The sequence below is a fragment of the Trachurus trachurus genome, assembly GCF_905171665.1.
Source record: "Trachurus trachurus genome assembly, chromosome: 23".
In the NCBI taxonomy this organism is placed as follows: Eukaryota; Metazoa; Chordata; class Actinopteri; order Carangiformes; family Carangidae; genus Trachurus; species Trachurus trachurus.
The window spans coordinates 4471440-4532387 of NC_139912.1; the positions used below are offsets into that span (position 1 = coordinate 4471440).

The window sequence follows — 60948 nt, forward strand, 5'->3', positions numbered from 1 at the left end:
GAGTTGTTGGATTGTGTATTTTATGAGTTTGATGAGGGAAACCAAGAAATCCCATGAGCCTCCGTAGCCTAGCTCTGAGCAGCTCACGGCTCTGCTCTGCCGTTCTAAAAATAGCTTGCACCGACAATTAAAGGTAACGAACCTACTGCTATGACTATAGGGATTATGGCAATGGGCCAATTTGCCAAAATGTTGAACTATCCCTTTAAAGAATAAAACACTGCAGCTTCAGCAAAGTGATAAAAAGAAGAAAAAAAACAAAATTAACAAACTCTTCCTGCTCTTCTTCTTCTTCTTGTTCAGTTTGCCGTCTCGGTTCTGGGTGAACATCCTGAGGAATCCTCACTTCATCTTCGACGTCCACGTGACGGAGGTGGTGGACGCGTCGCTGCACGTCATCTCTCAGACCTTCATGGACGCCTGCACCAAGTCGGAGCACAAGCTCAGCAGAGTCAGTGCTTCATGTCTGTGACTGTGTCTGTTATTATGATGCTAAAAGAAAAGTTTTACAAGCAGCTTTATAGGGGTTTGTTTGAAATGGATATCACACATTTGAGTCTAATATTATCAAAATTATAACAGAAAAACACTTTTTAAAACATATTTATTTGCATATTTTTTTATTTATTAACAATTAATTGCACCAGTAACTGTAGTTATTCTATATAAATCACAAATTCCTTGCATGTTTTTCTTTTTAAATTTGTTCTGAATGTACCTTAAAGGGATATTTAACAAGTGTTGGTAACACTTTATAATAAGTACACACTATTAAGCATGAGTTAAGCATTAAATACTGAATTTATCATTTATAACACATGAATACTCATTAGTATGTAGTTTATAAACAGTTAAAAATGTTTTACTCATCATTTATAAGCACTAACTGTGTTTATAAACTACATACTAATGAGTATTCATGCATAAAAATGAAGAATTCAGTATTTATTAAAGCTTAACTAATGCTTAATAGTGTGTATTTATTATAAAGTGTTACCAAGACTTGTAAAATATCCCTTTAAGGTACATTCAGAACAAATAAAAAGAAGAAAAGTGCAATGAATTTGTGATTTATAATGAATAACTACAGTTACCGGTGCAATTAATTGTTAATATATAAAGAAATATGCTAATAAAAATGTTTTTAAAAGTGTTTTAGTTACATACTAATGAATATTCATGCGTTATAAATGAAGAATTAAGTATTTATTAATGCTTAACTAATGCTTAATAGTGTGTACTTATTATAAAGTCTTGCCCAAGTGTTTAATAACGGATGAATGTGCAGCTTTAACTTTATTTACAAATGGTCCAGAAACCCTCAGGAGTCCTCACTGCATTTGAGAGTTAAAGAAAAAAATAAATAACATGACGGCCACTGATTCAATACAAAAAAAGGTCAATATAGCAGAGTTGAAATCCAGACATAATGTTGACATTAAAGGAAGTTGTGTTAACATTATGTTATCGCATTAACTTTGACAGCTCTAATGTTTTGATTTATTGGCTCAGTTGGGCTCCCGTAGCTCCGTCATTGTTTAAAGTGGGTTTGATGTATTTATCTTATCTAATAATCATCGGTGGAGTGTGGACAGGAAGTGACAGGAGGAGGCAAAGTTGATCCGTCGTCGTCGTGGCATTTAGCCGAGCAGCGCCCGAACACACCGGCTGCACAAGAGTTAATTACAACACTTAATCACAAACAAGAAGACCAGGACCATTTGATCATCACGGGCTGATTATAATTAACGGAGCCAGAGAGAGAGAGGGAGAGGAAACTTCTTCGTCTTGTGGTGAAATGAAAACATGTTGTAACTCCGGTGTTTCCTGTCCGACTGCAGGAGTCTCCCAGCAACAAGCTGCTCTATGCAAAAGAGATTTCTACGTACAAGAAGATGGTCGACGAGTGAGTTTAAATCACACTGAAATGTATAAAACATGAACAGATGAGTGTGTTGTTGAAGGGATAGTTCACCCAAAATTGAAATTTCACTCATTATCTACTCCCCCTCATGTGGACTAAGGGCTGGGAGAAGTTTCAGAGTCCTCCGTGGCTTCTCTGAGTTACAGGGGGTCTCGGCGTAGCAGTGCATGTCCATATAACGGTTGCAAATGGATACCAACTGTCTTTGTAACAAAAAGACACACCAAAAAACATCCAAATAACCTCCATGCTGCTCGTATCTTGTTTGTAGCGGAAGCTCCTCTTCCCGGTTCGTCAAATTTGGACGAACCGGGAAGAGGAGCTTCGAGAAGCTTCGGCTACAAAACAAGCTTGAAATATAGACTTGTTTAATTTTTTTCGGAACAATTTCGCATTTCGGGGCTTCAATACAAGACGGACATTACATACGAGCAGCATGGAGGTATTTGGATGTTTTTTGGTGTGTCTTTTTGTTATGAAGACAGTTGGTATCCATTCACAACCGTTATATGGACATGCACTGCTACGCCGAGACCCCCTGTAACTCAGAGAAGCCACGGAGGACTCTGAAACTTCTCCCAGCCCTTAGTCCACATGAGGGTGAGTAGATAATGAGTAATTGAAATTTCAATTTTGGGTGAACTATCCCTTTAATACAGATGGATGACAAGAAACAAAATAAGACAGAAGTATGTCGTTTGTAAAGCTTCACTGAGCAGTCGTCACATTGTGATAATTAGACTTAGACTCATTATATATATCAATTAAATCCGTCTAATGTGATTTGATGCAGCTTTAAAGCCTCTGAACATGAAGTTAATCAAGGATTCATTAAGGTTAATGAGTTATTTGATGAAGATTCATCATCAGAAAGTGACGATTTCTGCAAAAACACAACATATAATACAATATAAACCTTTAATCACTTGATTGATAATATTTATTGACTGTGTTGTGTTGTGTTTCCTCCAGTTACTACAAAGGCATCAGACAGATGGTTCCAGTCAGTGACCAGGACATGAACACACACCTCGCTGAAGTGTCCAGGGTATGAATCACCTGCTCAGTGTGTGTGTGTGTGTGTGTGTGTGTGTGTGTGTGTTGTAGTTTTAATGTTGTACCTGCCAACCTCCGACATTATACTCGGGAAAATCTGCATAAAATCTGCATAAAATCTTCTCCATCTTGACCAGTTACAACGAGAAAGTGGAGCTTGGTCTTGTAAATGATGAACTTATATTAATGACTTTATAAGAAATGTCTTTTTTTTTTCTTTTTTTTTGCTCAGCAGCCGAGAACTGAGGAGCTAAAATGATCCACTCACACAGAGAACAATTTTATAAACCACTCTAAATGTTGGAGTGTGTGCACATGAATATATGTAATTAAACTCTGAAGAGTCTGATTTTATGATATTGCGAGAAAAGTAAAAGGTTTCTTTTTAATCATGTTCCTGATTTTACATTTAAATGGCAGCATATCGTGATCTAAAGGGTTTTATTTTATCTGTGTTAATATGGAGCCTTTGTTTCCGCTTCTTAGCAACACACAGACAAGCTGAACACCCAGGTGGCCTTACATCAACTGTACCAGTACGCCAGCAAGTACTACGATGTGGTAAGACCAGTCGTCTCGTTGTTTAATACATTTATATAAATAAATACAGTATATGACTTCATGTCTGTACAGTGGACTTTAAAGGGATAGTTCAACATTTTGGCAAATTGGCACATTGCCATAATCCCTATAGTCATAGAAGTAGGTTTGTTACCTTTAATTGTCGGTGCAAGCTATTTTTAGAACGGCGGAGCAGAGCCGTGAGCTGCTCAGAGCTACGCTACGGAGGCTCATGGGATTTTTTTTGGTTTCCCTCATCAAACTCATCAAATACACAATCCAACAACTCCACAACGCTCTGGTGGACAAGTTGTGACCTGCACATTCACCACGCTATGAGATAATAACACAACGTTACCAGACAGAGTTGTTTTAGAGGCAAATTCATGCAAAACCGCTGATGCACGTTCCCGTCGGGGGCAGTTTTTCATCAAGCAGTCTCTGTATTTCCCTCTAAAACAACTCTGTCTGGTAACGTTGTGTTATTATCTCATAGCGTGGTGAATGTGCAGGTCACAACTTGTCCACCAGAGCGTTGTGGAGTTGTTGGATTGTGTATTTGATGAGTTTGAAACCAAGAAATCCCATGAGCCTCCGTAGCGTAGCTCTGAGCAGCTCACGGCTCTGCTCCGCCGTTCTAAAAATAGCTTGCGCCGACAATTAACGGTAAAACGAACCTACTGCTATGACTATAGGGATTATGGCAATGGGAACAATTTGCCAAAAATGTCAGAACTATCCCTTTAAGACTGTGTTCTCGTCTTTTTTTCAGATCATCCAGTCGCTGGACGAGGACCCGGCAGCCCAGAATAAACAGCTCACCCTCCGCCTCCAACAGATCGCCGCCGCCCTGGAGAACAAGGTCACTGACCTTTGACCTCTGACCTTGCGGAGGAGGAGGGGGGTCGGGACGCGGCGCTGAAAACGGCTACTAAAACACAGGATGTTGTTGTTTTTTTTCCCATTTAAGGACTCAAAAGGAGGACGACGAGCTTTGCGGAACTCTTAACGAATGTTTGACCCGTGTACGGACTTGAAGAAGTGGGAGGGGCTAGAGTGGAGCCACAGGAAGCTGTTGACCATATATGTACTGAGGAGGTATGGGACTCCAGAGGTGGTTTTTGGACAAAATGATGATGATGAAGTGTGAGATTGTGCTCAGAGTGGTGGGAAGTGAAGAGCTGATATCTGCTGCAGCTGTATGAAGAACTTCCACTTGGCATCCCGAAAAACAAACACCAAGGAAGTGGAGAGAAGGAGGGGGTGCAAAATGGTTGCAGGTGGGAGCTCTGTGAAAAAAAATCAAAGGGTTATTTTTTATTATAACGGTAGCTAGGGAGCTCGGGTGGTGTAATCCTCGGACCTATAGCTGGACGATGTTTCTGTGTTTGGCTTCTCTTCACCACAAATTTTTTGATTTTATCGCATAGAGACTAAAAGAAAGAAAGAAAGAAAGAAAGAAAGAAAGAAAAAGCCACACGAGGAATGAAGATTGAAGATTTTTTTGGACAAGTGAAGTGAAGTAAAAAAAAAAAAAAAACATTACCAAGTATTTTCTTTTTTTTTTCTTTTTTCGCCGTTTAACCCTTTTTTGGAAGTTGGGATTGGAAGTGCACAGCTTCTGGGATGCATCGTGACCACTTTTTCAATGTCTATAAACTATAGACTTACAGTATGTTGAGTTTGAGTTCCTCTTACTGCTGATCTGAGGTCAGTTTGTCTTGTTTCTGTTCTAAATGGTTATTAAAGAAATCTGATCTCATATCAGCAACAGGTAACAGTTTCCAATCCTGAAGCGTGAATGTGCTCGGATGGACTCGTTTACCTTACAGCGCGGGCTCAAATAAAAAAATAATCAACCAATGAAAACCCACTACGGTACAAAACCACTGGCCAATCAGGGCCAACGTCTTTGGTTTCGGTCTTGATGGCACAAGTGAGGGCGGAGAGAGTGAATTCAGGGTACGAAGAGTTATTTAAAACCCAAAAATCAAACCACAACAAACGCTTTTATTGTATCACATCAGATTAGCTGTAGTATATACGTACGTTTCTACGCTGATGACACTGTGCTGTAGATTCGAGTCGCAGCTGAATAATTTCATGGTGTTTAGTTCGTTTAGTATTATCCTTTGTGTGCAGGCTTTAAGCAGAGGCTTTGCATTTCCATATACAACATGAGATTTGTCTTTTTTAATGGACTGTTACAGATCCACATAGTTTTTTTTTCTTTTTTTTTTACTTTCGTCAAGTGTTAATCCGGTGGTCCACGGTGTCATATGCTGTGCATTAGTGTGTGGTAGGTGAAGACCAGCTTGCTTTTTTTACTTTCTGTGAAAAATCACGACTGCCTAATCATGTGGTCTAAACAGCCAAACACTTAAAGTGAGATTTGTTTTTTGTTTTTATACAAATGTATGATTTAAATTCTTTTGTAATACTCCCTTCATAGATATTGCTGCATTTTTTTTTTCAATTTTTCTGTTATGTCATTAGCACACGTAAGAAGAAATTACTTAAGTGTCTTTTGAAGACAGGGTATATGTGGGAAAAATGCTCAAAATAAATCTGAAATTAAGGTGGTGAAGTGTTCAAATGTATTGAATCCAGTTAATACACACCCTGTTCTCCCATCATGCATTGCTGAGTTGTTAAAAAAATATGCTGTTAATCATTGTTCCCAGGCTGATGCAGTCCGTAAATACGTTTAAAACACGCAGCTGAAAAATATGAATGTCTTCAAATCCTTATCCCTAGGAAGATTTAAAATGTGTAAAACCAAATCAAACAAAAAAATAAAGAACAATACGTTTATTTTTTATTTCAATGTGACGTGAAAATTCACAATTCAGTTATTAAAAACAAATTCCTACTTTTAACAATTCTTATTGAGTTATTTCGGTCATTACACACAGAAGATACATAGATACAATACATATCATTGTGTTTATTGTGATTCACTTTATTTCTTTTATTTGTTTTCATTTATGTATTTTAAGTCTTCCTTTATAATTGTACGAAAAATGCCTGTGTGCACATAATTTGTTTGCTAGCACCTGCAGAGACTCCATAGATATGCATGTGCCTCCTTGATGATTGCCTTCTCCTTATTCTTTCCATTAAATGTTCCATTGATGTTCATGACGTTTGTTGAATCAGAAATAGTCTGGATCAGTTTTGTTTCTGGTTTCTTTCCATAAAAGCAGAATGAGTTTTGTCTGTCAACTGTTTCGCTACAGAAATATTGGAGCGAGAAAAAGAAATTATACATAAACCATTTGATGTACGTTACAACTCTGCTCTGTAAATGAGTGAACTGTGGACCAAGTTATCAGAAAAAGAGTCTTTGGGTGAAAGTACATGATCATTTATCTTCTCCAAAAGCTACGTATTAATCATCGTCACCAGTGGCGTGCACAGGGGGGGGGGCAGGGGGGGCCCAATTGTTGAAAAACGCGTGCTAAAGTGCCACCTGGGAGCCAAAACGGGCGTTAAAGTGCCCTCTTGGAAGCCAAAACATGTGCTAAAGTGCCCTAATGGGGGCCAAAATGTGTGCTAAAGTGCCCTCTAGGAGCCAAAACGTGTGCTCAAGTGCCCTAATGGGGGCCAAAACGTGTGCTAAAGTGCCCTCTTGGGAGCCAAAACACGTGTTAAATTGCACTCTAGGAGCCAAAACGTGTGCTAAAGTGCCCTCTTGGAGCCAAAACACATGTTAAAACAGGCCAAATAGACGTTTTTTAGTCTTAAGGTATTGATATTATAAAACAGGCCGAATCGACGTTAAAAAAGGCCAAATTTCTTTCGCCGCTGACCTGTGGTTGCTGGCCAAACGCACCATGTCGCGACAGTCTCACTCTTGTCAGCCCTGAAAGTGCCCTCTAGGAGCCACATCTAGGAGCTAAAACATGTGCTAAAGTGCCCTCTTGGGAGCCAAAACACGTGTTAAAACAGGCCAAATTGACGTTAAAAAAAGGCCAATTTTTTTTCGCCGCCGTCCTATGGTCGCCGGCCAAACACACCATGTCGCTACAGTCTCACTCTAGTCATTTTCTGAAACTTGGCAGCCCTGAAAGTGCCCTCTAGGAGCCACATCTAGGAGCCAAAACGCGTGCTAAAGTGCCCTCTTCAGTGGCGAGGACGCACTATTATGTGCCCTTTTTTTCCCCCTTTTCGCCCCTGCCCTTCAAAAAGTCTGTGCACGCCACTGATCGTCACCATAGAAACATTGTGTATCTGCATTATTCTTTGCCTTCTGAGCCCAGATGCCGTGCTTTATGTAGTGCTTGAGTTAAAATATCAAAGAATAAACATGCAGTTTGTAAGTTGGCTGATGAACCCGTGTCTTTTGAGAAAGTGCTTTGTGTTTTTGTTTTGGGTTTTTTTCAGTGAAAGCTGGAGATATTGATTCCTCCGAGCTTTCAAATTCAGATCTTACAAACTGCATCTTTAAATTCTGAAGCAATACGACCTGAAGGCTGGTGCTGTATATTTTTTGTTTTCATGTCTTGAATTTCCTTAAACTGTGGTTGGACTTACTTACTGCAATGTTTGGACCCGAATTTGGCACCACACGACCTCCAGATACAAAGACTGAAATAAACACATTTTAGCCTGTTTTTTATTTAATTTTTTTATTATTCTTATTTCTCACAAGCTTTCTTCTGGGGCATTTCTTTCTCAGAAATTTGTTAATGAAAGCCACATCCGTGCCAAATAACTTCAAGTAACTATTGTGTGTGATGTTAGTGCGTGTGTGTGTGTGTGTGTGTAATTTCCAAAGCTTGGACTGACATTTGAGTCGGGTGTTTGATGAGTGTAGCCAGAAACGAAGGGGAACAAACAGTTGTGTATGAAATAATCTGGTGGTACTTTCTTTTTCTTTTTTTAAATAACAAAAGAAAATGTGGAAATGTGAAACTTTTGAGAGGTTGTTTTCAATGTCGGCTCAGATGTTCAGATGTCACACAAGACCTTGCGCAAAGTTTCACCAGCTTTTCAAAGCAAACTGCCACATTTGTTTTTATTAATGTTTCTAAAGATCTTTGAATCTTTTTTTGAAACGACCTTTCACGTTGTGTTGCTGACCTGAAAGCGCAATCTTTACTCAGTCACTCTATAAATATAGCGTGTTAAATGTATAAATATTAGACACAGATTCATGTTGAGAACAATATTTCACTTCAAAACCAATCCCCCCCCCCATCACAAGCTTCTTTCTGCCTTCTTTTTGCCACCAGCGAGTGCCTTAAAGAGTAGAACTGGAAGTAGATCTGGAAGGAAAAGCCAAAAAAAAAAAAAAAAAGATGTCTAGCAGCACATATAGTAAGCTTTCTGCATGTTTTTTTGGCACTAACTGGAAGTTGGAACATCACAATGGAAAACAAGAGCTGTATGTTAAGTAAGTTGGTTCTGTCAACTGTGTTAAATCTTGTTCAAACACTATGATCAACCCTGTCGTTCTGTAATTTCCAAAACAAACTGGATTTGTGTTGTAATTTAATTTTCAGACACTATTCAATACATTTCTTTGCCAGTTTCAGGTGTTTGAGACTATAATACAAGTATAAAATGCAGTTTAAATCTATCATTATGAAGAGAGGGCAGGAGCTTATTGTTGCACCAGCTGTTAGTAAAATGTTAACTATGGAGTTTCACATTATGAAATTTTGCCAAACTGTTACAATTATTTTGAATGTACATGAAATACAAAATGCAATCACGTTCAGGGCCGTTGCTAGGAATTCTGGGCCCCCTTAAAGAATACTAAAGTGGGCCCCTCCCCCTAACTTTTCCTTTTTTTTTCTTAGACTACGTATGTATTATCGTTTTTTATTTAGCCTTCTTTGTTTTGATGCTAATGCAGTATTACACTGCAAAAACTCAAGTATCTTAGCAAGAATATTTGTCTTATTTCTAGTCAAAATGTCATTTCTAGTCAAAACAAATCTCATTCTACTTAAAATAAGGCACATATTAAAATTAGCTTGTTTTTAGATACTTTTTACTTCTTTCAAGCAGATTTTCACTTGGAATAAGTAGAAAAAATCTGATAGTGGAGCAAGTTTTTCTTCCTTATTACAAGCACAAACAACTTACTTTCACTGGCAGATTTTTCTATTTATTGTGAATTTAAGTGAAAATGATCTAAAAACAAGTTAATTTTTAGGTAATGAGTCTTATTTTAAGTGGAAAGAGATTAGTTTTGACTAGAAATGAGACATTTGGACAAGAAATAAGACAAATATTCTTGGAAAGATGTTGAGTTTTTACAGTGTACTATGAGTATTAGTCAGGGTCTTACGCAGAATAAATCAGTCATACAAAGATTAGGGGTTTTTTATGGGCCCTACTGGGCGCTGGGCCCCTAGAATTATCATCACCTTTCTCCCCTATACAACGGCTCTGATCACGTTAACACATCTTACTTGTTTTGATGGGTGGAACCCAAAACAAATCATTTTGCAACTGTAAAACTGTCATTTTTGGAAGTAATGCTAGCTAATCCTACATTATGGACAGTGTTGCATTTGTTAATTTGTAATTGTACAACTTAATTTGTTAAATCACATGATTAAATTTTGTAACAGATTTGTGAATAGCTGGTGCAGCCGAGGCCACAGTCACCTCGTCTATGTTATGCTAGCTTCTGAAACTCAATGGGTTTGTTCAGTTGGAAAAATTAACTTGTTAGCGTTTGACAGATTATTGTTTAACATATTCTAAAGTCCAACAAGTCGCATCAACATCTAGGCTGGCAACATATTTTTCTGAAAGGTCTGATTTATTGAATTTAAGGTTTAAAACAGCTTGCTAGGCACTAGGCTAGGCTACAGTCTATGTTATTGTTTCAACTTTGTGTTGTTTGTCTTTTCAATTACAAAAAGAAGTAACTAAATTATCGCAAAAGAAGAACGACAGCTGCCATCTTGAGTTGTGCGATAGTGTGAACACTTAAAAAGACATAAATATGGGAATCTTTACCACACACGATGTCAACGTGTCATTAGCCATTAGCGATTTTAGCCTTTTTTTTTTTTTTTTTTTTAGTTTAATAATTTTACCCTTAATTACGCTGTAGTTTCCCAATTATAATATGAAAAGAAAACTTTATTTTTCTGGCAACCGAAGAAATAAAAATGTGTTTAAAGAACTATTTGAGATGCTAAAGACACAGGCAGGACTTTAGCCAAGATGGCCGATCTTTTTTTCGTTAACTTACCCCGTTATTTCAAGCGGACAGGTTTAGTTATGTCACCGAGGAAAGAATTAAACTTATGCTTTTCCATTTTCTGTCGAGACATTTTTAATAATAGACTACACTCATGTTTTTGGGGTCACAGAAAGAAAGAAAAATCATCAATATTGTGGTTAATTCGTACAAGCTGTTAATGTCGTTTACTTGAAGTGAATCATAAATGGTAAAAAAAAATTGTTTCACACAAAATATATTATAATTAATATCTGATGTTTAATTGAAAGGTTCTTCAGAGGCACAAAAGTACAGAACATTTTAATGACTGGATGAAGGATCGGCACAGTTATTATGAGCCTTTTACTGTAAGTAGATTTTCCGCTAATTTGACGACGATGTGTGTTTTTACAGTGTAAAACTGAAGTGTATTTTAAAAGTGTTGTTTTATGAGGCTCAAACAGCAGGTTTGAATGTTACACAGAAAGTTTTTATCATCCCAACAACATCATCATATGTGTTTGTACCATCGTATAACAGTTTGTACATCAAATACAACTTTCCCCATTGTTTATTCTTGTAACCTCATCACATCAGGAATCAAATGGATTGAATGGACTGGACTAAAAGTGTAGTCTTTTGAAATGGACAGAAACAGTAACCAGAAACCAACTGGTCTGGACTGGTCTGGACTAGCCCAAGTCAGTGACTCTTCTGAGGAAGTGGAGAAGTGGGCAAAAAAATAAAAAAAAATCCAGATCTGAAATTGTCCAAATATCCAAATAAAAAGATGTTTATACAATTGGAGAGTCTTCAGTGCCTCTCATTTATTCTCTGCATTTTAGTCAGAAGTTGTTTTTTTGGATGAATTATGCCATCTTCTTTAGTAAATTCTTGAGTGCTCATTTTATAATCCTTATGGGAGTTGTATTTTTCAGATAATTTAACCATTTACATTTTATTTAGGCTTAAAATGATGCATAATTGAGGGTTTAGCTCCTAGCCTACTTAGCACAATCACAGTTAGTTAGCACGGCATAAACTTAGCAAATTTCTCACAATAATAAGAATTATGAACTATATTCTACTGTTTTTTTGTTTTTGGTCTGTGATTATCTAATATTATTTATTCGCACTAATTAGCGGCATTGGTATCTGGATAGCTTAGCTTGTCCACTTGCTAATTAGCCATTTAGCCTTGGGCTAGCCCTTCAAGAAGGCTGTGCTAAAGGTACCAACAATATTAGATGTAATCTGTGACGCTAATAAACCCGTAAATGCTTTTTCGTAACCAACATTTTGCCCATTTTCAGATTAGCCGGGAGCCAAATGACAAGATGGCGTCACACTGCAAAAACTCAAAATCTTACCAAGAATATTTGTCTTAATTCCAGTCAAGACAAATCTCATTATACTTAAAATAAGACTCATCACATAAAAAGCAGCTTGTTTTTAGACACTTTTTTACTTCTTTCAAGCATATTTTCAATTGAAATAATCTGATAGTGGAGCAAGTTTTTATTTCTTATTACAAGCACAAGAAAAACTTGCTTTCACGGGCAGATTTTTCTACTTATTTCAAGTGAAAATTTGTTTGAAACAAGTGAAAATTATCTAAAAACAAGTTAATTTTTTGTGATGAGTCTTATTTTAAGTGGAAAGAGATTAGTTTTGACTAGAAATTAGACATTTTGACAAGAAATAAGACAAATATTCTTGGCAAGATTTTGAGTTTTTGCAGTGCATTGGAGTTCCATTATGGTTGGACAGTTTCTTATCTCATTACTCAATGCCAATGTGAACAACAGAGCAGCCTCTCTCTATGTTTCTGTATTCATTTCAACCCATTTAAAAATCTGAAAGGTAACCGAGCTGAACTTTAATCTGTGGCCCCGCAGCCCTCTGATCTGACAAAAGCACCTTCGTCTGTCTCCAGAATAAAAAATCAGCGACACTCACTGAGAGACAAAAGGAGCTTCAGCTTCAACTAATCAGATTCCTCCTCATGTATTCATGCTTTTAGAGAAAGTCCTGACTTGGATGTCTCACAGCAGAAAACTGTGTTTAACTGATGTAAAAACCCACAGCTACAGCTCAGGTAGCCCGAGGCAAGGACACTCGGTATCCACGGAGCGAGGAGTCGGAGAGGAGCGTCCTGTTTATGATTCATACAAACTGATCATTCAAGGATGTCTGCTTCACATTCACACAGATTCACATTCATGGGTTGTAGTATAGTTGTTTCTCCATACAGAAAATTTAATATTAATGGCTATTTGTTTGTTCTGAATTACAATTATCCTGTTTTTTGTGTGTAGTTTGCTTGACTTTAGGGAAGGATTTGTCTCAGACAAAACTGTTTTTATGCCTTGAACAGATAAAACAATCTGATATGAAGGGATCTGGGCTCCAAAGCTCCTTTATCTGCTGTTTTGGTACATTTAAATGTATTTCTGATGGTTTTTTTTACTACCTTTACTCTTAGATATAAAGACCACCTGCATAAAGAGCTGTGTATTCAAATTTGAATGAAGATGTAATCCAATAAACTTGGACAATAACAGCACTTCTTAGTCATACCTATAATTATCAGTCAGTTAATAACAAAGTAAGTATATAGAGATAAATATACTGTAACAACACTGCCCCTCAGTGTCCTTCATAAAAAACTGCACTTTTAAACAACAGATATAACATTTACTGTATTATTATGTTTTCTACTTAAATTTAATTAGACCGCAGTGTTCAACTACAACCAACAGGGGGCGATGGTGTGTGTGTATTCTCACTCAGTTCAAAATGAATGACAGACAGTGTGATTAAGTCAAGTTACATTTTATTCAGTTCACAGAAAACTCTGCACAAGAAATTATAGATTTCACTAAATTTACCTCATTTAAAAAGCTCATAGAAAAGTGTCAGCTTAAATAAACTTACAAGCATCTTAAATAAACAAATAAATATTAAGGATGTTGTGTAACACTTTATTATTCTATGGGCCCATAAGTTCCTGCTCTTATACAACATCGGAGGAAGTTTCCTGGAAAGAAGAAAAATAGAGACGATGTTCATGTTCACCATGTGCAGTTTAGAGATAATTAGTTAAAAATCTTAGTGCAAGCGTACAAATTAAATTAAGCACATGTCTAATTTATTATTCTATTAATAAAATAAGTCATCACTGAAAATATTAGGATTGTGTTTCTTTCCAGGAAACATTCAACCACAAAAAACACAAGTAAATTGCAGACTTGTAAAATAAAGGGTAAAGCTTTATTTCACGGGTCTGTAATTTTTATTTTTTTTATATAATTTGTAATTAATTTATAGGAAGTTCCCCTGAAATGAACAGAGTCATCTGGTTCAGCTCAGAGGGAAACAAGACAAGAGAGTTTCATGTCACTGTCACTAAAGCTTTTACATTAGAGAACTCTTCCCAGGAAATTACAGAGTCATAAAATAAACTTGTCACCCCAATACAGCGTCACTGATGTCTGCTGGAGACTTTTTTAAAATCTAAACTCACATCAGAGGCGTAACACCTGCCGGAAAGAGTCGTTTTAGCAGTTTACTTCCAGTCTCAGAGACATCAAACCGACTGAGTGGCTGATCTGTGGGAACAGGAGGTTTTACGGACTGTTCCTTTAAAGCTGAGGCAGGTGAAGGTGAAGAATATAAAAATAATTTAATAATTATATTGATGTTGGAGCATCAGGTAAAGATGAGTTTGGTGATCTTCCGTCAATAAATCCCATTAAAAGACCAAAAGCAACAATAACATTTCACAATAAATTCACCACATCAGCATCAACAAACAGCTGATTTAATGGTTTCACTAAATATTAAATGGCAAAATGTTCAAACATTCACTCTTTAAATATAACAACTAATGATTATTCTCATTATCAATTAATCTGCTGATATTTTCTCAATTCAGACAAAACTATAAACATTTTTTCTTTCACCATTTCCCCACCATTAATAAACGAAACTATCGATGCATCACCCAACGAGATAAGCAGCTTTAATTTAAATAATGAAAATAATCATTAGGTAATCTAGATCGTCTGAAAATAACTCAGAAAGTATAAGAAATTAACATTGTTGTCGGTTTTGGGTCTTCTCACAACACAAATAAATCAGAATAAAACCAAACACATTTACATTTTCCTGGCTTGAGAGACGAGGAGCGACAGATGGAGCGAAGGAGGAGGAGGAGAAAGTGAAAGTGCAGGCTTGTGCCTATCAAGCAGAGAAGTGAAACTGAACTTTTATTTTGACAATCATTCAATGTAATATTCTATAATTTTACTGTCTGACTCTTCTTGTGTAAAGAGCCGAAGAGCAGTTTTAGTTCATCATCCTCACTGTGAGTGCAGCTGTTGCATGAAAAGATCAGAGAGGCCGTTTTCACTGCAGGAACTGAACTGAACGAGCTCAAAGAAAGAAACTGAGCAACGAACTAAACCCACAGAAACAATGTGACGAGATATAGTGATGTATATACTGTATATACAGCTCTGGAAAAACATAAGAGACCACTTCAAAATGATCAGTTCCTCTGGTTTTTACCATTCATAGCTATGTGTTTGGGTAAAATGAACATTTTTGTTTCATTCTATAATAACCTACTGACAAAATTTCTCCCAAATTGGAAATAAAAATATGTAATTTAAAGGTTGGGTCTGGAGTTTTGTGAAAAAAGTTAAAGCATTTATTTGGTGAAAATGGCAACAGGTCAAAATAACAAAAAAGAACTTAGGAAGAGTTTAGAAATCAACATTTGTGGAATAAATAATACCATTTTTTAATCGCAACAGTGTTTTTTTTTTATTTATTTATAATCTTTCTTCCTCTTTAAATATGATTTGGTGAACTTCAGGTGATCAGCTAAGTAGAGTGAGGTGTGCTTGTTATGTGTTGGAGTTCAATAGACACTGGAATCGATGGCTGCCATACATGTGGAAGAAGATGCTGATTTATTAATTTTTTCCCAGAACTGTATATATTCATTATATAATTTTTTTTTAATATGTTTTCTGTGCAATTGTGTTGTTTAATAAGAGAAAAAAACATAAAATATAATAGAAAATCCTAAATCACAACTGGGCCCCATTTAACGATTCTGAAAAAACGAAACAAAAAAAAAAACCAACCAGAAAACAGAAGCTGCGACGTTCGTTGAGTTCCTGCAGAGGAGGCGGCCAGAGTGGGGGGGTGTGGGGAGCGTCTCAGCTGAGGTAGGTGAGGACACACGGTGAGGGTGTAGTCTACTTGCCAGCCCATAGGGCCCCATTGTGAACCCGGAAATGTTGAGTACCCCAAAGTTTTATGTTAGAAATAGATAGTATGGGTCCCCAGTATTCAGAAACTGCCGGATGCTAACTTATATATATTGGGCAATTAGCGCAACTGACATAATTTGCATAAATTAGCATAATTGCCTATGTGGGCAATATTTCAACAAAATTGACTTGGCTGATCTGGGCAATATTAGTGTGGTTTTAGTGGTTATTGATGATGCTGAATCCATTTCTGACATTTTCAAAATTCAAAATGGCTGTCTAAACCGGAAGTGACCAGATTTTAACCGCCAGTGGGTCGATTTTGATGGATTTCATCTGGTCACTTCCGGTTTAGACAGGCATTTTGAATTTTGAAAAGGTCAGAAATGGATTCAGCATCATCAATAACCCCTAAAACCACTCCAATATTGCCCAGATCAGCCAAGTCAATTTTGTTGAAATATTGCCCACATAGGCAATTATGCTAATTTGTGCTAATTATGTCAATTATGCTAATTGCCCAATATATATAAGTTAGCATCCGGCAGTTTCTGAATACTGGGGACCCATACTATCTATTTCTAACATAAAACTTTGGGGTACTCAACATTTCCGGGTACTCATTGTTGGCAAGTAGACTAGTGGGGTATCAGGGGTATCGGGGGGTATCGGGGGGTATATCTCAGCTGAGGTAGGTGAGGATGACGGACTGGATGGGCAGCCTGCAGACCGGACACAGCTTGTTCCTCTTCTTCAGCTTGCGGGCGCAGACGTAGCAGGACATGAGGTGTCCCGTGCGCCCGTGCACGATGCAGCCGTTCTTCGGCCGCGACTGGCAGATGAGGCACGGGTCCAGGCACGAGTCCGGCAGCCGCCACTCCGCCGACGTGCTGCGCTCCAGCTCGGGGACCACGGCAACGGTGGCGGTGGGAAGAGGAGGAAGAGGAGCAGAAGGAGGAGGCAGTGGAGACGAGGCAGTGGGGGATGATGGGAGAAGCTCCTGGGAGTCGAGGGAGGAGTAGCAGGACGACGACGACGGTTGTGATGACGACGAGCACATGAGGTCCTGGGAGCTGGGAGCGGAGGGGGGGGCCGATGAGTCGGTCAGACTCAGGGAAGGAGTCTTCGCTCGTTTCCCGTCCGGAACGTCGACGCCGTCGTTCTCCTCCGCATCGGAAGCTTTAGGAATCAGAAATGAGAAAAGGTTTTTATTGCAAAGAGCTGCAACGGTCAGGTGCAAACACAAACACTAAACTAAAACAAAACTAAACTAAACTCACTAAACTAAAACTAAACTAAACCAAACCTTAAACTAAACCCAAATTAACTAAACTAAAACTAAACTAAACTAAACCTAAAACTAAACTCACTCAACTAAACTAAACTCACAAAACTAAACTAAACCTAGACTAAACTAAACTAAAAATTAAACTAAACTAACTAAACTAAACCTTAAACTAAACTAAACCCACTAAACTAAAACTAAACTAAACTAACTAAACTAAACCAAACTAAAACTAAACTAATCTCACGAAACAAAACTAAACCTAGACTAAACTAAATTAAACTAAACTAAACTCACTAAACTAAAATTAACTAAACTAAACTCAACTCACTAAACCAAACCAAACCAAACTAAAACTAAACTAAACTAAACCTAAAACTAAACTAAAATAAACTAAACTCTCTAAACAAACTAAACTACGGTAAACCTGAAACTAAACTAAACTTAACTCAGTAAACTTAACTAAACTAAACCTAAAACTAAAATTAACTAAACTAAACTCACTAAACAAACTAAAATTAACTAAACTAAACTCACTAAACAAACTAAACTACACCTAAAACTAAACTCAGTAAACTAAACTAAATTAAATTAAACTAAACTAAACCAAACTAGACTCGTACCTGGAGTTTCTTTGGCTGCTGATTGGCTGCTGGGCTTCGTGGGCAGGGCTTTGGGACTGGAGGGGGCGGAGTTAGAGACGTTGAGGGATTCCTCCGGCAGCCAATCGTGGCGCAGCGTCCAGCAGCGGAGACAGTTTCTGGGGAGGGGGGGGTTCAACTCGTCGCACTTCACACACTTCCAGTAATCCTGAGAACACACACACACACACTGTTAGGACGACATCCATGTGTGTGTGTGTTGTGTTTGATCAGTGTTTGTGTGTGTATGTGAGGACTCACGGCTTCTGTGATCTCCGTGTCTTCGTCGAACGAGTCTTCATCCTCTGCCTCCACGATGGTGACCTCGTACACCTGGACGGACAGGTGAGAAGAGAAAAGGGGGCGGGGCTTAAGGTTAAAGATCTCCTGATAGATAGATAGATAGATAGATAGATAGATAGATAGATAGATAGATAGATAGATAGATAGATAGATAGATAGATAGATAGATAGATAGATAGATAGATGACAGGTAGGTGTACAAGTGAGGTAGGCGGGGCCTTTACCTGGTCATCAGCTGACAGCGAGGCGTCGTCCTCGTTGTAATCGTCAGAATCGATCGACTCGACCTCGAATTCGACGCTGAAGTTGTCGCTGTCCGAGTCCGAGGCCGGGACCGTGACTTCTGACCTCCCAGACTGAACACACACACACACACACACACACACACAGGGGTCAGTGTTATGAACCAATACAACTCCTCTAGATGTGTGTGACAGGATTATTATAGTTAACCACAATTAAGACTAAAACTGAAACTAGCAGTGAAAAAATAATTTAGTAAACAGAGATAAGGCAAGGCAATTTTATTTGTATAGCCTATTTTTTACAAACAGTTTGTCTCAAAGGGCTTTACATGGCATCACAACAACATCCTCTGCCCTTAGACCCTCACATCCACTGAGGAAAAACTCCCAGGAAAACCCTTTTAACAGGGAAAAATCAGAGAAACCTCAGAGTGAGCAACAGAGGAGGGATCCCTCACCCAGGACGGACAGACGTGCAACAGATGTTGTTACAGACAAGAAAATAATTTTAAAATTACAATTTTTCCCCAAACTTTTCCAAGAAGGGGGGGGGGCAACCGCCGTTCCGACATCCCACTAGTCCGACATCCCACCAGTCCAACATAGGCCTCTAATTGTCTAAATGGCAACACTTAATCTATCAAATGTCCCGTCATTCCGACAATTCTTGCCTCCTATGGTTGGAATGACGATATTTTCTTCCCGCCATCCCGCCTTTCCGACAATTCCTTTAATAGTGCATTTTTTTCCCCAAAAGATTTTGCACTGGTTAGGTTTAGGCAATGAAGAAAGGAGTTGATTAAGTTTAGTAAAAAGACCAGGTAGATGCTGGACAGATAGACAGATAGAGAGAGAGAGTCCAGATAAGTAGGAGGGAGTCACCTGTTGAGTAATGCACATTTCCTTATATTGAAAGCCTTGTCGGAAAGGTGGGACGATGGCATGTCGGAATAGCGGTATGTGGGAATGGTGGGATGTTGGAATGACAGCATGTAACCTTCCAAGAACTAAATAAAAACTACAATGAACAATGCAAAACTAACTAAAACTGAACTGATTTGCAGAAAACATCAGCTTAGTCTTAATTTTCTAGAAAACGCCACAGATGGGAACAGTATGGGATGCAACTAAAAGGGAAAAATCCCACAAATTTTGAAGTTCATCTTCATCTGTTTTCTCCTAAAACATGAAAAACTAAGACGAAATAAAAACTAAATAAAAACTAGTCAATTGGTCAAAAATAAAAACTGAATGAATGAATGAAAATGTAAAGAGAGACTCACTGTGCTGTGCGAGTCTGACGATTGGCTGCTCCGTCGGTCACACGCCAGTCCACCAATCACACACCAGGACAGGCTGTCGTCGAAGGTGAGGGAGTAGCTGTCGGACCTCCTCCTCTTCCTGCTCTCCCCCCCCTCCTCTTCCTCCTCCGACTCTTCCTCCTCCTCCTCCACCTCCTCTTCCTGGGAGGGGCCTGAGGAGATTACGTTGAATGGAGTTGTGTTAAAGTCACAGGTTTGTTTCTGAGAAGCAGCGATGTGACGACGTCTCCGAGGAGAAACTCACCTGGGTCGTTGCTCCGGCAACTCCTCCTCCTCCTCCGCCTCCTTCGCCTCCTCCTCCTGTCTGGTGATGAAGAGCGGCTTTCTGACTCCCCCTCCTATAAAAACACAAACACCGCACACTTTTATTAGGACTCAAATCTGTGAATTTTAATCTATCAATAAATAAAGTCATAGTTTTACAAGAAAAAAGTCATAATATTACGATAAAGTCATAATATTTTAATCTGTTAGAGAAGGAGAGTTGTTAAAATGAGGCTGTGGAGTATTTTGTTAAGTTGTACTTCAGTATATCTTTCACAAACAAGGAGATACTTCATCTTTTTGCACATCAGCACCACATTGTACATCAGTATCAGGACTTTGAAAAGAAATATGCAAGAAAATGCATCTATTCTGCAGAAAGAACCAGGCGGACTTGGAGGAAATCGCTGCTTTCTTCTCATAAAATTGCCACTTTATTCTCGTAAAACAATGACTTTATTTGCAAAGTCGAATACTCCAATACTCCGTCATAACTAAATTACAAACAAACAAAAAACATGTTCTGAAGTAGGAACTTCAAGTTTCATTTATTTCTAAAAAGTTTTGCCACAATTTTTGATGCCTTGAGAAATGTCTGTGACCGAAACGTTGGTTAAGTAAATATTTCAAGGGAGAAGAAGTTTCTCTACTAGTCTCTACACAATTTTGCCTAAATTCTGCCTCAAATTGAACTTAAAAATATGTTTTACATGTTTAGGACATAAACTATAATGTCACAAAGCCGTGTGTCTCACCTCTGTCCCCCTCTTCTCTCTCTCGGTTTGACTGTCGGCTTCGTCGGAGTTCGGTTGTGAGTCTAAAAAACAAAAAAATAAATAAATAAAGTTAGTTTGAGAAGTGAAGTGACATTACGCCTCTAAAATAAACCAGATGTTGTTTCTGAGTTGTGTTCACAGCTGGATACAGTAACAGGTAGACAAGAGTCACAAAGACCGCACAGTACAGAAACTTTTGTTCCTGCTGCTGTTTGTCTTTTAAATTAGTTGCATTGCACCTTTTACTCCTTTTTACTGAGGTTTAGCTCATTCTTTATGTGTTTTATTACTCATTTCATTTATTCTTTATCTATTTGTCTTATAACTTATTCACTTCTCCCTGTGTCATGCTCTTGAACCACAATCAGTGAGTTTGATTTCTGTCCAAATCTACCTACGTACGGGTATTAATAAAGTTATTTGACTTGAGGTAAACAGATATAATTTCCCCTCCATCACTCAAACCTTCCTGCTGATGGGAACAGACAGATCATCTATTCATAGGCCTGATGTTCCTTCCCTGTTCTACTCAACAGAGAGAACCTGTTCTACTTCTGGTTCCTGTTTCAGTCAACAAACATCTATAAATGTCACAGTACAAAGTTCCCACCTTGACTCTTCACAGCCACCAGGTTCTTGGTGATCATGGCAAACAGAACTCTGCAACACAAACATGTTCGTTACCTCAACAGCAACATAAAACTACAGAAACAGATGTTTTGTGTTCAGATCTTTAACTACAGAAACAGATGTTTTTATATCAGTAATTAAAGGGATAGTTCACCCAAAATTGAAATTTCAGCAGTGCATGTCCATATAACGGTTGCAAATGGATACCAACTGTCTTCGTAACAAAAAGACACACCAAAAAACATCCAAATACCTCCATGCTGCTCGTATGTAATGTCCGTCTTGTATTGAAGCCCCGAAATGCGAAATTGTCCCGAAAAAAATTTAATAAGTCTATATTTCAAGCTTGTTTTGTAGCGGAAGCTTCTCGAAGCTTCTCTCGAAGAGGACAGACCCTGGTTCGTCCAAATTTGACGAACAACAGACATTAAATACGAGCAGCATGGAGGTATTTGGATGTTTTTTGGTGTGTCTTTTTGTTACAAAGACAGTTGGTATCCATTTGCAACCGTCATATGGACATGCACTGCTACGCCGAGACCCCCTGTAACTCAGAGAAGCCACGGAGGACTCTGAGACTTCTCCCAGCCCTTAGTCCACATGAGGGGGAGGAGATAATGAGTGAAATTTCAATTTTGGGTGAACTATCCCTTTAACCCTCAGAGCAAACAAATAAACAAACAAACACACAAAAACTCACCGTGGCTCTTTAACAGAGAAGCTGTCGACGCCCAGTACCCGCCCCAGTGCATCCTGGGAGCAGTGGACGATGTGCTGCTGCTTCTGGTCGTACAGCTGTTTCTGGATGATGTACTGGCCGAGGTAGAACATCACCTGCAGGACGATGAGCAGCAGCGACAAACACAACGTCACGTGAGGCGTTCAAACGTACTGGGAAACTGTAATTTACCCACCACCGAGACATTTTCCCTTCAACTGTTTTAGTGTTTTACCTCTTTCATGGTGAAAACGTCTTTAGTGGCTCCTGCAAGTTGAAGCAGAGAGCGAAACTCCACCTTCGGTCTCACCTACACACAAACACACAGGAAAACGTCAGGTCGCACAGTCACCAAGGTTAAATAAAATAAAGGTTAAATTAAATAAAGGTTAAATTAAAAAAATTAAAAATAACCAGACGGTGGACAGTAACCAGTCAGTAGTTCTCACCAGTTTGTTGTCGTCACTGGTGTCGGCGCTGAGGTCTGCATCAGCCGACATAGTGAAGCTGATTGTTCCTGCACACACACAAAGATACACAGACTCATTAAAGATCATATGATTATTCTAAAGTTAAACACAAGCCTAAAAACCCTGAGGTTTCAAAGCTTTTCATCAAAACTGGGTTATTCTTGACTCTCACTGAATTCAGCTTCTTTCATTTGGTCAATAAAGTTTAATTTAGAAAATAAAGTTATTTATCATTAATTAATAAAGTTATAAATAACTTTAAGCTTCAGTTTAGATCTGGTATCAGAAGAAAACAGCTCCTACATGAATGAACATGAACAGTTATTTAATGAAATGTAATGAAAAAACATCTGATACAGGATATAGATCCTCTACAACAGACTCAAATAATTAACAACATACAGAAGTTAAACACAAACCCATACATAATCACTTAAAGCCTGTGGAAACATGACTTTAAATCGTAAAAATGCTTATATTATATCAAAGTCCAGTATAACAGAATAGTCCCCCAAAAAGAAAAACTACATTACTACAAAGAAAAACTAAAAAAAAAAAGAAAGAAAAAGAAAAAGAAAGAAAAGAAAAGATTATTTAAGTTAAGTTATTAAACCATTGAACCTAATTAATTTCACAACATGTAGCTCTGACCTGGAGCAGCGGAAGGGTTCAAATATTGATTATAGATTGGTATTGATCATCATTGTTGTGACCCGGTGAAATAACAGCTGAAGCAAACAGACTTTAACACCTGATTTTAACCGTTGTGAGCTCAACATCTGGATTTGATCTGATCTGTATTTAACCTGCTGTGGTTCAAGTGTCTTTTAAACAACAGAACAATAATAAAAACTCCTCACACACACTGCACTGAACCTGACACACAACCTGTTCATCAGTTTCTAGTTATGTAATTTGAATTATTAATGAGGAATTAATGCATCGCTGAGAGTCTAAATCTATTATTTATCATCTTAATATCAACTGAACAGTGTCGTCTGTGCAGAGCAAAATGACTGAAACTACAATCATCATTATGAAACTGATTAAATATTTCATCATCCTGCTGAGTCATTATTTGACGGATATGAAAAGCCAGAAAAAAAAAAATACACCATACAAATGACCAACAACTGTTTTCCAATACTATAAATTATCTCAGGGGAAAACTCAACTTGTCAAAGTAAAATTTAGACATTTAACATTACAGATGACATTTTCCTGACAAAAACTATCATGATGATATTGTCAAGAAACTATCAACAACTCAAATAAATCGACAAAAACTGTATCTGCAACTACTTCAATAAAACAACCATTTCTTATTTCCATTTTTTAGCAAAAATACCAAGAGCTGCTAAGAATTTACAGATATTAATGCTTTAGTTTTTCATATACTAAACTAAGAAGCAGCTGTCACAATCTCAGGGGAAAACTCAACTTGTAAAAGTAAAATTTAGACATTTAACAATTAACATTACAGATTACATTTTCCTGACAAAAACTATCATGATGATATTGTCAAGAAACTATCAACAATTCAAATAAACAAAAAAATCCATCAGCAACTAATTTAACAATGAAACAACCATTTCTTATTTCCATTTTAAAGCAAAAACACCAAGAGTTGCTAAGAATCTATAGACATTAATGCTTTAGTTTTTCATATACTAAACTAAGAAGCAGCTGTCACAACTTTTGGACAATTTACTAAGAAAACTTTAAATGAAATAATCAAGAAAACAAACAGCAGATGATTTAAAAATTAAAACTAAAGTTAGTTCCAGACCAAATCTTCCCAGATCAGTAAAATTTAAGTCATTTAACATTTGTAAAAACATAGATATTCATCCTGTGCACATTGTGTTCAGTTAATAATAAATAAGACAAAAACAAGCGTCTTACCAGTATAATACAGAGAGGGTTAGGGGATGTGTCAGCAGCAGTTCATCCTGTGCAAGTAAAAATAGATAAAGTGCAGTCAGAGATGGGTAGAAGAGAAGTGCAGCCTCTTATAGAGCAGCTCAGACATGTCAGGACTAGACCAGCCCGTCGTCCCGGCCTCGACCGACTGGAGCCTATCAGAGTCTGACTGTCCGACTGGCTCAGGGCTGAGTCAGCTGTTGCACGTTTCGTTTGTAAACCGACTGTATACCAGCTGATTTAATCACACAGCTCGGTGGAGACATGCCGAGACTAGTCCAGGTCAGGATGACTCACTGGTTACAGGTAACCCACACTAACCAGTGGTTACCGTATGCAACGGGGGCGAAAGGGGCGATGCTGAGAAGACCTGAAGGCTCCAGCAGCAGCAGCAGCAAGCAGGAGATTAAGGCTTTAATGGACTGTGACAGGGGGGGAGTGGATGGAAATCAAACTGCACATCATCTTCCCACATAATTAATTCAGGCATTAAATAATATTCACTCGAAAACACTTAAATATATTAAGAATTTGTTGTTTTCTTCTTAAAAACCCAAGCAGGAAATGGATTAAAGTGCAAGAGCGGTGTGAGGGAATACTAAGGGGAAATGTTAAAATATATTTATTACCATAGGGGAAAAAAGAGGAAGTATCTTAGAGGAACAAATGAGATACAGAACAGAGCTGCTCTCATCTAGAGCTGTGAATGATTAATCAACGAATGCATGATTGCTTTCTGAAGAATGATTAATTGTTTTAGTCCTGGTTACAGCCCATCAAATGTGGTGATTTGATTTGCTGCTTCTCTTTGTCAGATCTCACAGTAAACTGATTATTTTCGGGATATATAACAAGCAAATATATTATTTTAGCATTAGGAAAGTTATAAAAAATAAAAACACAGAGCTACTTCTCATTTAACCTGTTGATTCTCTGCATATGCATCAGATAAATACAACTTAATATGCGACGTTAGATTCACACATCTTGGATCTCAGGATGAAAAACTTTAAAATATGGTAATAAAGCTGCAACAAGTGTTAAATGAATCAACAGTTTTCATTACAGCCGTTTGGACAAAATACAAATACTATTGCTCTCTTTCTACTAATAGAAATCAATAAATCAAGAAGGTGATTAACATTACAGTGTCATGCAAAAGTTTTGGCACCTGGGGTCAAAGTTCCTGTTAATGTGAACGGTTAATTAAGCAAGCGGAAGATTAAATGAAATGATGTCCAAAAGGCATAACGTTAATCATGAGACACTCTTTTTGCAGTATTTTAAGCAATATCGGTGTATTATTTTTGTTTTGTACAATTGCAACAGCCTGCAAAAGAATGGGAAACCCAGGAGACTTGAGCTCTCAGATAACTTTGACCAAGGTTTCAGACAATATTTGCTATTTACATGCAAAACTTTGCTGCAAGCCCTTTGAAAAAAATTAAATAAATAATATATATATTGTTTAAAATGTAAAGGGAATGTGTCATCTGTGACTTTTGGAGATCATTTCATCTTCCACTTGATTAACTGTTCACATTAACAGACATTTTGATCAGGGGTGCCCACACTTTTGCATGATGCCACTGCACATTCAGATTAGATGCAGCCTTTGATATTAATAATCTTCTCAACTGCAACGCAAACACCTGCATTATTTTTGCACATCTGCACACAACCTGCCCAGACATAACCCCGCACGGTTCAGCCCTGTGTTTCGTCTTTGCCTGGCACGTTTTGGCCCAGTAGTGAATATGTCTGGACAGCTGTCTGAGTGTGACTCTACAGAAAAAGTGAGTAGTACCAACAGCTGACTCATGGTGCGTCAGCTGTTGGGGGGCTGTTACCATTACAACACAGAGACACATAGACACACATACACGTAGTAGAAAATATGCCCGGACTTGTCCCGCTCTGCCTCTGTCCCACTGACTTTCTGTTTCATAAACACACACAGCTGCAGACAGAGGACAGGATCACTACCACCACCACAACAGGACTATCAGAGTTTCACTATCGCACATTAATAGGAGCTTAATGTGCAGGAAAAACCTCAATTTAAACAACAGAAAGACTTAGATTTAAATATGTTTTGTTTATGCGCTGCACAAGTTGCTGAATTGAACGTGGCAGCTTGTTTATCTACCGATAAATATATCCATTAAAACTAAAGCCACAGGATGCACTAACTTAATGTTAGATAATTACAACATTCACGACAACGTACCATTTTAAAATCACAAGTTAAAAGCAAAACTAATGGTTAATGTAGCTGTTAGTTTGATGACAAACCTGCACACGTGAGATAAACCCAACGTTTAACAATGCAATGTAAGAATAAAATAAGCTCCAGTTGATAAAACAAGTAATAAAATAAATAACGGTTACACAAGATATAATATTGTTCGTTTGCCCATGTAGCAACGAGCCCCCACCAAGCAAAAAGCTAGGCCCGTCGCTGCCTCTCTACGCGGGCTCTGCTCAGCCACGCAACGCCGAGGCTCCGCGGCCTGTTAGCATGCTGCTAACCAACTGCTAAACTTGCGCCACTTCTCTGAAGGATTTACAGCACAAAGTCGACTTTTAGGTAAGTTTAAAGCAGAAGTAAGCGGAATATTTGTGTTAGTATAAGTCTTAAATAGTTATATCTTCCGACGGCAATCACTTACATTGAGTGTTTAGTCCGTAACACAGGTCTGTCAGTTGCAGCCGTTGATAACTGTAGGCGAGTGTTGGTTGACTTGACTACACTCTGGTGTGTTGAGCGGTTTGTGTGGCGCCTCTAGTGGCCAAACGCAGTCACTGCACCCAGATCAATTATAAATATTATAATTTCCTTGATTTTCCCGCCGTTTTATCAACTTTAAACCATAGACTGTAAAAAAAAATGGACGTAGACTTCCGGTCTGAAAAGTGAAGCCAACGCGGAAGTAACTTTACTTGCAATCCCCCCGAGATCCGCTAGGGGTGTTTCCAAGAAGCCCTGGTTCCAATCCACTCCCATTCATTTTCAATCATGAAATACTCGATCAATAATTTTTTTTCACAACTGATAACGGTCTAAAAAGCTAAAGTTCCTCATCCTTAAATATGACCTGGTGGTCCATCTGAAAAAAATTATATAATTAATTAGATATTAGTCCTTAAAGGTTGGTATAACTGACCAATCACCTTCCAGCACGGAATATGATTGACAGCCTGATGACTGAGACGTCACAGTGGATCAGACACCGAGGGAGGGGACCTCCCGTCGTTTGTGTATTGTGTTCAGTCAGTTTTAATTTAATTTCTGATATTTTGTCGATATGTGTGGATGATAGATAGCACGGGTACAGTGTTGGCAGTTAATTAATTTCACCCAGTTTTTCGTTTATGATTCGTCCGACGGTGCTAACAGACCGGAGGAAGCTGATATCACGATTTGGTGAGTAAGTTATTTTTTTCTTTTTCTGAATGTGTAAAAATTATATTTAATTTGTTGTATATTCCAGAAGACCACTGATTACTTTCCTGTGTGTTTTCCTGTGTGTTTTGACCGGAGAACATGAGACTGTCACCGTCCAAGACAAGTTAATTTATAGTTAATGTGAATAACCGATTCACTTTGCTACACGGCTAACGTTAGCTCGCCGTTAGCTCCGTGTTAGCTCCCGTGTTAGCCATGCTAACCGTTAGCTCGTCTCCGACTTTTACCGGACCGGGATAAATCCGGTTTAATATTTAACGACCACAGCGTCATGTTTAGCAGAACAGTGATCGGTAGGATCGGTCTACAAGCTGCAAAGCCCCCAGGTTTATCCATCAACTTGTTATCTTGCTCGTAACGTTATCATACTGTAACGTTACTGATAACTACAGGTGGGGATTTGTCATTTACTGCTGTAAAATCACACACAAAAAACTGAAGCAGACAGTCCTGCACCCCTCAACAATGTTTTAATCTAAGTTCTTGTGTTTTACTGTGATTCTAAGGAGCTACTGTGAGAGCTGAGTGACCGGTGCCAACAGAAGGAGCTGTGATGATGATGAAACCAGAAAACCTCTGATGAGGGAACAGACCAACTGTTTTATTATTCTATGTCCACATTTGACCTCACACTTTTTAGGGTGAACCTAAAATTGACAGTGAAGATTTTGAAGCAGCTATTTTCATAGTCCAGTTAATACAAATGCTTTATTCAGTCGATGATTATCATTGAAAATGTAATAATAAAGAAAGTTACTGTGATTAAACTGTAGTATTTCTTTTACATATTTAACATAACCTCGTGGCCAATATAATGTGACACTTTGGTGAATTATTGTTTTCAGTATCATAGATTAGTTGACAAGAAATATCAGGAAAGCACAAGCTCTGATATTCATCTCTAGATGCTTTATTATTTCAAGGAGGGTAACATTAAACATTTGTATTTTTCTTGTGTGTAATGAAAGCATACATAGAAATAGTCCTGTAAGTTTTTCCTGAATTTATTGATTACAGCAGTGTGTCTTGGCATTCATGTTACTGTACAGATCTGGCCCATTAAAAATCAGTGAAGCAATTCTTAGTAAATAAATTAATTTCAGGTTTAAGATGCACTTATTTTAGCATTTTACAGCACTGAAAACGTTTTATAAGCTGTGGATGATGTTAAGGTGAGCCATACTGTCAAAAGGCAAGCTTGTATTATATTAGCTGAATTTCCAGTACATCATCATGTTGGTAACCTGCAAAAAAGACGTGCATATATATAATAGGAATGTAAAATAATAGCTAATAGCTGGGTGAATGCTGTAACGTGGTCGACAGGTCGGAGCTCCAGCAGCCGATCATCGGTGATGCAGGTGAGGTAACGTCAAGTCCAGGAGCCGTAACCCACCAGTCTCAGTCCATGACAGTTTAATGTGTTGCAGCTTTACAGTTTGAGACAGAAACTAGTCTCTGGGTTCTGTAAAACAATTTAAAACAATATCAAAATACGTTTGACAGCTTTACATTAGCTTATTAATGCTAACATCGGCTACAATAACGTGACACATTACTCCTCATGGGATCTTATGTAGGCTAGTTCAAACATGGACATGTATTTAATAAGCTTCTGAGATTACTTTCACCGTTAAATATGAAGTTTACCTCAAGTTGTAGATGCTAACGGTGCTAGCAGCGTAGCCGCTCGGCAGTTAGCCGGTGTTGCTGGGTAAATTAGCAGCCTCGCAGACACGGGTCCGACCCGCCCCTCGACCTCCTTAGCTCCGCCCCCTCGTCCAAATATGGTTTCTTCTGGCTCCAAAAATCAAAAATGGCGGCGCCCTGAAAGCCAATCTCCTGGCTTCACAAACGGCCCTTCACAAACCAATGGGTGACGTCACAGAGGGTTGCCACCTGCTTTAAACAGAAAATATGTAGAATTTACTTTTTTTTTTTTTTTTTTTACAATTTGTAATAATTTTAATATTACTTTATATCATATTAGCTTTACTGCATTGATGCACAAATTGGATTTGTCTGCTGTTGTAGGTATGAAAATAACTTTGAGCAGCAATTATTTCCATTGTATGTACATCTGATGTTTTTTCCCCCTACACTGCAAAACCCCCAAATCTTTTCAAGAATATTTCTCTTATTTCTTGTCAAAATGTCTCATTTCTAGTCAAAACTAAACTCTTTCCACTTAAAATAAGACCTAAAAATTAACTTGTTTTTAGATCATTTTCACTTGTCTCAAACAAATTTTCACTTGAAATAAGTAGAAAAATCTGCCAGTGAAAGCAGGTTTTTTTGTGCTTGTAATAAGAAAGAAAAACTTTAAAAAAAACATTATCACATTATTTCTAGTGAAAATCTGCTTGAAAGAAGTAAAAAGTGTCTAAAAACAAGCTACTTTTTATGTGATGAGTCTTATTAGTGTGAATGCTGAAAGCCATTTTCTTCCGCCTTTTTACGGTCTTCTTCTAGTCCTTCATACTTTGTGCTATTTCAACAATTCATATATCAAAACGTGCAGCTTTTTCTGGACTTTATCGGATGTATTCAAATTTTTCATACTTTTTATACTTTTTCAAATATTTAACTTTTTCTGATTTTTTTCAGCTTTATAATGGGTGTGTGTTGCGTCTAACGAGCAGAGCTAGAGTGGTGCCAGAGTGGAGAGAGGCAAAAAAACATTCTAGAGTTTTTCTGGCTAAACTGTCAGCACGGCCACAAATTAAACTCTAGACAAATTATTTTCTCCAGTTTTGTAGCCACACTTGTCTTCTGGCTAAAATTCTGGTCAAAAATGCAAAGAGACTTAGATAATAATTTAAAATATTTTTTAAATGCAGCCAGGGAGCTCTCTGCTCTCATTCAGCCCAATGCATTTTTTTCACAGCAGCAGGAGAAGGAGCTCAACTTTGTAACTTGCTGTTAAGTGCTTTTTAATTCATTTTAATTCACCAAAAAATAGTCACAGGTCACAAAAAAGTCCTCTGCTTACTTGTTGTGGCTCATTTATACTATTTCCTTTCTTCTTCTTCAACCTCTCTTCTCCACAACTCTGTCTGTAGTCCAGTTGGTAAGGTGGCTGCTTGCCAACCCCAAGGTCACCAGTTCGAATCCAGGCTGAGCAATCTTGTTATGTGATGTTGAATTCTGCTCCCCTCCCCCACCCTCAATTAGTTACAGGTGTTCGTTAAGAGATGCATTATTTGCTACTGCCACCGTTTGCAGCACATCACATTACAATGGCAACATGCTTATGTCTGTGCTCTCTGTGGTGAAGCGGCAGAGTAAAGGTTTAGTGATCATGAGGTTGTGGGTTTGATTCCTGGTTCAAATCTTGCCTCAACAACAATTATAGTGAATTCTTTTCCCAGTCGTCCTCTGTTGACTTCTGATAACTTGCTTTATGTTGAAACTGCTGCTCTCAGCCTGAAATTCACAGAAATTTTCATTGTAAGTCATTCAAGCTTGACTCTCAAGCTTTCTTGGTGTTGACACAGTGTGTTTCCAACAGGTGCAGCTTTGGGCTCGTTAACTTCAGAGTGAGACAGAGTGCAGCTCATCAACAGACAACAGTCTCTGTAACTGTGTGTACACTGTGGCTTTGAGGCAGAGTGAGAGTCTACTGACTATGAGGTTGTGGGTTCGATTCCTACCTCGGTCAAACATTTGTATGGTGATCACTGCTTGCACTATTTGCTAATTCTGCAACAGCGTTCAGCTGCTTTCAGCAGTCACACCATTTCCATTCTTGGAAATGCTTTTACTAGTTTTAAGTATGAGATTTGTTTTGACTAGAAATAAGACAAATGTTCTTGGTAAGATTTTGAGTTTTTGCAGTGTATCTAAATGTCATAGAACAAGTGCATTACTTCCTATCACTGAGTCTATTCTTCTTTTGAAACACTTGTTTGGCTTGGAGAATAAGGTCTTAATCAGAATGAAATATGCTTACAAATGTTACCAGAATCAAATAAAAAAAATTAATGAAAGATTTTCTGTTTCGTTTGCCACACAATCACCATCATTTGTCATTTTGCATTTATTTGTATGGTCAACAACTTATTCCACTATAATAAAAACTATATGATAACTACTATACACTGTTTCATTATGTCACTTTTTATATTCATTTCATTCAGCTTGTTCTTTATCTTTTTTATATAATTTTCACATTTGGATTTAACACATTTAGAACCAGTATTATTACAAATAAAGTTGACATTAACCCACTACAGGAAACACAGGCTTTTATTTTGCAAAAAAAAGATTAACACAATTCAAAGAGACAACAGTTATTCAAATTTCAAACTATGTGTGTGAGTGTGTGTGTGTGTGTGTGTGTGAGTGAATGTGTGCATATATGAGTTCATGGCTGTAACTCGTAGCCTAGTGGATCGAAGCCTCGGTCCAACAGAGCGAGCGACGACTCCCTCAGCTTCTGCAGGAACCTCCTCAGCTCCTCTTTAGAGAAAACCTGTGGAGACGATGAAGAAAAATGATGAAGTCTTTTATATTAATCAAAAAAAAAAAAAAAAGATAAAACACGCTCCTGTTGTCCTTCTGGGTCAAATTGACTCAATCTGTTCCCTTCCTCCATCATTCCTTCTTTCCTTCCTTTCTCCCTTCTTTCTTTCCTCAATCCTTTTTCCCTTCCTTCTTTCCTTCCTTTCTTCCTTCCCTTGTCCTTACTTCTTCTTCCTTCCTCTTTTGATCCAATTGACCCGATCTGTTCCCTATCCCTCCATCTTTCTTTCCTTTTCCCTTCCTTGTGTCCCTTCTTCCTTCCTTGAACAAATCTGTTTCCTCCCTCCATCTTTCCTTCCTTTCTTCCTTTTTCCCTTCCTTCTTTCTTTTTTGACCCAATCTGTTCCCTCGCTCCTTCTATCTTATCTTCCTTTCTCCCTTCCTTCTTTCCTCAATCCTTTTTCCCTTCCTTTCTTCCTTCCCTGCGTCCTTACTTCCTCTTTTGATCCAATTGACCTGATCTGTTTTCTATCCCTCCATCTTTCTTTCTTTCCTTTTCCTTTCCCTTCTTCTTCCTTCCTTGAACAAATCTGTTTCCTCCCTCCATCTTTCTTTTCTTCCTTTTCCCATTCCTTATTTCCACAATCCTTTTTCCCTCCCTTCCTTCTTTTTTTGACCCAATCTGTTCCCTCCCTCCATTTTCCCTTCCTTCTTTCCTCCCTTTCTTCCTTCCCTTCGTCCTTACTTCTTCTTCCTTCCTCTTTTGATCCAATTGACCTGATCTGTTCCCTATCCCTCCATCTTTCTTTCCTATCCCTTCCTTCTTTCCCTTCTTCCTTCCTTGAACAAATCTGTTCCCTCCCTCCATCTTTATTTCCTTCCTTTTTCCCTTCCTTCTTTCCTTCTTTTTTGACCCAAACTGTTCCCTCCCTCCTTCTATCTTTCCTTCCGTTTTCCCCTTCCTTCTTTCCTCCCATCTTTCCCTTTGTCCTTCCTTCCTTCTTTCCCTTTGTCCTTCCCTCCTTCCTTCCTTTCTTCCTTGACCCAGGAGGACAACTAGAGGGTTAGTTTAGTTTAGTTTTAGTTCATTTCTTTCTTTCATTCATTTGTCGAGCATAAAAACAAAAAATAAAATAAAACTAATAAAAAAACAATGACAATACTGTAACTCTTGAATGAAGCAAACTTATATTGTCTACCCCTTGTTACAAATAATTAATTCACAAATTAGATAGTAAATGTCAGCGAGGTCCAGGTCTCGGGTTCAGAGTTACCTGGTAGAGACGATGCTGGTCGGAGGAGATGATGTCAGCGAGCCGCAGCGCCTCCTGGTGTCTGGAGGAGTTCTGCAGCACGCTGAGCAGCAGGAAGCTGAGGCGAGGCAGACACAGCGAACGCAGCGCCGCCATCTGGTGGCTGCGCTCTTCATCCTGCTCCGAATCCTGAAAACACAACAGGACAAACCGCTTAAAGGGGTAGTTCAACATTTTGGCAAATTGGCTCATTGCTATAATCCCTATAGTCATAGCAGTAGGTTCGTTACCTTTAATTGTCGGTGCAAGATATTTTTAGAACGACGGAGCAGAGCGGCGAACTGCTCAGAGCTACACTACGGAGGCTCATGGGATTTCTTGGTTTCCCTCATCAAACTCATCAAATACACAATCCAACAACTCCAAAACGCTCTGGTGGACAAGTTGTGACCTGCACATTCACCACGCTATGAGATAATAACACAACGTTACCAGACAGAGTTGTTTTAGAGGGAAATTCATGCAAAACCGCTGATGCGCGTTGCCTTCAGGGACAGTTTTTCATCAAGCAGTCTCTGAATTTCCCTCTAAAACAACTCTGTCTGGTAACGTTCTGTTATTATCTCATAGCGTGGTGAATGTGCAGGTCACAACTTGTCCACCAGAGCGTTGTGGAGTTGTTGGATTGTGTATTTGATGAGTTTGATGAGGGAAACCAAGAAATCCCATTAGCCTCCGTAGCGTAGCTCTGAGCAGCTCACGGCTCTGCTCCGCCGTTCTAAAAGTAGCTTGCACCGACAATTAAAGGTAACAAACCTACTGCTATGACTATAGGGATTATGGCAATGGGCCAATTTGCCAAAATGTTGAACTATCCCTTTTATCACCAATAGATGGCCACTGGACATAAATATTAGTTATTTATTGATACATATACAGTCTCTAGATTCAGAAAATATGATAAAGTTGTAAAGACACTTATTTATTTTTATATATTTGATTCCCGCTTATAAGATACATATAATTTTCTGTAGACTTTGTTGCACTGATGTTGTGAATCTGTAATTGTCTTGTTCTCACAGAGGAAACAGACTAGAGCTGTCGTACAGGAACTGAATTGAGTTCCTGTTTATTTCAAAACCAAAACAAAAGTTTTAAAGTTCCTTCGTTTCTCAAAAAAGTTTCCTGCAGCTCTGGGAGTTTTCCTGCCATAAACACTAACCTGTCTGTTGTCGACCATCCATCCTCCGTCGACGAACAGCAGCACGTTGTAGATCCTCTCCTTCACGTCTTCGGTCAGGACGTCCAGACGACACGACCAGGAGGACAGCGAGGTCTGACACACAAACAGATAAGAGGTGTGTGTTACTCATATTATACTGTTTGTGTGTGTTTATTAGGGGTGTCACGATTTCGATTTTTTATCGAAATCGATCGAAATTACGTCATGGTCTCGAGCATCGAAGTCAAAGAGAGGATCGACGAAAATTATGATAATGTTTGTTTCAAAACCTTGGGGACAATTTTGGCCCTGATTTTTGGGGGCATTCTTAGTAAAATTGTTACCTTTATATTGTAAATAAATTATTTAAATGTGACCATAGTGCCTAATGTGATACATTATGGAAATTGCATCACTTATACAGGGTATATACAGGAATCTTGAAGTTAATTTTAATACCTTTTTAGGACTTTTTCAAGACCTTCTCAATATTTTTTAACACCTCACCGCCACTTCAAGCTGTAACCATTTACATCAGTGACACTTTTAACGTACTAATAGTTTTAGTTTGTGATAAAGACTATAGACCACTATGATACAACAGAATTCAAAATAGGCTGGGATAATAAATCAAAGGCACATTTTATCAAAAAACATTGCTCCACTCAAAAAACAAAAACAACAATCTTCTTTTCTTTTTTATGTACCGGTTCATCTTTGGTTTTTAATAAAATGAATAAATTCACACACTTTTACAATGTTCTTTAGGACTCAAACTCTTGGACAGCTAATTCAGAAAAAATACCTTCAAAATATAAGACTTTATAAAGTCATGAAAAGACTTTTTAATACTTTTTAAGGGTCTTAATTTTCCCAAAATTGATTTATCACCTTTTAATACTTTTCAAGACCCCGCGGATACCCTGTTATATGTAGCCCATCTTTTGAAATAAGATTTACTGTACAAAATTTGATGAATAAAACCAATGATCGTAGACTAGACTAGTCTGAAAATGGCATAGGGCTCTGTGCTGTAAGAAAAAGAAAAAAAAAATCGAGAATCGAGAATCGAATCGAATCGAGGATTTGGAGAATCGTGACACCCCTAGTGTTTATTGCTGTGTGTGTGTGTGTGTGTGTGTGTGTGTGTGTGTGTGTGTGTGTGTGTGTGTGTGTGTGTGTGTGTGTGTGTGTTTACCTGGTACTCCTTCTCTCTCATCTCATTAGCTACTCTCTCTGTGAACTTTGCTTCGGGAGCCGGTGCTGGTTTCTGAGGGGCAGAGCTGCTGTGGCTAAACCAGTCAGTGAACGCCTCATGAGCTTCCTGCAAGAGATTAGGGAAGACACACTCAGATCAATAATGTTTATTGATACAGTGTCAGCAGCACTCTATTAGCCATTTTCCACTCAAGCGGTTTAAGGAACCCCAAGGCGACGATGCTTCACGGAGCGAAGTGTGATTTAACTCCTCCTTAAGGATCATTTTCACCGCTCTGGTGTTTTATGTGTTTTACAGACTCTGTAAATCTTGAAGAAAATGAAATCCAATATTACAATTTATGACCTAATACCTGCAAAACTAATGAGACTTTCATCAGTTTAGCATTAATTAACAATTGTTAGCATGTTAGCACATCAATCTAAGCTGATGATCATGGTTAAAGGGATAGTTCACCCAAAATTCAAATTTCGGGGCTCCGTGCAGCAGTGCATGTCCATATGACGGTAGCGAACGGAGCTCACTTTTCTTAGTCCAAAAAGACACACCAAAAAACATCCAAATACCTCCATAGTGCGAGAAATTGTTCCGAAAAAAATTAAATAAGTCTATGTTTTAAGCTTGTTTGTAGTGGAAGCTCCCAGTGTTGCTCTGCCAGAATCTTGCACGATTTGCGGAGCCGTGAACTGGGCGTCAATGCAAATCGCACGAGATTTGGACGGACCAGGAAGAGCAGTGCTGGGAGCTTCCGCTACAAACAAGCTTAAAATATAGACTTATTTAATATTTTTCTGAACAATTTCTCATGTTGGGGCTTCAATACAAGAGGGACATTACAGACAAGCACTATGGAGGTATTTGGAGGTTTTTTGGTGTCTTTTTGGACGAAGAAAAGTGAGCTCCGTTCGCTTGTTCGTTTGAATTTTGGGTGAACTATCCCTTTAAAACTATATTTCACCTGCTTAACATCAATATAGTGTATATATATTTGCATCATGCAGCAGCAGCAGTTCAGTGTTTATTACCAGGTAGGCTCGGATACACAGGTGTTCCCTGATGGCGTTCTCGTCCTCGGCGGGTAAGGTGGTCTGACCGATCCCGGCCCACTGGCAGCAGATCTCCTTCATCGAGTCCTCGGGCACTTTGGAGAACACGGCCTTGGCTGCATCGTGTTTCTGCAGAGCTGAGACGGGGAGACAGAAGAAATGCATCTATTTCTCCTACTCCTTTTATCTTTATTATTTACCTTATATTGTCCCAGCTCTATTTATTTATTCTCTTTTACATCTCATTTTGTAAGACTCTAGTGCAGGGGTCATCAACTATATTTGTTGAAGGGCCAGAATCTTTCTCAACCCACACCTCGGGGGCCGGACATTCAAATTAAATTCACCTTTTTGCCTATAATTTATTTCTATTTTACCTGTAAGCTCATAATTTTCATTTATACATATCTTTGGTGTTTGATATGATATAAAATGAAAAATCTTGACAGCTGGACTTTCAGATCCTCCCACATGCTGGAGCTTTACACTGCTGACTTGCCCTGTGATTTTCAGCCTAAATATGAAAGGAGGCTGACAATCGGTTCTGATAATACAAGTCAGTAGCCCTGAGTAGTCAGTAGTGTTTCTCTTCTATAATACACATTCTACATCTCGGAGGCGACGTTTTTCCACACATGGACAGAGCTCAGTGGGAAACAGTAGGAGAGACACAGGCCGAGGGGGAACCGGGACAATTGCCCTCGGGGATGAATAAAGTTTTTTGAATTGAATTGAATTGAACACCGGAGGGAGAAGTAGGTCCGTGCAGCTGTGCGCCAAGGACGTGCACAAAAAAAAACAACCGAGTGGCATCAAACACGCGCTGCCGCCGCATCGTTTTTGGGTTGTGAGCGCGCATGACACTGAATGGGTTTGAGTGCGCAAAAGACGCTACATCTGAACGGCCCGTGCACACCCGGTTTAACTAAGGCAGCGGCCAAAATCACCCAGGCAGCTCGGCTCTGCAGACAGACAGGGAAAACCCTGCAGTCCAGTCGGCTCTCTAAACTTTCATGCATGCTGCTTTGGGTACCGAGGCGTTTCCTAATCCCAGTGCAGGGACTCACAGGCACACACAAACACTGAGCGCGTCTGCGTGTCTCCGTGTCCCAGCGCATTGACTGACAGGCGCACACAACGAGAGACCAAGAAATATAATACTTGTAAACTATTAGAACTCAGTCGCGGGCCGGATTGGAAGGTTCGGCGGGCCGGATTCGGCCCGCGGGCCGCCAGTTGATGATCACTGCTCTAGTGTTTCCCCATAAGTGATCCCCGTTAAGATACGTAGCGTTTCCTCATTTCAGTTCGGTCCCTGCTTTTAAATATTCCATGTTTTTTATTGGGGAAATTTCACATCCATAAATATAAATTTCAGAATTCTTCACCATCATTCAAATAGTTTTTGATTGAAGTTGATTATTATTTTAAGTCTCTTAACTCATTGAGTGCCGCGCTCCTTTCCAAAGTTTTAGTCAAGTGTACCGGCAATTTAGACCATTTTTGACTTTTTATGTAGAGCCATAGTGTATTCTATATTATTGCCACCAACACATACTGTGGCTCAATTGAAAGGTTTACCTTAATGCTTCAAGTGGCCACAAACCGTTTGTTTCTACGTGCCTCTGTTCCTGAGAAAAGTCAAGCTAAACATGGCTGGGTTTCACCAAAATCCCTCCTTTTTTTCTAGAAAAGGAGATAGAGCGTCTTTTATGAAAGGTGCTCTGTTTGTGTCTGTCGCTCTTCTGACACTCGCATTTCTGGATCAAACGGCTCGTATAAGATAAATATATACAACAGTTGTTGTTCTATTCACAAAACCACCATCGGGGGCGGGGGGGGCGCCACTAAACAACAATAACACAGACGCACCGTGCCGTGTCACAGCTTCTCCCCGCGGAGCGTGAGGGTCAGTCGGCCACAGCGCCGCGGGAAGACCGGTCCCGCCGGTGGTCGCGGTCCTTCTGTGGTTCGGGTCGGTGATGCCGGTCTGCTTTGGCCCAGAGACCATCAGATTTTACCGCGGGAGGACTTTGGGGAGGACACGGTGTTGCTCCAGCTGAAGACCGGGCGGGACTGTCGGCTGAGAGCTTCCTGGTTCAGCTCCGAGCAGCTCGAGCAGCTGGAGCAGCAGCGCGGGTGAGAGCAGAGCAGCTGCGCTGCATCTGCATGCAGAACTCGTTTGCAGAAGCCGAGTTATGATAAAAACTTCCAGATCATGAGCTGTCATGTGACTTTGATCGTCATCTATTTCAGTTCTCCTCGTCGTAGAGTCCCCAAATTTACATATAATGTGTATTAAAGTGTCTATTTTCATAATTTAAAAAAAAAGCAAAAAACGGAAAATTACGTTTTCGGCACTCAACGCATGGGAACGAAAAACGAGAAATTACGTGGTTGGCACTCAATGAGTTAAGTTAATTACAAATAAGAAATGTATATCAATAATGAATAAAAACTCAGAAATTTTCAACCAATAATCTGTCACAACAATTATAATTACAATTTTCATTGGATTACGAGGTCTGTCACCAAGAAATTTATTTATTTATTTATTTTTTGTTAATTTGATTGTTGTTATGCTGTCATATATGTGTAACTGTACTGTGAAACGTGGGAATGACTGAATTGTTGTTGTTGCAACTTTCAATAAAGTTGGAAAAAAAAAACTTCCATGTTTACTTTCATGCTGTATGTGGCTGTTTTTATTATGGAAAGCTGTAACTGTGTGAAACATGCTATAGAAATAAAGTTTAATTGATTGAGGAGCTTCAACAAATAAAAGAAGAGTACCCAGAAACTTCCTCATGATGGCGTTGGACTGCTTCAGGGCCTCGGCTCGATGGGCGGGGTCAAACAGCAGCCAGTCGATGATGTCGATCTTCCTTTGGTCCTCCTATCAGAGCACAGCACCAGTCGTTAGTTTAGTTATTTTCATTTTTAGACTCATTCATGCATTTCCCCTCTTTGTTTTTCCTGTCTGCACCTTTGTCGTTCCCGTCTCCAGCGTCTGGTTGTGGTGAGTGAACTCAGAGTCGTCTCTCTCCCTCACGGTCTCCACCACCAGCTTCGTTATCGCAGCAACATCCAGACCTACGTTAAAACAACAGAAATGTTTAGTATTTTCTCAGTAATAATATCTGGCCTCAGTGTGATGCCCAATTCTAATTCTTATTTTGATCCCTACCCCTACCCCTAGCCCTTAACCCTTGCCCTTGAAACGGAGCTACGAGGGGTAGGAGTTGAAAGTCAACCCCTACGAATTGGGACACCACTTCAACAATCACATGCGTCATCAGTCGTCTCTGCTGGCTTTCACATAAGCAGACGTGACAAGCTTTTGCCACAAATCCTGTATTCAAAACCACATTAACTTAATAAAATAAAATAAAATGTAATGCAGACTGATCGGTTCATTGTAAAACGTTTATTTATTGATTCAAATGTGGTGATTTCTGTACGTAACAGTTACAGGCTACAGATCCCCCAGGCAGCGCTGCTCCTCTGTCCAATACACACATGAAGCTTCACTTATAATTCAAACAAACTAATGCTATTTCATCAATGAGACCAGCATTTATCTCCTAAAAAGAATGTAGCCAGCCAGTGGTAAACCTCTAAAAACCTGCGGGTAAGTTAATTAGTGATCGTCTTTTCTCCCGGGATGACGACGGAGGTTGGCCGGCTGACAAGCTCTCCGCGAGCCGTTGATCTGCTCCACAGGTGGAGCTTCACTTCTCCGAAAAACATCGGAGCAAACGTCTAAACAGCCGTCATTTGGATAAACCGACCGCACATTGGGGATCTAAACAGCTACTTTCTCACATGAAAAAATATTAAAACTTAACAAAGTGACGTAATAACAGCAAAAAAAGAGAAAAATCTCCGTTTGAAGGACCAGATAGCCCTACCACTTCCCCCTAACCCTCGTCTGAACCAGAATCGGGACACCACCACTTCACGTGAACGCGCAAAACGAAGGAGTAGGGCCAAGGGCTAGGGCTAAGGGGGGAATTGGAATTCACCCTGAGTGTTTCGTTATTTTCCTTCTCACCTGCTTCAGTGGCGAGCTGCAGGCAGCGAGGACGGATCTCCGCCTGGGTGACGGTCTCCAGGAAAGCGGCGTACTGAGCGGTGGCGATCTCGGCCGGCAGCTGACCCACGTAGCTCGCCACCAGCTCGGTCTGCTGGTCCCGGATCAGAAGGGAGACGTAGGCCTTCAACACATCCACACACACTTCCTCCTTCAGAAGAGAGAGGGAGAGAGATGGAGAGAGAAACAGGTCAGTGAAAAGTGAAGACAAACAGCGTGTTGTTGCATTCAAAGTCTTGTGTTTTACCTTCAGGGCCAAACCCAGAGAGCGGAAAAACAACACGAGGTGAGTCATGAAGCGCAGCAGGTGGGAGGGGAGGGGCTTAGGAGATGTGAGCCAATCAGAAAGCTCCTCCATCAGGCCTGAGAGAGGGAAAGAGAGATGGATTCAAGGTGGTGTTATGGAAATAAAATAAGTTATATTATAATAAATAAATGACTGTAGGGGAAAGAGCAGTTCTCACCGTCCAGATCCCCCAGGATGACAAACTTCTGGATGATGTGATAATGTTCTTTTGTCTCTTCCAACACCCTCTGCAAACACAGACAGAAAGAAAGAAGTTGGATTTATAACCTGGGTTCAGTCATGTGACTTCACCGTTCACATGTTACAGTGTAAGAGTTTCACCTTCGCCTCTGAAGCCTGAAGCTCCTCAAACACTTTCTCCATGGTCCAGCTGAGGAGAGAGACAGTGAAGTGGTCAGAGAGATATATGTTAGAGAATAATTTCACTTCCCTGTGTTGTTTGTGTGGCCAAAGGTCAATCCCACTGTGTTTATAGTCTGAGATATACTGCCAGAGCAGTATTTCTAAAATCCTTTTACATCAACCACGAAATCCCATTGGACAAAATTTTGAATCAAACACCAGAAAATAAACAAATATTTGTTCTGAGACTGAAGAACTACTATTACTTTTTTAGTCAATGTACATTCAAATTAGGGCCAGTAGTGTGAATTTTTGGAAATGTTGTAGAAAAATCTCTGGAAAAAAAGTAAGATTTCTTTAAAAAATTCTAGAAAAAAAGTTCTCAAAACCTATTCTAAAAGAAAAAGCGATAAAATTTCTCCCCCCCAAAAAAAAGTTTAAAAAAAAATTCTAGAAAAAGTGTCAACATTTCTAAAAAATAATAGTAAAAAAAAAAAATCTCAAAAAAACTTAAAACATTCTAGAAAAAGTGGTAAAATTTCTCAAAAGATTAAATAAATATAAAAAAATTATAATAATATCTCCAATTTAAAAAAAAAAAATTCTACAAAAAAAGTGGTAAAATTTCACAAAGTGCCCCTGGCACCCGACTCTAAAAACCAGACAGAAAGTTATCTGCCCCGAATTCTTGCCCAGGAACAGGGCCAAGGCCGAGGCCAAGTTTCCTCCTTTTTCGTCTTAACTCTCACTCTCCGACGGTTTCCAGACAAAACTGTAGAGTTAGATGATAACTGTCACCGTCACTGGATAACACGCTGTGACGAACCATTGTTGCTCTCCCATCACCTAGCTGGTATAAATCTTTATCTTGATGTTTATGCACAACAGCCAATAGGACGTCAACACATCTCCCCCTGCAGGCTCAATGTAGCTTTCTAGTAATCTATCAAAAAGAAGTCAGGAAGAAAGTTTAACATTTCTTACAGACTTGAGCCTTTTTGAGTTTGAGTTTCGTTCCTGGTTCAAGATTTTGACTGAACTCATTTTCAGCCGCAAGAAAATTTCCTCCCAAATAGCAAAAGACATCAAACATTACATCACACTACAAAAACTGAGACTCAGGAGTCACTTCCCTAGCAACAGTGAGACCACAAACATTTAAAATTAGGCCCTGACATAAATATTGTCTTGTATCCAAGCCAATACGGTATTTATTTTTGTGTGTATCTGTGTGTGTGTGTGTGTGTGTGTGTGTGTGTGTGTGTGTGTGTGTGTGTGTGTGTGTGTGTGTGTGTGTGTGTGTCGTACTTGGCCTCCAGGTATTCTCGCGGCAGAGTCTCCACTTCCTGGTGAGCCATACCCGACGACATCAGGTCCTTCTCCACCAGCGAGTCGACCATGACTCTGAAGTACGCCCACACACAGTCCTCCCACGACTCACACACGGCCAGCAGCTGAAACACACACACACACACACACACACACACTGTTAATATACATTACATTAAGGACTCTAAACACACAGTAACTTAACACAATAACATCCTCAAGATCTCCACCTCATGATGTGCAATTTCATATTTATCGTGGTTTGTGTATACTGTATATTTTCTTTAAATTTATTTATTCTAACATTTAATATTTAAATATAGGATATTTGTATTTATAGTGGTTGTGTATATTCTGCTGTTTTTCCTTCTAATCTATTTAACCTTCGTCTTGTGTCAACTTTCTGCTCCCAACTATGGTGTTTTAAATCAGCTGTAAAACACACTAAAAACAATAATTTATCATCCCATTTGTTTCTGATCTCTTGGTTACATAGTTAGGCTTCCTTATGCATGAATAAGTTGGTTTTGCACTTATGATTTCAGTTTTAACTCTCATTATTGTTCTTATCGTTATAACCGGGTCAAAATTTACCCTAAAACCAGAAAAGTCATAATTTTAACTAGAGCATTTTAGAATTTTGTGGAAAAAAAAGAAAAGAATTTGTTTTATTTTGTTTAAATAAAGGTTCCTGACAAAGTCAAAAAGGCTTGATGCTATAAACATATGTATGTAGTACTTTTATGCAAAACCTGAAAAAAGAGAAAGGTTAATTCCCTTTGAAAGCACCTTATAGCAGTTGCTTTAAAACAATTTTGTTGTCCAGGTGACTGTGCAATGACAATAAAGCTCTTGAACTACAGAGTGGAAGCAGAGGTGTTTGTGTTCATCACTTTTAAGTAAAAGTTAATCACGTTCAAGTCTAAATGAGACATGAACTTAAACTTGTTTGATTTGATTGTGGCCAAACAGAGGATGGACTTGTAGTTGGAGAATCTCTGATCCTTTAAAATCATAAAACTAGTCTCTTTCAGATCTGTCCTTTCATTTATTGAACCTACAATGTAACATAAATACATTTCATTTCATTTATTAGTTTATTTCATAGGGACAGTGCACCACTAATCAACAGAGTTAAAAGAAAAACTGTAAGTGGGCCAGAGTTAGCCAACAAGGCTAGTTTTCGTTCGTACAAACTGATGATATTTACCGGCTTGAGGTTTCCACTCAGGCTGGCGTAGATCGCTCTCTCGTATCTGTTCAACTGCTCCTGAAACACACAGACACACACAGACACACAGCAGGTGAACACCGACTCCTTCCTCTGTGGATACATCTGTGTTTCTTTGTCGAACTTCATACTTTTTTCCTGTGTTTGTGTATGTTGTGTGTGTTGTGTTGTTGTTGTACCTCCTCAGCCATCCTCCAGCAGCAGGCCTTCCAGATCCCTCTCTGAGGGTTTCCTTCAACCGGCTGCAGCTCCAGACTTCCTGCAGAGACACAAGGACGTGTTAGGACACAGTCTGAGACGGCGTTGTGTGGAGGCGATGAGTGGAAACGTGACATCGGGATGTTGTAAATGAGGAAATTATGCAAATTTTAACTGCAGGAGGTGAATTCATCAGCTCTAATGAGAAGTGCAGTTGTCAAATTTACTTATAATCAACTGATATTCAGTCATCGACTTAACGGCAGAAATTAAAACTCGAGGCTGCTGTCGAGACCAGACCAGACAAAGAGAGACTCGGAGGTTACCTGAGGTCATGTTGGGATCATGGTACAGTTTCCAGCCTTCCAGAGTTGCTGCTCTCCAGGCCTGACCACAGCGTTTACACAGCCTCTGGGCCTAAACACACACACAGATACACACACATACACAGAAGCTGAAATGACTGTGGGTCCAGACAGGAAGTGAGACATTCTGTTAGAGGACAAACTAATCCTTGTATTCAGAGCTGATGGTCGTCATTAATTTGGGTGTACTGGCCCTTTAAAGGGATACTTCACCCAAAATCACCAATTTTCTACTCACCGTCATGCCAAGGAAGGGTTTGGAGAACTTTCTGAGTCATCAAAACGCTTTTGGAGTTCCAGGGGGGTCAACGGATTTTCATATAATGGCGGCGGATAGAGTTCACTTTTGAATCGTCCAAAACACACACTATGACACAACCAAATACCTCCATACTGCTCGTCACCGACACCGATAGACTGAAGCAGAAATCATTATGAATCAAATCGTTTTGAATCGAAAATCGATTTTGAATCGAATCGTAGCCCCAAAAATCTGAATCGAATCGAATCGTCAGATAGTAAAAGATTCCCACCCCTACTAAAAACAGAGATCAAATTAATTGTTTCCCAAGAACTTTTCCATGTGGCGGCTTCAGGACACTTGGGTCAGTACAGACGAGCAGTATGGAGGTATCGGGATGTTTCATAGTGTGTGTTTTGGACGATTCAAAAGTGAACTGAAGTGAAGCGTTTTGATGACTCTGAAAGTTCTCCAAACCCTTCCTTGGCATGACGGGGAGTAGATGATTGGTGAATTATTATCGATTTTGGGTGAAGTATCCCTTTAAATACAGTATGAACCACTGTGTCTCTCTCTCTCTCTACCTCCTCCGTCATCCCGGCTCTGATCAGTGTGAACAGGTTCTTCAGCAGCCGAGCGTCGTCCTCTCTGTCCAGGTCGGCCAGGGGGCGCTGCTGCCGGAACGGAGCGTCGGGGTCCTGGACAAACACACACACATTATTATATATTTAAAAAAACATTTGAAACACTAGGAAATGAGGAGGTGCGTGTTGTCATGGTAAATCTGCCTCACCAGTTCAGTGACCAGAGGGACGGTGAAAACAGCGCCGCTCTTCCTCCTCATCTTCAGCGCATGAAGCGTGTTCTCCCTGCGACACACACACACATACACACACACACAGCATGAACTCACTGAATCATTTTTTTAAAATATTGTAGAGAAATCGAAAAAAAAAGGGGGTAAGATTAAAAAAAAAAGTTTTAAAAAGTTTTAAAAAGTTTTTTAAAAATTATAGAAAAAGTTCTCAAAACAAAAAGAGAAATATGGAAAAAATTATAGAAAAAGTGTTAACATTTCTAAAAAAAAAAAATTCTTAAAAAAAAGTGGTAACATTTCTCAAAAAATAAATACATAAATAAAAAAAACAAAAAACAACACACACACACACCTGTAGATGTGATGTTTAAACACTCACCAGCAGACGTTTTTGGCGTAGTACTCGATATTATCAGAAAAATCTCCGATCTGATCCTTGGCGATGCACTCCAGCCAATCAACCACCAGCTGCAAAACAGAAAGAGATGTGTGGTTTTTTTTTTTGGTTTGTTTTTAACATGTTTTTATTGGAGAAATGAGAAAATGAGCATTAATCACAGATATTCAACACACAACATTTTTTCTTATGCGATGAGCACCTGGTCGTGTCCAGTTTATGGTAAATTGTTGTTCTTTTTAGTAGCGGATAACGGCGCTAACGGATAAAACGGTGCATTCAGACCCGCCTGTAACCGATGCATCAGTTCGTTCTGCAGCATCCGTTTCTGAAGGTCTGGAGAAGCTCTTTGCTTTTCCCCATCATGAGACGCCTCTAGTGTGACACCTTGGTGATGAGAAACCTTTTTATAGGTGTCAGTTTGGACTAAACCATCTGATATTACTTTGCACTGACATGGGACAGGATGACTTTCTACACACTGACAGACTCCAGCTGCTTTCTTGTCTTTCCATACCTTTTTGCACCTCCTCATTTTCTTCATGTGTTCAATACTGTGTCATTTCACTTTATTACACATTACTTAATTTACATAAATGCTTGGATTTCTTTGTTTATGTGCATTACTTGGGTTGTTGCTGACATCTGGTGAAAATTTCATGTCAATAGCTCTATTAGACATATATTTGCTGAGAAAAATGTTGACGCATTCAATACTTATTTTCCCCGCTGTATATACATACAAACAAGATAAAAACAAAATAATAATAATATATATTTTTAAAAGAATAAAATTAAAATAAATAAGGGAAAAAGTGGATATTCAAGATACAATACAAGTAGTCTAAGTTCAAGCACTGAGAACTGGATTTATTCCTCCTTGATTTTCAATTTTGTTTTCAAGTCTAGAGGTATTTATGTATCTGTATTCTGAAACATTTCAAAAACAAAAAACAAACTAGTGTGTGTGTGTGTGTGTGTTACCTGGCTCTGTCGTATGACGGAGTCGCGCTGAAAAAGCTGCTCCACCACAACTTTCTCACTCTCACTGGGAACCTATGAAGACACAAACACAGTTAAATCACAGTTAAATCAGAGATAAAAACTAAAACTCCTGCATCGTTCCTCTTTAACGTGTGTGTTTACATTGGGACTACTTCAGGTGGTGACGATTACAGAGAGAGAAATTTGCATCTACTCCATTAAAGCAGAAGTGAGTGATCCGGTCGTTTTCGCTAATGCTGCGTTCCAGGCAGGCTTTTGAAATCATAAATTACAGCTTCAAGTCACAACTTACGACTTTGTAGCGTTCCAGGCAACCCACTCGTGTTTTTCCGACCTGTTTTACCTGTGAAAGTCACTATAACGGCCACTCGTAACTTCCGACCCGTGAAATCGTACCAGTACGTCTTTTTGTACAGTCTATGTACCAGATCGAACTGGTACGACTTCACAGGTCGGAAAAAAACGAGTTTCCTTGAACGCACCATAACAGTCCTCGTCCCTACGTCGCCACATTCACGGCGTTCCTTGGCTGCACACACAGCCCTGCATGCCGTTCTCTCTCCTCATTGGATAAAAACTGTAGGATACGATAAATGTTTTCTCCTCGACTCAGAGCAGAGCAGAGGGACTGAGAGACCCGTGTTTCTGTCCAAACACTCTATGTAAGTGATTGCTGTCGGAAGATATAACTATTTAAGACTTATATTAACACAAATATATCACTCACTTCTGCTTTAAAGCAGATGAGAATGAGTCAGAATGTGGAATTATGAAGAGAATAATTTATGTTGTTTAACTATTGAGAAAGTGAACGCAGCCTGAATAATTGATCGATTATTAGAGTCTGATGAGCTGCATGACTCCGTGTCTGTGCTGCTCTGAATGTTTCCACTGCCCCCAAGTGGCCAAAAGGAGGAAATCAATTATTGCAGTTTTGTGAGTGTGTTGTTGTTATTGAACTGTCACTCACCACCATGTCTGTCATGAGGTCGTCCTCCAGCGCCAACTGGACCCGATCCCTGCAGAGACAAGAGACGAGGGATCAGAGGACAGACAGACAGACAGACAGTCAGGTGGACAGACAGGTGAGGACTAGTGGTGCAGAAAATAATCTTTTCAAAGATGTATCGAGATTCTTTATTGGACGATTCTGAATCAATGCAGTTATGTAACATAATCGATTTTTTAATTCAAACAATTAGCGGCCGCCACCATTTTTTCCGGGCTTTTTATGCATTTATTTTGAAAGGACAGCTGGAGAGAGCGTGAGAGAGGGGAATAACACGCAGTGAAAAGTGTTTCAGAGTCAGACGTCCGCTTTGGTTCGTATTGAGTCCACCTCGAGTACGCGCGGACGTCCGCGGAGTCTGCTCTGCGTAAAGTCCACCGTTACCATACCAACGTGCTAACGTGTCCTTTTTAGTTTAAAATCTCCTTTCCTGTTGTCAATAAACACACATGCAACCAAACTACACAGCTGTTAGATGATTTGGATGTTTGCCTGTCACTCATAGCATTCAGAGATGTTTCAATGTCCCACATCCTTGATTTTTACACAGCTGACTTGTATCATCATACAGACATGTCCTGTGTGGCAACATAGAAAATGAAGGATATGATGCATCGAATTGCATCGAGATGCATCGTATAATCGAATCGAACCGAATCGTAGACTGGTGACTCGTAATCAAATCAAAACGTGAGGCCAGTGAAGATGCACACCACTAGTGAGGACCACAGGTACCTGTAGAGGGAGGTGACGAGTCTCCAGGTGCAGTTCTCCTGCTGCAGCAGCCAGCGCACGCCGGCCGTTTTACTGTTCTGACCGGCTCTGAGGACGACGGACTGCAGCACGTCCACCTGGAATAAGACGAGAAGAGTTATCAAACTGTTGCAGCTCCTCAACGTGTGTATTTTCATTTTCATTTCATTTTTGATTTATTCCATTCATGGTTTTACATACTTCACATGGTTGCACATACTTACATAATGTACACATTGTCACCATAAATGAAAAGGAGCAGGATGAAGAAAAACTTATAGTACCTGCCCCTCTCTATTGTTATAATTGCATTGGCTTACTATCAACACCAATATTATACTCTATTTCAAAAAATTAAAGATGATGAAACATATAATAATAACAAAAAAACAACAAAGAAGCAAAATAGCAGTGGACACCACTGACTCGTCTATCTTTTCTTTTTCTCCTTCTCCTTCTTCTTTTTTGTTTTTCGAATTCTTCGACAGCCTCGTTTTTACACCTTTTTCATTTTTTTTTTTTTGTGGATCAGGGGAAAAATCTCAGCTCTCGCGTTGCCATGGTTACGGAATAATTTGCAATAGATATTGGAGAGATTTGTTTCTTGTAAGTAACGTGTGTATGTGTGTGTGTGTGTGTGTGTGATAGTTCAGTTCGATGATGATCCTGTGTTCGGTCTATATTTGCGTTCACGTAACAAACGAGCTGTTTGATTGACAGTTTCCTAATAAAGATCAAGACATTAGACATTAGACAACAACAACAACAACCCACCTTGTCCTGACAGAGCGCCTGATAATCCTCCAGCAGCTCAAACACGGCAGAGGAAGAGTGTTTCAGGAAAGATGTGAGGAACTCTGGGAAAAGACTGGCAGCCGCTGTTGGAAAGAAATAAATAAATAAAGATCAGACACAGGAGCGTTAACAAACACGTGTGCTGTAAACTAACGCTGCTGCAGGTCGACGTGGGTGCGTTTGTTTCTCTCACAGGCCTCTCCGGGGTCGTCCTCCTTCAGCAGAGCCGAGCTCAGGTTGGCGATGTCGTCGGTGAAGAAGCTGGTGTTCTCCATCCCCGACACCGGGGACGTGTACATGCTGTTGGTCCAGTCGCTGTCATCCAGGTTCTACACACAAACATGAAACATTATAAATTAAAGGGATAGTTCAACATTTTGGCAAATTCTCCTCTCTCAATAATCTTTATAGTCATAGCAGTAGGTTCATTAACTTTAATTAACTCCAAAACGCTCTGGTGGACAAGTTGTGACCTGCACATTCACCACGCTATGAGATAATAACACAACGTTACCAGACAGAGTTGTTTTAGAGGGAAATACAGAGACTGCTTGATGAAAAACTGTCCCTGAAGGCAACGTGCATCAGCGGTTTTGCATGAATTTCCCTCTAAAACAACTCTGTGTGGTAACGTTGTGTTATTATCTCATAGCGTGGTGAATGTGCAGGTCACAACTTGTCCACCAGAGCGTTGTGGAGTTGTTGGATTGTGTATTTGATGAGTTTGATGAGGGAAACCAAGAAATCCCATAATGAGCCTCCGTAGCGTAGCTCTGAGCAGCTCACGGCTCTGCTCCGCCGATCTCAAAACAACATGCACCGATAATTAAAGGTGATGAACCTACTGCTATGACTATAGGAGTTAGGTGAGAGGAGGATTTGCCAAAAATGTTGAACTACCCCTTTAAGGATTTTTCATTTCAAGTGTTATATTAGGTAGAATCAAGTCTCTGAGTGTGTTATTGCTTCTCACCATACTGGTGAGTGCGTTCCTGGGCGTGTGCGTGTATCTCGGCGTTCGACCTCCCGGAGCCAAAATGGAGGAAACATCTGGAATCCTGGGAGTCACTGAGAAAGAGAGAGAGGTGAGACATGAGAGGTTGTATCAGGCTTAATATCAGCTGATGCCCGTGTGTGTGTGTGTGTGTGTGTGTGTGTGTGTGTGTGTGTGTCCTACCAGCTTGTCTGTAGAGCGAAGCAGGAGTCGCCCTCAGCATGGAGCGGGCTGGTGTTACCGAGGCAACGACAGGGCTGACGCTGCCAGGTGACGGGACTAAAACCAGCAATCAGGAAAACAACAAGGGAAGAAAACTCCTAGGTGCACATATCAGAGCAGACACACACACACACACACTATACATACATACATACTACACTGCAATTTCCCAGCTTGGGATCAATAAAGTCTATCTATCTATCTATCTATCTATCTATCTATCTATCTATCTATCTATCTATCTATAAGGAAACCATGTACTCCAGGATACAAGCCACCTTCTTCCTCCTCCTGCGGGCAGCGATGGTCACCTCGTCATCTCGAACCACAGGAGAGGGCAGCTCTGCCCCCCTGCACAACAAAACAAGCACAAACATATAATAATTATTCATCTGCATCAGAATCTGACACAAAACAAGTCAAAGCGAAGCAAAACCTTTGCCCCAAACTTAAGCAATTAGGGCCAGTCTGGAGCCCTGAAACCCTAAAGATACTGAATTTATAATGACAATGTAAAATGCTTGCATGCACCAAGTATTTAGCATCCATGCCTGATATTATAATATTAAATATTAATATAATTGCTAATCCAAACAGATTGCAAACTAAATGTTCAGTATAACAACAGTCAGAGAGGACATTTACTGAATTTAAGTAGTTTTAGTTTCAATACATTTAAGGACCATTCTCGTGTACTTGTATTTAGGTAATTAGATTAGATTAAATTGGTTTATTAATCGTTAAAAACAATGAAACACAGTTTGGCTGCTCTGCATGGCAGCAATGCAAGTAGCCTAATCCATACACAACACAAACAACAGATTAATAAACATATGGTTCAGGAGTAGCATAAATAATTAAAGTGTAATAGTGTAAATAGTGATATATTTTAAACTCAGGAGTATTTGCAGCGTGGTAACTGAGAACTTTTATAACAACATGACACAAACTCTGCAGCAGCATTAGCCTGTTAGCATCTCCATTCACTGTGAACGGCGGCGTTAGCAGGATTAGCATCGTTAGCCCGCAGCTAGCACAGTAAACTAACCAGCTAACCGGCCGTTGGCTGGTTAAATAACCGTACACATTATTTCATAAGCGTAAAAGCTTATTAATGTCATTATATTGTGAAAAGCAGGCGTATTTATTTACCAATCCATGATAGCGAGCTGTCAATTCCCGCTTCACGAGGTTTAGTGTGTCCTACTTTTTCTTCTACGTTACGTCTTGTCTATTTCCGGCGGTCTGCTGCTGACTAGCGCCACGGATGGAAGATAACAGCGATTACAGCACTGGTGTGTGATCAATTCATTCATTTTAACAAGAATATTGACTGTTGTGAACATGTTTACGTATTTTGATTTACTGTTTGTGAACTGTTTTTTCTTTAAATTATTTAAAAGTAAAACAAATCTTACAAGCAGAATAGTTTCCAATACAAATTATACTTTAAAACTGGGCAAAACAAAGCGTTTGAGTAGCTATATTATAATACAGTAACGAATGGAACAGAAAATCCATGAAACAACTACTAAATACATGGAAGGTAAATAAATAAGTACAAACATGACATATTAGAGTCATAATAATATTAGCCTACATTAATCAATTATAGTTTCGTGGGGGCTGAGGGTAAAGATCACATAGTTCTACATTTTGATGGCTGTAGACGTTGTGCATTTTTTTAATATACTTTTAGTAAATCACAAAATATAGGAAGCTCTTTCAAAAATACAGGAAAAAATGTATATGTACATTTGTGTATGACATATTTTGCCAATATTATCTAGGGGAAATTCCAGTTGAGTACTTTAAAACCTGATATTACTGTAGGCCTTTGTTAATTTTGACAAAGACAAAATTAGTTACCAGAACTGTTTGTAAACTATAGGGATCCATACTCCAGATGATTAATCAATAGTTTCGTGGGGTCTGGTGAGGGTAAAGATCACATAGGTAGCCTACATTTTAATGATAGACGTTGAGCATTTGTAGATTTCATACTTCTAGCAAATCACAAAATACAGAGAGCTCTTTCAAAAATACAGGAAAAAATGTACATTCAACTGTACATGTATGACATATTTTGACATATTTTGCCTCATCTCATAATATTTTGCCAATATTATGAGATTATTTAGGAGAAATTCCAGTTTTCAGTCCTTCAATATGACACCAAACCCGATATTACTGTAAATTAAGTTAATTTTGACAAAGACAAATTATTTTCCAGATGATCTGTTTCCAAACTGCCAATATCTGGATCCATAGTTAGGCTACTCCAGCTTAGTAGGTGGCGGTAATGCTCCTGTAGTGGGATGCCAACTGCCTAAAGACTCGGCAGAAGAAGAGGGAAAAGAAGGAAACAGGAACACAGGGCGGTTTTGAAGCAGAAAACACGGGTTGGTTGGTTGTCTGGCTGTGTAGCTACGGCTGGAGAGAAGCAGATCTCCTCCTCACCCAGCAGCTACCGACCGCAGCGGGGATCCGAGATCACGAAGGCCGGGATCGGAGCTTCGACCGCGGGGAGAGGAGTGCAATCAAAGCCCTGGATATTTGGGTTTTTAGCCGCAGCAGCGACAGAAGCCGGGAGGAGACAGATGGAAAGATGGAGACCCCAGGTAAACTTTTCTTAATGCGTGGCATAATGACAGACACACAGACAGACAGACTGTGGAGCAGTCTGTGTGAAATAAACTGACTGAGTTACAGAACAGTAGCCTAAAGATTACAACTGAAATGTGTTAACTTACGTCTAAATATATATTTATAACCCATAATTAACTGTTTAACATCCATTAGTTGTTTGTTTTTCACTGTTAATTAATGTTAAAGTGCTTAATCAGAGCATCACCCCCAAACTTCAGCTAAGAAAAACCTTGATTTTACAATTATCTGTCCCAATGTTTGCTTTCCTGTAAGTATAATTTACTTAGGTAGATTTATTTGAAATATTTCCACAAATGTAGTTGAAACTATCAAATCAAATAGCCATAAATCAGAACAAATTTCCACCATGTCTGTATATTCTATTAGCCTACATTTAGGGCTGAAATAAGCATTATTTTCATTATGAACTATTCAGCAAACTATTTTTACTATGAAACAGTGCAGTACTTGTGTAGTAAATGTACTTATTTTCCACTACTGCCAAATCCTAAATTAACTAGTTGTTCGAAGCTTCACTCCCACCAACTAAATCCGAAATGCCAAGACTGAAATTATCTTGTAGTTATCTTTAATATGTCTTTTGAGGTTTTGAATGTTGCTTTTTTCTATTGAAGTGAATGGTAGGCCTATTCTGAATATTTCCTCCTATAGTAGGTTAAAAATACTATCTTAAAAACCTGTCAACATGTGTTCAGTGTCCAGTTTGCTATCAGTAACATTGACTTCCTCTCTTTTTGCAGTGTGAACAGCGAGTTCAGTGAGGTCAAACACAAAGCTCAGCCGGAGTAAGCTGAGCCTCTATAACCATGGCTGACAAGCTGTTAGGTTTCTCAGTCAACAGGCGCATCGTCGCCGGACTGTTGGCCAACCTGCTGTCCTCCATTTGTATTGTTTTCATCAACAAGTGGATCTACGTGCACTATGGCTTCCCCAACATGACCCTGACCCTCGTGCACTTCGTGGTCACGTGGCTCGGACTCTACATCTGCCAGAAAATGGACATTTTCTCCCCAAAGAGCCTCCCCATCCGCAGGATCGTGTGGTTGGCTCTGAGCTTCTGCGGGTTCGTGGCCTTCACCAACCTTTCCCTGCAGAACAACTCGATAGGGACGTACCAGCTGGCCAAAGCCATGACCACGCCCGTCATCATCCTCATCCAGACCACGTACTACAAGAAGACCTTCTCCACGAAGATCAAACTAACACTGGTGAGTTCTTAAATCGTCTTCTGGACGTAGAACTAGGCTAAAGCTTTGACCATAGTCTTCTAGAGTCTTTCTACCCAACCCAAACCCCAATGGATCTTGATGAAGTACCATGCTTTGGTTTGGTTTCTGTCTTAGGTTTAGACTATCTTCTGGTTCACATCTCTGAAGGTCTACGTTAAAGTGATACGCCAACTTTTTTTTTTTCCGTGTCTTGCCTCACTCCCGAGTCCATGAGCAGCAGATAGACACCATCCTTTCGACTGTGCGTGCGGTAACAAGGGAGATAGAGCCGTATCGCCCGTAATTAGCTTAGCTCAAACACTGGAAGTGTATGGGTAGTGTTAGCCTGCCTCCTACCCGAGCCGAAATCAGTGAGAAGCTGATTTCATACCAGCTGTTTACAATTTTGTTCGGACGAATTCGGCGCTACTCAAGCTAGCTGTTGTGACCAACGCACTTCCGGTTACTTTCACAAAATAAAACACCCGTTGCCCTTTACACACAGAAAACCATGACGATAGAATTTGTGCTTTTACTTTGAAATAGGAAGCTAACCTACCCTCGATGTAGCTAGCTTGAACCAAAATAAACCGTCTTTGCTTGAACCCTCCGTTTTGACCGATCTCGTCCCGTTACCGCCATTTGACCGCTCAAGATGCCTTACCGGAGAGTTTTGTCAGCTCTGAGATGAAGATCGGCCCGCCGGTTTCCGTTTAGAGTTGCTGAAGAGTTTCTCTGATGACTTTAGGTGGAGGCAGGCTAACACTACCTATACACTTCCAGTGTTTGAGCTAAGCTAATTACGGGCGATATGGCTCTATCTCCCTCGTTACTGCACGCACAGTCGAAAGGATGGTGTCTATCTGCTGGTCATGGACTCGGGAGTGAGGCAAGACACGGAAAAAAAAAAAATGTTGGCGTATCCCTTTAAGTATTGTAGATCTTTCCAAAGCAGTCTCATGGCTCCAACCTCTGACTGTCTGTTTTCTCCAGGTGCCCATAACATTAGGAGTGATACTGAACTCGTACTACGACGTGCGGTTCAACCTTCTGGGGACGGTGTTCGCATCGCTGGGAGTTCTGGTGACGTCGCTTTACCAAGTGGTGAGGAAACGGACGGACAACCTTAAATAAAACATCTCAAAAACAAAGAAATGACAGAGTAAAGCTGATTGGATTACTTTTTTTTCATCTCTCTCTTATTCTTTTTCAGTGGGTTGGGGCTAAACAACATGAGCTCCAAGTGAACTCTATGCAGCTTCTGTACTATCAGGTATGACTCAACACCAGACTGATAAAAATTAGTTATAACAGGAGTGGTATCACTTAATAATTTGATGTTGATAATATTACTGAAGTAGCCTGCCTTTGAAACTTGTGTGAAGTCTTTGGTCTTTATGTAGGACTTGACTTGAGACTTGTTGGCCTTACCTTTTAAAACCTGTTGGATTTGGGTCTTGTCTCTAATGTGGGATTGATTAAGAACCTTTTTCACTAAACTTTGGACTTGACTTGACTTTGGACTTGTGGACGACCAGGGACCAGGGAATTGTCTTGTTGGCCTTGACCCAGCACTTGTTGAATGACCTAGGACTTTTTGGTGTTGACCTAGGAAAGATTAACAATAAAAATGCGTTAATAAAGGGTCTGTAATGTTGCTTGTTCTTGTATTATGTAATGAAATGACAACATCATGACTCTATGTTAACACAATCACTGTCCTATCAGGCTCCTTTGTCATCAGGCTTCCTGCTCTGCATTGTTCCCGTCTTTGAGCCACTGACCGGAGATGGAGGAATATTTGGACCCTGGTCTCTACCCGCTCTGGTCAGCCTCATCAAAACACACGCAAATACACAACAACAACTCATGTTCCTCAATGGCTGGTACCTGTTTATAATGTTGTGATAACTGTCTTGTCCCTCTGTTGTCTACTGTAGATGACAGTGTTTATCTCAGGCGTGGTGGCGTTCCTGGTCAACCTGTCCATCTACTGGATCATTGGGAACACCTCAGCTGTCACGTATCCTTAAATTCACAAGGGTCTGAAATGGCCACTTGGGTTTTTGAAGGGTTTTGATTGATTCTTGATTCTTTTAATGACCACATAGCCAGGCTGGTGGAATTTGCTTCCAGTACAGCTTATTGGTACAGGTTCCAAACATATAACATGTATAGACAAACATTCAATTTTGGGTCGTTCTATAAATTGTATAGGTCTTTTCCAAGTTCTTATGGGCAGATGTGAAGACCTCTTGAGGCACTTTAAGGACTTTATTGGCTCTGTAATTAATGGGGTTTGGGTCTGTTGGTTTCAGATCCTCTTGGGTAGGTTCTAATGCTTTGCAAGAAGGTTTTTAGGGCTTTGGAGAAGCTTTTTGGTCTTCTTCTTGGGGGATTTAAGTGGTTTGAAGGTGTCTTGGTCTCCTAAAGAGTACTATTTGGTTTTCTTGGGGAGCTTTCTGAGGCTTTCTGGCAAACTTTCTAGTCATGATGAAACAGTTTCAGAACATCTTTGGGTTTCTGGTTTTGTTGAAGGAGGATTTTGATTTTCTTTGGTGAACTTTTGAGGATTTTGGTTTTCTTTGGTGAACTTTTGAGGATTTTGGTTTTCTTTGGTGAACTTTTGAGGATTTTGGTTTTCTTTGGTTAACTTTTGAGGATATTGGTTGTCTTTGGTTAACTTTTGAGGATATTGGTTTTCTTTGGTGAACTTTTGAGGATATTGGTTTTTCTTTGGTTACCATTTGAGGAATTGGTCACTTTCTGGTCAGCAGGGATTTCAGATCATTTTGAGGATGTTTCTACTGTTCTTGAGATGTTTTTTGGTTGCCTTGCTATGGTTTGAGAGCATTGTGAATGGTTCTACTGTTGTTGAAATAGTTTCAGACCTTTTTGGGAGGGTTTTTAGGAAGAAGTTTCTTGGGACGGTCTGGACGTTTTTGAGGAAGTTTCAAATCCTACGAAAGGGGTTACTGAACTTCTCGAGCAGATCTTTGGTTCTTGTTGGGAAAATTAAGGTTATCTAATGTTTTCAGGTTTGTTTATCAAGGATTCTTAGTTTTTTTTAGTGTGTTATCATTTTCTTGACTCTAGTTCACAGCTACAACATGTTTGGACATTTTAAATTCTGCATCACCCTGATTGGAGGATACCTGCTCTTCCATGATCCACTGTCACTCAACCAGGTGAGTCTCACTCTGTTGCCCTGATTACTAAAACCTGTAACTTCCATTTCCCTCCAAACCATCTATCTCTTATCTTGCTTTTTATCATCAGGCAGAGGGGCTGGCGATGAAAAACTAGCTTTTTTAGCTAACTCGGGTGCATTTACATTTGTTTTTTACAATGTTTTATTAATGTACAATGTCCCTTGTCAATAAATTAAACTGAATCTCCACCCGTTTCTGTGTCTTCCCATCCCACCAGGCCCTGGGGATCCTCTGCACTCTGGCCGGTATCCTGTTGTACACCCACTTCAAGCTGGCCGAACAGGAAGAGGGGAAAAGCCGCCTGGCTCAAAGACCATAGGGTGGCGACTTATCTGTCAGTCAACTGCACGGACTGCTGCCATTGGCTGCCCACAGTGCGACTAGAGGCAGCGACCTCTTTATATATATTTTATTTTGTTATGAGTATTTTTTTAGGAGAGTAAAGAAAGTTAATGCTGGTTCCCGGACGGGGGCTTGCCTTTAAAGTGTACGACAATGGCAACACGTCCTCTGTTCTTCACGCTCTTCCCATGATTCTTTGCGCGAAAACAATGATGTTTAAATGTTTTGAAGGGAAACTGAAGCTCGACACGTCGGCAGCTCGACTTTCACATGTTTCCAGCTGCTGATATGAAAAAAAAAAAACGAAAATCAAAAGCTGTTGTTAACTTAATCAGACAAGATCACCGTTGTTTACATTGAGGTGAATGAAAGACCTTGCACATCAGTTTTTTTTTTTAAATGCACTGATTCAGGGGGTCACAATGAGCATCAGTTTCTTCTTCCCAGAATTCACTGCTGCTCTTTGTGGCGTCGTGGTGTTGATGGATTGAATCAAAACGAGCGAACAGGGTTGGGAGATACAGGACTGTGAAGGAGCCTTCGAACAAAGCACCAAACCTGTGCTGCCATGAGAACAATATAATAATAATAATAATAATAGTGATGATATTAGAAAAATAATAATAGTATTTTTTTTCCTGCTAGTTCAGTTCGTTCACCAGAAAACAATGGCAGCTCAACACGCACAATCCCAAATTAAAATGTGCTCAGAGCAGCCATAGCGCTGCAGACATTTAGTAAGAAGGACTGGATTGAATTCTATCAATCTACCAATCAATAATCACATCCGTTTGATTTGTTTCAGGATGATTTGTCTACCTGCTGCTTCTGGACCCTGAACAGTCCCTCAAACCTCTTTAATGAGGTTTTATCTATGAGGGATTTGTCACTGAGTGAAAATATTTATGCTTTTAAATTCACAGTAAAATGAGAAAACAGTGGAATTTATGGAATTTATTACCTTTATGATTTAACAAAGTTGCTATAAACTACTTTAGATTTTATTTGTAACTGCTTGGCGGCATCATTCATAACTGCCTCCTGTTTACACTAAGGACATTTACACACCAAAATCTGAACTTTTCTTTATGATGTTACAGTGACACTGATTTATAGTCACAGTAAAACTATTTTTAAGCTGGTATATGAAAAACAGCAGGAAACAATCGTTCCGTTGTCAATGATTAAATATTTTAAATATCTTGCTTTAAAAGTCTGCAGCATTTCAACGTCTGGCTTTGGGCTGATCTTAGTCTCATTCAGTGTTACAGTAGTTTAAGATATTTCTTTCTTTATTTTGATTTTGATTTTTTTTTTTTTTTTTTTTTTTTTTAAACCTATTACATTTCAATGACTATAGCTGAGTGTGCGAGGAATCTGATCACACACACACACTTTAACTGTGACTATCTGGTTTCTACTTTCTTTATTTCTCCTCTATTGTGTGTTTCAGATGCTTCAGCCAGTCATTTTCCTGCTGAAATAAAACTCTAACCTTATGCTCCTATAGTGATGTTTCATTACAGGAAGCAGAAAAGTGTCTTTGGACCAGATGGTGTCTCTGTCTGGGATGTACCGCAGCCTGACTGTGACCATGACAGAGATTTAATGTTTGCATTTCACTTTACAGTGTTGAACATGTTCAGTCTGCTGAATAAAACTGATTTAGTGACTTTTTTCAGCTGTTTGGATTGTCTCTCTTTTTGTTGATGAGTTGTGGCGAGTTTGCATTAAAGAAAGCACCAGGAAATTAATTTTAAAAAAGAAAATTAACATTGCACTTTTCAGAGGTTTTACTTTCATTCCTTAAAACTGCACCTTAAATGTAGTTTTCCTGTGAACAGCTCCTCTGTGCAGCTTCCCTGTGGCTCACAGCTGGGTTTTCAGTGCTGCTACCGTGTGTGTATGTGCGAGTGACTGTGTGATTCACACTGTGTCAATAAAGTTACAACAGTAACTCTGTTTTACACACACACAAGTGGGTGTCTGTGCTAGGAGGGAATTTCAGTTGAATGAAAGAGTGGAAAGTGTGTGTGTAGTCTCCTGAGAAGGAAAATCATGCTGCTGTGTAGCCTATAACAACCCTAAAGAAGCTGCTCTGTTTCTAGGTTTAATTTCGGTTCAATTACTTGGTTTTTATTTCCTTGATGCTT

General features: G+C 39.4%; 4 protein-coding genes across 5 annotated transcripts in view; 2 read left to right on the forward strand and 2 right to left on the reverse strand.

Annotated features, from left to right (window-relative positions):
• The window catches only part of LOC311006681 (plexin-B2-like), a 236268-nt gene extending 229586 nt beyond the window's left edge, over positions 1 to 6682 (forward strand). For both annotated transcript variants that reach the window (XM_083999572.1, XM_083999573.1), the window contains exons 39-44: positions 304 to 451; positions 1842 to 1906; positions 2897 to 2972; positions 3467 to 3541; positions 4314 to 4403; positions 4512 to 6682. In XM_083999572.1, coding sequence (XP_083855698.1) covers positions 304 to 451; positions 1842 to 1906; positions 2897 to 2972; positions 3467 to 3541; positions 4314 to 4403; positions 4512 to 4550 — 493 coding nt within the window. In that variant the 3' untranslated portion in view covers positions 4551 to 6682. The remainder of the gene's footprint in view (positions 1 to 303; positions 452 to 1841; positions 1907 to 2896; positions 2973 to 3466; positions 3542 to 4313; positions 4404 to 4511) is intronic.
• Positions 6683 to 16664: 9982 nt separating this feature from the next.
• mdm2 (MDM2 proto-oncogene) lies at positions 16665 to 27342 on the reverse strand. The gene is made up of 13 exons (XM_083999144.1): positions 27265 to 27342; positions 24575 to 24621; positions 22649 to 22716; positions 22435 to 22509; positions 22182 to 22315; positions 21462 to 21511; positions 20831 to 20892; positions 20056 to 20149; positions 19773 to 19963; positions 18469 to 18600; positions 18203 to 18274; positions 17924 to 18110; positions 16665 to 17194 (listed from the first exon to the last, which is right to left on the reverse strand). The coding sequence occupies exons 3-13, from the start codon at positions 22697 to 22699 to the stop codon at positions 16698 to 16700; spliced, it is 1545 nt and encodes a 514-aa protein (XP_083855270.1). The 5' UTR covers positions 22700 to 22716; positions 24575 to 24621; positions 27265 to 27342; the 3' UTR covers positions 16665 to 16697.
• A 4991-nt stretch (positions 27343 to 32333) lies between these two features.
• nup107 (nucleoporin 107) lies at positions 32334 to 52582 on the reverse strand. Its single transcript, XM_083999242.1, has 27 exons — positions 52516 to 52582; positions 51635 to 51714; positions 51325 to 51420; positions 51121 to 51215; positions 50341 to 50476; positions 50127 to 50230; positions 49335 to 49450; positions 48561 to 48609; positions 47570 to 47641; positions 46568 to 46656; positions 46165 to 46240; positions 45956 to 46069; positions 45092 to 45182; positions 44747 to 44826; positions 44547 to 44606; positions 43316 to 43461; positions 41987 to 42035; positions 41823 to 41892; positions 41606 to 41721; positions 41320 to 41509; positions 40252 to 40358; positions 40059 to 40161; positions 37245 to 37402; positions 36199 to 36324; positions 35001 to 35114; positions 33800 to 33967; positions 32334 to 32535 (listed from the first exon to the last, which is right to left on the reverse strand). Exons 1-27 carry the CDS (start codon positions 52521 to 52523, stop codon positions 32428 to 32430), a joined length of 2721 nt encoding a protein of 906 aa, XP_083855368.1. The 5' UTR covers positions 52524 to 52582; the 3' UTR covers positions 32334 to 32427.
• Positions 52583 to 53740: 1158 nt separating this feature from the next.
• Positions 53741 to 60472, forward strand: slc35e3 (solute carrier family 35 member E3). The gene is made up of 8 exons (XM_083999455.1): positions 53741 to 53984; positions 54774 to 55241; positions 56235 to 56345; positions 56455 to 56514; positions 56970 to 57068; positions 57182 to 57264; positions 58345 to 58429; positions 58671 to 60472. The coding sequence occupies exons 2-8, from the start codon at positions 54840 to 54842 to the stop codon at positions 58770 to 58772; spliced, it is 942 nt and encodes a 313-aa protein (XP_083855581.1). The 5' UTR covers positions 53741 to 53984; positions 54774 to 54839; the 3' UTR covers positions 58773 to 60472.
• The last annotated feature ends 476 nt before the right edge of the window (positions 60473 to 60948 follow it).

Bases quoted from the DNA above. Each gene is read 5' to 3' on its own strand.
- mdm2 (XM_083999144.1), bottom strand. From the start codon at position 22,699: ATGTCGGCTGATGCAGACCTCAGCGCCGACACCAGTGACGACAACAAA. The intron at 22,510-22,648 runs GTGAGAACTACT...GTTTGTGTGTAG, and splicing joins CCAGTGACGACAACAAACTG to GTGAGACCGAAGGTGGAGTT. The intron at 20,893-21,461 runs GTGGGAACTTTG...TTTGTTTTTTAG, and splicing joins GGTGGCTGTGAAGAGTCAAG to ACTCACAACCGAACTCCGAC.
- slc35e3 (XM_083999455.1), top strand. From the start codon at position 54,840: ATGGCTGACAAGCTGTTAGGTTTCTCAGTCAACAGGCGCATCGTCGCC. The intron at 56,346-56,454 runs GTGAGGAAACGG...ATTCTTTTTCAG, and splicing joins TGACGTCGCTTTACCAAGTG to TGGGTTGGGGCTAAACAACA. The intron at 56,515-56,969 runs GTATGACTCAAC...CTGTCCTATCAG, and splicing joins TGCAGCTTCTGTACTATCAG to GCTCCTTTGTCATCAGGCTT.
- nup107 (XM_083999242.1), bottom strand. The intron at 49,451-50,126 runs GTGGGTTGTTGT...GTCTTATTCCAG, and splicing joins AGGCGCTCTGTCAGGACAAG to GTGGACGTGCTGCAGTCCGT. The intron at 36,325-37,244 runs GTAATAAACACT...AATCTCTTGCAG, and splicing joins TGTGTATCCGAGCCTACCTG to GAAGCTCATGAGGCGTTCAC.